We start from the raw sequence: 70,645 nt of genomic DNA, 5'->3' as shown, positions 1-70,645 counted from the left end.
AATAAAAAACGTCTTCTGTAAATAGCATGAACATTTTCCTCACCAAAAATTGAAATCCTAAATTCAGTTAAAAACAAATGTTAATATGTGGATCTCTGATTTAAACAGTTTTTGGAAAAACAAAAACAAAACAAGGAAAAACCGATACAGTACCTCATAATATCCATCAATGAAGACAGTGACCATTTGTGGGTTAACACCATGAGCCGAAAGAAGCGACCTGAGCATCCTGAAAACAGATAATAGTTGAATTGACTTTCACAATCATTGATTAATAACAAAATTCCATCCGTCCATCCATCCATCCCATTCAACTTAAAAAAAACAAAAAACAAAACAAGATAGTTTGCATTATGTTGACCAACTCTCATTCCCATCTTAAATCAGGACCTCTTACCGATAGAGATAGTTAGGTCTGTTTCCTGCAATGACAGCTACTGGGACATTGAAGACACTATTATTGGGTAGCTAGAGGAAAGAAAATGGAGATACTGGTAAGAAACTCTGTCTCACGTGGACTCGAGTGTGTGTGTGCAAGTGTAAAAAATTCTGTAGCAGGATCAGGAAAAAGGGAGCAAACAAGTAGCATCTAATTCACAAAGACGGTGGAGTGCTTTATAAATGGCAAGCAGAAAGTATCTCTGTGTGCCAGTGTTATTTTTGGGTATTTAAATAAGGTAATCCATCTCATTGATGAACGATGCCTAATTTGCAAACACCATCACTGATTGCCACACGAAGAACAATTTGAGTGAAGTATTGACGTCACAGCTCGAGATAACTGGCGTAAACTTGCACCAATATGTAGAGGACTTGCCATCCAATATTTAACACACCACATTTTTTGTGAGCGTAAACCAATCGCCTCTATTTAGCTCGGTTAAGAAAAACACACAGACTGTCTGGACTACAAAATGTAATTTGAATATTAACAACAAATAATGACAAAAACGTTTAGTAGAGACTGATCTTTTCTTTTCTTTTTTCAATTTTCTGGGTGCAAAGCCAATTGAGAGCAATTGTGTAAAGAAACCCTGACAACCCTGTAGAAATTAAAGAATTTTTTGTCGTTGTGTCTTACAGGTTCTGGGTTGAATTCAATGGGTGCTGGGTCTTTACAGCTGCAGATGCTGCCATACCCTTCCACTTTGCTGCAAAAGAGCTTTCTGCGCCTGTTCCACTCGGTGTCTGCCCAGTGGCACTCTGCTTCTGAAAGGGTAATCACATCAGGAAACTTGGGATCTTCTCAGGTTTCTAAATTTCAACATAATAAAGCCCATTAAGGGCCATCTTAAGTCACTTGACCAGTAGTGACAAACGGCTTTTCAAATGATTACATTTGAATCAGAAAAGGCATTTTCATGTATTTAAATAGCTGATTGTAAACATAACGCTATTCAGTCCGCACACCGGGATCACACGAATGCTTGCAAAATCATCACAAATAAGAGCTAAAGCCATTCGTTCGACCCCTCTGCAATAGAATGTCAGCAGGTCTTTACTGCAAATTGCCTTTGTGGCAAAATGGAAGGTCTACTTTCACAGGACAGGCATCAATTAAAAGTGTGGGCACAGATGCAAACTTACGTTCAAAACTGTTTTGAAATCAGTAGTTATTGTACTCTGAATCACAACATTTTTTCAACAATGTCAACAGGACCAGTGAAAAATTAATAAAAGGGATCCGAAATAAAGTGGATGTTTGCACAGTTAAACTTTGAACTTTTAACGCTATTAGCCAGCAGGCGCTGGAATTCAAAGCTCTACCTTGTATTGTACAGTCCGTGAACAATGTGCTGCATGTCAAACTTGTAACAAGATAGATTAAAATTATAGATACACTATATAAATTCATAAAAAGAAAACGTTTAATAGTAGTTTCGACTTACCTTCAGAAGCAGTGAGCTGGACTTCTGTTTTAAGAAGAACTGGATCGCCCCAGGTGGAAAGAGCAGGAGATTTTGAATGCTTCTCACCGTATACTTGACCTAGAAATTTAAATACGAAGCTTGTGAGTTGAGATACGAAACTTAAAAAAAACATCATGAAGTGAATTTAATTGAATTTGATTTCAATTCACTCTAAAGTTTAACATTTAGAACAAGTACTGAGAAATTCTAAAACTGAAATGAAGGCTCATTGATGACCGCGTGGTGGCTAACCCTGAAACCTTGGGGCCCTGCTTGAAGAGGCAACATGGGCCCTCCTTCCTATATGCCACCATATTTGGGGACAGGTCAGGTGTGCAGAGAGGTGGGTGGCAGTTGATGGTGGGGATTTTGGCAATGCATCAGTAGTGTGGATGGGCTGCTGCTGCTGACCTTGACTCGGGACGTTGTGAATTGCTGGGGAGAATATTTCAACCTCCTCAATTTGCTCACCACGCCTTCCCATGAGAAAGCTTGGGTCTAGGGGTAAAAAGTAAAAATACTCTGCAAATACTGGCCATTAGGCTGATTATCTTTGGCCGCGTTTGGACAGCAATAAAGGACTGATTTAATCAGCCAATTTATTAATTAGTCTGACCCGACACATTATGGTACTTGTGTAGCCTTGTCGATTCTTGGTTCTGCCTGTGTTTGTAAACACTTAAGACCCCAATGAGGCAGACGTGTGCACGTGCGCATGGTCAAAGTACCATCACATCAAATTTTGTGCAAGCTCAATTATAGTTTTCCCTTTGGGGGAATTGTTTGGACGGTATGGCGCATTTTTGGGCATGCCGGCACCCAGAGAGTTTGCTTCCCCAGCACATCTGACATTGAGGTAACAAAAAGTGAACTGCTTGATGTGTAAAAAGTGGCACATTCTAGCACATGGCGTGCGCAGACGCCAACTTAACTGCGCACATGTCGTGCACAGACTTGGTCTAAATGTGCACATGGTGCGCACTGACTCAGCCTGGTTGCGTCAGTCTACAAAAATGGAATGTCTCGGTATGGCATGACCCCAACTCTGTTTTCACCTTGCTGATTGACAGACTTGCGCCTGATCATGAAAATAGGGCCCTTAGAATTAAAAACGTAACATGAGCTTGGTGGGATTGGGAATTCAGTTTCAAGAATCTCATTTAATGTGACCGTTGAAAATTACTGCCAACGATTGATCACTTTGTGCAAGTCAAGTTGACTACAAGTGTAACCAGTGGTTTTTGGTTAAGCATGCATGAAAATTATGTTTAAAAAAATGTGAAGCCTAGAGGGTGATTTCACTATCTATTTTATTGTTGAACCATACATTTTTTTTTCATTTTTAAAGAAACTCTACCTCCTTTCTTCACCACCAGAGTCCACATGTCCCTCCAGCTGAGAATGAGAGACACCTGGCTGCCCAGACTTTTTAGCAAGTTTTTGGCAGCATCCTTGAGATGAAACGTGCCCTCATCCTGTACAGAATTAAGACATACAAAAGAGTGGGGAAAAAAAAAATCATTGTCATGGTCTTGAAGTGTTCCAGATGCCAGACGACAAATGGGTATGTGTGTCTCACTACATTGGGCCACAACACGGTAAAACAACTCAAAATTACGTTAAAACAACTCAAAACCGACCATGACATACTACATTTGTCTGTAACGGGTCCAAATCAGGCTGCATTTGTGTAGTATGGCCAAGGCAATACTTATTTTCTTGTGAAACTTTGCTTGTAAATGACACGCGATTGAAACAATGAGAAGAAATAGCTTACCTTTATGGTAAATATAAGAACACGTCCTCGGGTCACCATGTTAAGGAATAAGATCATGGCTTCATCCTCGTGGGGTGAGTAGGTGTCAAAAATTCTCTTGGCCATCACATGACCCTAAGAACCATAAAATGAGGAACTACTTAGGAACCACATTGATTTGGAGCCATTTGTACATTAGCAGAATTATACAAACCATACTGAAGAAACCTCTTCAACTATGACTGATAACTAATAGTAATAATACTAAAAAAAAGGTACATTGCAGGAAAAGTATTGAAAAAGATTGCAATTATAAGCCTGTAAAAAAGATATAATTGTTTTGTCTTGTGGTCAGACCCTAAATTGTGGCATTCTGAATGAAATGCAGTTGTTTTTAGGGGTTCAGTCAGAAGACCATCACTATAACAAAGTCTACTGAAGACTAAATCATGCGTAAGCTGCTTGGAACATGCAACCTTTCACTTGACTGTTTTTAGCTGGTAAATGGCTCATGTGAAAGTTCTGCTGCGTTTATGTATGCCATAGAATGTCTCACCTTCCACCCACACAGTCATTCCTTACAAAGATGTACTGAGGTACTGAAACATAGTAATGTTTGATTTCATGTGAATCAGTACTCAGTACTCAGTAGTACTGACCCGAATGTCAGACAAAAAAAAATTGCAACTTTGACACCCTTCCCCAAATGTTATCCCTAGTCGACTACTAAACAGTCAAGTGAAAGACTGGTTCAAGCAAAAAAAAAAAAAAAAAAAAAAAAAAAAAAAAATACAGTGCTTACTGTAGCCTGGTTGAGAACAATCACATGGATGCCTCTGCCTTGCTCCCGCATATCATCCTCCAATACCTGCAGGAAAACAGTAAGTGAATGTAACGCAACATTTAATACAAATTGTGCAAATATTGAGAGTGTGCGTTTCCAGGCTGTTACAGTATATGGATACAAGTAAAAAGTGGCTTTCACTTTTTTGTCCATCTAAAACAAGATAGGTCTTTCTCTATTGATATTTACAACAACATTTTCAACAAATGGTTAAAATACAAAAATGTTCAAACTGTTACTCAGTTTAAATATAAATATTTATATTATGTAGATATTCTTCTCTAATAGTATTTCTATTTATCTGGTACACTTTCTTACTCACAGTGGTGCCATCTACTGCCACGTAAACTTTGGAGCGGCTGGAGTACACCTCAATGTCAAGAATCTTGTGCCCATTTGCCGGTCTGCGAGGAGTCTCCATGTTGGGAATCACATCCTCTACAAGAAAAATATATTTTATTTATAATGTAACCAGTGTATAATTAAGCAGAACATAAAATAGATGCAAATTACCGTATTCTTGAGCTGCTGCTTCTTCATTCGCAACTCTTCTTGTGTCCAGGATGAGTTTAATATTGACTAAGACAGTTACCAGTAGAAACAGTACAGCACCAGCCTGTGTTTGGAAAAAAAAACAAGAAACAAACAGAATAATCATAAATATGAGTCCCAGTATGCAGTTATGATTTTGATTACCTATTAATGTTAAACTTTGGATGATGTCTTTACATTAAACGGAAAAAAAAATCCCCCAAGTATACAATATGTAAACTAAGGAAAACAGACTTACTCATTGCTGTGAAAATGGCTAGTAAGGTAATCGTTTTAGGTATACATTTTATTGTAATCAAATTACTAAATTCATGAAAATAATAAATATAGATTAATTTAGTGCAGAAAAATAACAAAAATTACTTACGTACATTTAGTACTTGTAGTACTAAATTCATTTAATTCACCAGATATTTTTTAACCAAACGTTTGCCAAAGATTAGGGGGGACGAAAATTCACCAGACATTTTTTGACCAACTACACTAGAGGGGGGGAAAAATAGATGTACAGTCAGGTATTATCTGTCTGAACTCGTAAAATTACATCTTTAGAATGGAATAGGTTAAAGTAACAGTATTTAACAGTATTTATAATCTTTAGAATGGAATGGGTTAAAGTAACAGTATTTAAGGATGAAATTGTGTTTTAATATGCTCTATATTCTGTAAAATCTTTTTTCTCTTTTCCTGAGGCTCCCCCAGCACCCTTCTTCTATCTGACTACATTTCCAAGCTCACGATACACACAACCACTGAGAAAGTATTTACAAAGTCTGAAAGAAAAAAAAAACGTATATATGGTTGAAAGTGGGAACAGTTAGTAATGAGACGAAATGTGCCGTGGCTTCTAGGCTTGTGTCTATTTATGGGAGGGATGTGTCCACATGTACATGTACCAAGGCACGCTTCATATGCGCAAGACCTGTAAACGACGACATGTGATGCCTTGCTGGGCAGCTGGACCATGTGACTGCTTTACGAAGCGAAGCGCTTTACTTGTTCAGCAAGCATTGCAAAAATAAAACAGTAGTAAAACGCAATATAAATTGCCTCTCATTGGGCATTTTGTGGATATGAGGCTGCTGTTACACCTGTGTGTGCAACTGCAACTGGCAAGCTTTTCTGTATCAATCTATAATTAGACCAATAAACTTTTGTCATACCTGACAGAATCGACGAATAGTCCTCTTATTGAAGAGTTTGTATTTATAAGTGAGATACAAGCTTCTTTGCTGGCGGGGTATAAATGGCTTAGCTCGGGGGTTGGGAGTCCACGTCTCCATTCCGCTAAAAATGTAGACGGCCTGTCTGCCTCCCCCTCCTCGTCGTCCCGCAGCAAAGTTGACTTCTGGTCACATCCTCGTCTGCAGAGTACAGACACCGGGTATTGCTTTTCACAAACTGATTTAACACAAAAGTGCAGCCATAGCCAGACAACGCAGAAGGACTATGCCTCATACTTAACTAAAATGTATGCATATTTGAATCAAATGCAATACTAAATCTTGAAGTACCTTTGTAAGGCGCCGTGGATATAACAGCCAAATTAGATAAAAACAAAGAAAAACTAATTGCTTAGTGTTGTGTTGCAGAATCCCTGACGTCAGTCAAATGACGCTATCTTTTTCTCCCTGGTTTACTTGGCTGAACGCAAACATGTGTAGTGAGTACTGCCTCCTACTGGCAAATAATATGTACTTATTTAATAACACTTGGATTTCTACCCCGAGCAGTAGTAATTTATGGGATTTTCAAATCGGCAGATGTACAATTAAATATATATCTATTGATACATTTGTAAACTAAAATAAATAAGTGATGTGATTACTCATACAAAATTTACTACAATGCTCAAAATGATAAACGTGTGTTATAGGCTATATGTTTGGCTACTAAAAGTCTTTAATCTTACAATATTCAGACTTTTCAATAATAAAATGCCCTGAAATCAATTGCTCATCGATGATTAATACTAAATTGAATCTATAGTTTGTTTGGTTCGTCATACTACCGCGGCACTTTATTGTGAACATGATGTTGAGCTGTTTTGGGTTCAAGTCTTTAACGGAAATGTTTTTGCCCTCACATATAAAGTTGATTTCGGATATGTATTGAAAATGGAAGTAACAACATTCACCAGCTAATTAAAATGAAAATATGTGTGTACAGCATATTGTTAAATAGGGTACACAGAGTCCATCAATCTCTGTTTAATATTTTATTGCACCATAAAAGTTGAACTGATAATCTGGTGCCACGCCTTTAGGAACAAGGTGCATAAGGAGTAAAAAGAGATATTTCTCAAGAGAAAAGAATTCTTCCAGCTACACGATGAGGTGAATGGTTTTGTTCTGCTAGTGTGATAAGTATATTCTTAATGTAGTTAAGAGAATGTTTAATGGGGTGTGTAATTTTTCGTATATTTACTGCTATTGCCTGGTGGATTTAATTTTTACTCCCAACTGCTATATCTACATTTCACTGTCATTATCGTCCTTTTATTGTCTTGATTTTTTTTTTAACAATCCTATAGTTCATTCCTTTGTTCTTTCTTCACTTGAGTTTATGTACTCTTTCAGTGCAACAACGCTGAAAGCCAAGCTGGAGAGCCTCCAATGTCACTTCATGTGGAACCTGAATCCCCGAAGATCCAAACTTTTCCTACTAAGGGACGAGCTGGAGGACATTGGCACTGTGGAGGGATACAACTGGCTGGGACATATTTACAACTTACAGGGCTATATACACTACCTGCTAGGGAGTACAAAAAATGCCCTGTGTTTCTTTGGCAGGGCTGCAGAAGCCTTGCGTCAGATGAGAAACACTGTCTCGGAGGAGGGCCCTTGGCTTGTGGTCAACTATGGGAACCTGGCTTGGCTGCACTACCACATGGGAGAACAGGCAGAAAGTCAGGCTTACATGTCCAAGGTAGATATTCTTCTGAATGAATATCCCTCACCATGTCAAGAAGAGCTTCACCCAGAGATTTGTGCTGAAAAGGCCTGGGCGCTGATGAAATTTGGAAAAGACAACACCCTACTGGCAGTGCAATATTTTCAGAGGGCCATCAGGATGCAGCCTGATGTGACTGAGTGGCACTCCAGTCATGTCTTAGCATTAGTGAGAACTGTTAAACTTTATAAAGTCCGATTAGATGCAAATACTTTTGAGAAACTGAAAATCGCTAAGAAACATGACCCAAATAACCTGTACCTTGCAACAATGTACTTAGCAGCTTGTGCTGCTAGAGGAAGAAGAATTGAAGATGAAGCATGCCAATTGGCAAAGAAGATTTTGAAAAAGCCTGTCAGCAGCTACAACGGCATCAAACCGTTACTTAAACTGTACAGAGTGTATTTATCAATGGATGAAGCTCTTGACTTGGCAGAAGAAGCTCTTGAAAGACATCCAGGAGAACGTTATCTGAAGAGGTGTGCTGCAATCTGCTACAAAAAGAAAATTTTTTCACACAGAGACATTCCACCAGAACAAATGGTAGTTGATAGGGCAATCGGCCTCTACAGGGAAGTGATTACTCTCTACCAGCAATCTTCACTAAAGAGAAAAATAACGCTGGCAAATTTATATGCAAAGTCGACTCATAACCAAGCTAAAGCTGATGAGATATTTGAGGAACTGTTGAATCAAGATGAATTGGAACCTGTAGACATACAGATGATTTATAACTACTATGCAAAACATTTACTCTCCACCCAGAGACAAAGCTACAAGTCAATAGAATACTACATGCGGGCAGCAGCAATACAGCATCCATCAGTCTATCGTGGAAACAGCATTCAAATCTTGGAGAAAATTAGTCAAAGGAGAAAAAACAAAATGTGTGGAGAAATTGAGGAGTTTCTTGACAATCTACAAGACTGAATGCAAGTCTTTACAGCACTCAGCACCGAGATGCCCGAACCCCGTCCTCGAAGGCTGCTATCATGCAAGTTTTCGATGTTTCTGCCATCTTTAACACACATGGGTCAAATGATGAGCTCATCATCAAGCTCAGCGTGAACCTGGTAACTATCATGATTGATTGATGAAGGTGCGTTGGAGGACAGGAATATTAAAACAGGCTGGATAGTGGGTTTGAACACCTCTGACTTAACATTTGGTACTCAACTACCAGTAGATTCTGGAAGTATGTATAGTAGTTTTCTTCTTTTGATTATATATTTTTTAAATTTGACAATTATTTTTATTTACAGATTTTCTTAACATTTCTATGAGTGTTTATCTCTGATATCAAATACAACTGGATTTCAACTGTAAAACGTTGGTTTGAAGTGTAATATTGCGAACTCTGAGTGCGGGTCAAAGAGTGGGCCTGTTTAGAGTTTCAAATGAAAGAGCAAAAGGACATTTATTCTTGAACACACCTTATTCTTGAAGCTGTGTTTCTGCATGTGGACTCACTGGGTATGGGTTGTGGGCGACTGTAGCCCCTGAATGAATGTGAATTCTTCATCCCTCACAATAATAAAGTGAAGTGCTATGGTAATTGTGTCTTACTTGACCACATACAAGGGCATTACAGTAAGGTGTATAGATTTGATTTTATTGATGGAACACAAGGCTTATGCATTTGTACATACCTACACCCTTTTGAAATATTTTTTTCAGCCAGGTACCCCTAACCAGTGGAAAGCATCTGGAGTTGTGAGGAAAAAAAAAGCAAAAAAAAAAAAAAAAAAAAGACTAAGACAGCGATGTGCCACCAATGTCTGATTCAGTCAACTTTGAAAACTTTGAAACTTCGTTTGTATAATGGTCTCTTGAACGATTTGGAAAAAGATAGAACCAAAAAATAATTAATTAACAATAAGGTACAGATAATGGATGCAAGACTGGAAGGATGGCTAAACAAAGATGTTTGCCCACATATAAATAATTATTTTTAAAATAAAAATTTCAAATGATTGACTATAGTCAATCATTGACTATAGTTGTGCTAGGTGGTATGTATGTGACAGGTTCGGTCAAAGAATTCTGATATGCTGAGACTGTGTTTGAAGGATTTAAATTCAATAGCCTACATACTCAATGTAATATTTGTTTCAGAAGGCATATTTTACTAGAAATATGTATAAGTTAATGTTTTTTTTATAAGATTTTTGCCATGGATACCACTTTTTAAATATTATTTCAAATATCACGTACCCTCTGCTTTTCCTTCACATAGCTACACCCCTTTGGGAACCACTCCTCTAAAACATTACAATGACAAGCTCAACATATCTTGATTGCAACCCTGGGACTCGCACTCTTATTGTCACCATGTGGTGAACCGTTTTAATAGAAAGCTAAGATTAAAAAAAGTTATCGATCTATTTTTCTAACTTTCCCAATTTGTTTTGTGCCAGCGTGTGGTTGGTTGCTATGGAGAGCGTCCACAAAAACGGCCATGTTGTGTGGGCGGTAACAACTGTGTTGTTTTGCTATCAAAAATGACTGACAGTCGTATGAGCCAGTAAAATTTTGCCAATGTTAGGTAGAACCAATAAGAACGATGCTATTGACAGCCTGCTAAAAAGAAGTCAAGCGTTGCAGCGGAACAGTAGGAGGCGATGCCAGCTCGATAGAATAGGTAATGGTAAAGCAACTATGAGCTAAATAACACCCATTTTGATACCCTTCAGCAGAAACGTGTTTGTACGTTTAATATCCTCGTGGTCGTGTGCGGTGGTTTGAATATAAAGGGACCTTTTTCAAAATCTTTATGTGGCTAACTTGTAAGCTTCATCTTAGCTGACTAGCTACCATTTAAGATTTCCAGTTTCTGATAAAAGGATGAAATTGCTGTTTGCTGACCAAAAATGACACAAAGTTAACCACGCTTATTTAAGGGGGTAGATTCTCGTGGGTTGTTTTTGTTCTTGGTGCAAGTTGTTAAGTTCATTTTCTTAGTTTGTTTGCAGAACCAGTATGACATGCCAGTCATTCTATTAACATGGACAAGTATGAAAAGGTGAAGAAAATTGGCGAAGGTTCATTTGGAAAGGCTGTCCTTGTCAAAGCCAAGAAGGATGGGCACCAATATGTTATCAAGGAGGTCAGCATATCTGGGGTAAGACATTACACTTCATCAAGATTCCCAATTGCATGTTAATGTACTGTTTGCGACTTCAATATTGATCCATAATATTATTTATCAGATGTCGGATAAAGAGAGACAGGAATCACGGAAAGAAGTGGCAGTTCTTGCAAACATGAGTCATCCAAACATTGTGCAGTATAAGGAGTCTTTTGAAGGTATGCTTGACAAAGCTACTAATGTGAAAATAGAATGCGTTATCACTTGCAACTGGTATTTTAAAAGTATTTTTCCTCATGTCATCTGACCTTATAGAGGGAGGTTGTTTGTATATCGTTATGGACTACTGTGAGGGTGGAGATCTCTTTAAGAAGATTAATTCTCAGAGAGGAGTGTTTTTCACAGAGGAGCAAGTAAGTTACAAATGTTCAGGACAGATTAATTGTTCGTTCATCTGAAAGTGAGCAAAACAATGGAAAAAAAAATAGATCGTGGTAAATATGACTTTCTCCTTTCTAGATCCTAGACTGGTTTGTGCAGATATGCTTAGCACTAAAGCACATCCATGATAGAAAAATCCTTCATAGGGACATCAAATCACAGGTGCCATGTACTACTCAACAATATTTTTCATTGGCCTTTTGTGTTCTGTACTGACACTATTAAATATTATTATTGTATTCATGCTGTCTTTTTATAGAACATATTTTTAACAAAAGATGGGACTGTGCAACTTGGCGATTTTGGGATCGCAAGGGTGCTTAACAGGTATCAGAAATATTGAGGAAGCCATTATTTAAGATTGAACTAAGAATTTTCAAACAATCTACTTTTTTTCAGCACGGTAGAACTTGCAAGGACATGTATTGGAACACCTTATTACCTTTCACCAGAAATCTGTGAAAATAAACCATACAACAACAAAAGGTAATGGATCCCGATTGCACCTCTGTCTTTCCTCTTCAGTCACAGAAACATAAATCTTTTTTACACTGAAGTGGAACTACTGCAAGATAAGGATTTGAATTTTGAATGGTTTGTAAACTCTTTTCAAAATGTTTTGGAACAGCTAAGGCCAATCAATTTCATTGATGTATTTAGCTGTAGAATAAACAAATTAGGTTAATTTTCCTCCATGTGGCTTGCCGGTTGCATGGAATAAATGATAATCATACACCTCCTTATTTTGCAAAAGGAATACGAACACTGCTGTGCTTATATTCCATTGATGATTGAATGTAATTTCAAAAGAATAATATCAAAATAAAAGCAAGTGTGAAAAAAAAAAACGCAAAAAGCATGAGCGAATTGTAAACATATTGAAGTAATTAGTCACATACAATATTAAAGCTTCAATAAATTAAATGCTCCCATGGTATAACATGAACTAAGCTCATATTTTTTATTTGTTTTTTCATAGACACTGACTTCGTTGTGTATTAAGTAGTGACAACCAGGGCAATTCTTTGCACAACTTCCGTGTATTGCTCACCTAATCATTGCTTGTAAAAACTAAGATTTGCATTGTTTTGAATGATAGGTCCACAGAATTCGTTTGAAAAAAATGTAATTATATGTAAATTTAAGGATACAAGGACCATGGTATGGAATATTACCAGTGCATAATTGAATGCATTTACCCTGTATGTGTTGTTATGATATGCCTTTATTTTACCCATCTTCTCTCGCTTTTGCCTCCCAATATAGTGATATTTGGGCTCTGGGCTGTGTCCTATATGAAATGTGCACCCTCAAGCATGCTGTAAGTATTCTGAAAAATTAATTCAGAGTGAAGTCTATACACAAAAATGACTGTACCACTATGTGAATGAAACAAAAACCTATGGTGGTCTCAGAAATAAGGTGAATCTGACTAACATTAAAAAGTAATATGAAAATTGACCAGTAAAAATCAAACATTGCTTTTAAATTTGGTTCAACTGAATTATACTTAAATAAATAAACAAATAAAACTAGTAGAACAGGTCTTAAAAAAACGCTCCTCCAGATTAGAAAAGATTGCAATTGTAATTTGACTATAGGAACAAGCCAAATAAAATAGCAAGACTAGAAATTGCCAATTCCATGTTGACAATCTACAAAGCTTCTTAGAGAATGTCCTATAGATGAGATAAAACTGGAACTTTTTTGGCAAACCACATCAGCTATAGGTTAAGATGCAAAAATGAAGTGTACTTTGAAAATGGGTGATTCGGTGTGTGAATGGTTGTTTATGTGCCCTGCGATTGGCTGGCAACCAGTTCAGGGTGTCCCCCGCCTACTTTCGGGCCTACTGCCCGAAGACAGCTGGTGTAAGTGCCAGCGACCCTAGTGAGGATAAGCAGCTATGGAAAATGGATGGATGAAAGGAAAGAGGATGCATGCTTGTGGAACAATTCTAACCATGTTCTGAATGTGCATCTGCACAGTTTGAGGCTGGAAATATGAAGAGCCTTGTCCTGAAGATTATCCGTGGCTCCTATCATCCTGTGTCCGTTCACTACTCCCAGGAACTGAGGTCTCTTTTGGCACAGCTTTTTAAACACAACCCCAGAGAAAGACCTTCTGTCAGAAGCATACTGGACAAACCTTTCCTCTCTTGCAGAATCCAAAAGTTCCTCACACCAAAGGTAATTAAATAAACAGTAAGTACAAATGAATATCATTTTGATTTTTTTATAGGTTCTAAAGTATGATTCTTTTTTTTGATTTTAGGTCATTGCTCAGGAATTCCAACACACAGTTATTCACAAGCAGCACAAAGTGGGTGCACACCAGGCGTCCGTAGGTAAGCAAACGGCTGCACATTTTGCTATATGAAGGATTTAAATCTTGAATTATGATTTCTATGGGCCATATTCTTTCGTTTGCCTCACTTTTTCCCTATGTGTCTTCCTTGCACACGTTCAGCGTACGCTGATTCTCTTATCCCGAGTTCTGGCACACGCACCATGGGTACTCCATGTTGGTTCATTTGGAAAATTTCACATTTTGAATGTGAAATTAATTGGAGTGGATCCAGAATTTACACTAATCGTCATCTGTGACATATGCGTCACCTGTATAACAGGATAATTTGGAGGCACGTGTATTTTTGATGGATAGATCAAAATCATTCATAAGCTATGGGTCCTGATTGAAAGAGATCCTGGATACAAGCAGCCAAAATGGGTGTCCTTCCTCTTAAATCTCTCATACAATATTGGAAGAATTGTATTTTAATGGAGTAAAGGAGAAAACCCAATAGATAGCTCAGGGAATTGATAATATGCAACATGTTCCAACAGCACCTTGATGTATACGCACAGAGTGTAGTACAAAGTGGAGAGTGAAAATCAGCGCGCACACACACTTGAAGCATGACGATCTGGAATAGAAATACATTTTTCCTTATTTCTTGTGGTTAGATTTAAAAAGAAATGTGTTATGAACCATTTCCGATATATTTTTGTGTCCTTTGATTAACTGAATTGCCAAATAAGAAAATGTTTTATTTATACTTAATAAATTTCCTTTTCCAATTTTAGTGTACTGAAATTACTGTGCATTTTATATAACCGAGGCATAAGCCTCATAAATGATTGTTTCAGTTTTTGATTGTTATTTTACTTGTGCCTAGCTAAGCGTCCTGCCTATGGTTCCATACCATCTTCCGCTGCAAAGGTTACCGCACCAGCATGTAAATACGGAGTGCCTTTATCTGTGAAGAAACTGTCAGTAACAAAGAAACCTGCAGACAGGAAGCCTGCTATTAAACATAAACAGGTTAGTCAGCTGTAAATGTCTATGTGATGCATAGGTCAATTGTCCTCAATTGCACCTCAATTTTTTTTACTTTCCTGTTTTTTGTTGGATAATTCTGATAACACATTTTATATGCTCAGGCCCCTGCTGCCATCTATAGAAGAGTAAGTCAAGGGGAAGAAGAGAGACGCAAACAGGTATACCACTGAGAGTGCTATGACGTTTTTTGACATTTCATTTCATAATTGACGCCTGATTTTACAGTCTTCTCCGTTGGTGTGTGTGCGTGTGTGTGCGCGTGCATGTGTGTGTGGATGGGTGGGCGATGATGTGTGCCTTTGTAAATCGGTTCGAGGTGTAGATAGTGCGATAAGTTCTTAGCCCTCTTTAATGTTTTTTTTTAACTGACTAAATTAATGTTGCCTTATGTTGTATGGAAGGAACTTATCAAAAAAAGAAGGATGGAGCTGCTTGACAAAGAAAAGAAACAGCGAGAGCAGGTAAGCATGCACACACAAACATGGTTATTGCAGCACTTGAACCTTCGCTGTAAAACTTATTTTGCATATCTGTGGCGGTCTTAGATGTTGTTGAAAGCAGAGCAAATGAAGCGATATGAAAAGGAAAAGGTGGGTAATACAAGAGGCGCGATATCTTAGGCACTTTGCAATACAATTATGATTCAAAATAATCAAATCCTACTATCAGATTCGTTTTAAATGATTATCTCAAATATTATGTTAATTTTCTAATTAATATAAGCCAAAATGTTTCCTTTAAGTCCCATCGGCAGCTGTTTTATTCTTTCAAGTGTCAGTTTAGCTTAAAGGACTTGGAGTATCAGTTGCATTTCTGAACACGTTACACTTTTTGAACATGTGTCATTAATATGTCACATTGAGATACATACAATTAATGTATCATGCACCCCTTGGTATACATGTTATTTCCTTACCAGGTCACAATTGAGTCGTCATGATGTTGTAATCTATTTCAGATTTGTCGTATTAACCATGCCAGGGAGCAAGGCTGGAAAAATGACTTGATTTCAAGTATTGGAAGCCCAGAGAGGAAGGTACATGTTTATAATATGTGTTAATAATAATACATCATTACCTGTATTATTGTGGCATCTTTGAAATGTATATGTATATTAATTGAGTTCCAACATTAGACTGTTTCATCATACTGTGGCACATTCCTCCAAAAATATAGGAAAAGCAAGGCCAATTACTGTACTTTATTTTGTTGTTACAACCATTTGGGTCTCACATCACCAAATAAATATGAGATCAGCAGGTTGAATTTGGTGCATTGGCATGTCCTATTAATCATTCAAACAATAAGTACTACTGGTTGTCACTTTTTCATATCTGGCGTTTGCCTTTTGAACACCATCCACATAAGTCTGCAGTATTTTTTTTAGACCAGTGGTTCTCAAAATGGGGTGGGGAAGGACGGTATGTTTTGCATTAATAATCATGCTCGTTAGCATCTAATTAACGTTTTGTATTGAAAGTAATGTCACTTGTAATTCAGTTATATGATTGCTTTAATCTATGCAATTTGTGTACGTTTCGTAAGATATATAATTTTTGCATATGGGACTTAGCTGAGTTATGTTTGCTGTATTTTCTTTTCTTTACAGTTTTACACTATAAATGAGTGAAAGCTGTTCTACTGACACAAGTAAATTAAAGAAGGGTTACACTCATTTACTCTTTGCCTCTGTCTATCTAGATAGAAGCCATAGTGACATCTCGGAAGGACAGAACTTTGGGTTATTCCTAAAAAAAATATATATAATTGTGTTCCTTTTTTATCTATTAAATTGTGAAAGTATCCATGACTTTTCAATACAGCAATCCAACCAGTTTAATGTATTTTTTAAAATGTTATAATTTTTAAATGTATTGAAATGCTAACAAGGCGATGATTTTATAATGCTGTTTTTGACTAAATAATTGGCAGCAAACGTTTTTGGGGAAATTGACCCGATTTGTAAAAGGAGGTGTGCAATTTGCAATTTTTATTTTCTAAATTTAAGTATAGCTGAAAAGTAAACAATATACTTGAATATGAATACTTCAAATTGAATATGTGGCTGAATAAAAAGAGCACTTATTGCTTAAATATTTTTTTGTTTTGTTTTCGCAAATGTTTGCAATGGGGGACCTTGAAAAATTTGCTTTGTAAAAGGGGTCCCTGATTCCAAAAGTTTGAGAACCCCTTTTTTAGACTATTATGGGTAGTTGCAATTTATTCATTTTGTTTGACTAGTCCTGCGACTTTTACTCTGGTAAGACATAATTTATAGAGATTTGTCAAAAATGAGTAAATTCTAGACTACAAAACAAATGATTTAAAGTCGCAACAGCTAATTATAGCCATCAAAACTAATTTGTACATACTGTATAGTGACCATTTGGTATCATTAGCCTAAGGTCTCCACTTTATAATTATTTTTAAATGGGGTATTTAAAAAGAAGGAGCTCACACATGGATTTCAATTAAATTAAAAAAAAAAAAAAAAAGTGAACACCACTAGCAGGAGTTACCTGCAATGCCAACAGATGCCTCACGCAAGCACTTTTGGAAGAGTTTTGAAAGTATGTAAAATATTGTATGTATATGTGTGAACCTTGTATTTTGTCCTCCAAAATAAGTGTTATTTAGGTGGTGGAAAGAGAGCAGCAGGTGTTCTCCCTTGCGCTGTCCCAAGTGCTCCTTCAGCCTCTGTAATGAACAGAAATCCTTATGAAAACTACCATGCTGCCCTTGATCAAATGGCTAAACAATCAAACGAGATGGGAATGGGCAGGGAGGCATCATCTGTCCCAGGCACTCCCATTCGGTAATTTTTGTTAATACAAATCATCCCCAACATATAAATATGTATTGACAATGTTGCATCTATTCTCAAGTAATGTGCCAGCTGCTGCTGTCCCAGTGCTTCCCAATGGTCCTGCTCAACTCATAAATCCTGATGCAGTCAAAAGAGAACAACAGGGATTGCAGCACGTTGCAAAACAAACCCATGTGAGCAGGTAGATTGCACATCTTCATGCAATCAATGGTGAAGCTTTTTCATTTTTTTTCTGCTCTTTGTGCTCACCATGATATGCTTTTAGGCAGAAGACTCACATTCCTGCTGAGCGGGCATATCAGGTTGAGGAGTTTTTGCAACGTAAAAGAGAAGCTATGCTCAACAAAGTGCGGGCTGAAGGACAGTTGGTATGTAGAGTACGTTTGATTATCTACTTAACTTTGTACAGTGATCCCTCGCTACTTCACGCCCCGTGTATCGCACCCTCAGTGCATCACGGAAAAAAAAGTTATACAGTATTGTGAAGGGACGTGCTATGAAGGTTTCCTGCATGCCAGACAGACGAGATAACTGCAGTGTACCTGCTCTTGCCATGGACACTCCTTGGATGTCCGACTACTGCAGTACACATATTTACTTAAAACTTAAATTATTAAACCTTATACTGTACAGTAACTGTAAGTTTAAGTGGATGTAGTCTCACGGAGAACCGCGGTTATATTAGCGCCACCCAGAATTCTAATTAAAGTGAAGGCTGTAGCAAACATAACAATCACGGTTTACACATGAATTCCAATTTATTGCAAAATAAATCTTGGTAAGTGATTTCCAACAGTCCCGTGAAGCTGTTCCTCCCCCAACAGCGTGTGTGTTTTCTCATTTGAGACCGGCGTTACTCCCTTGGTCTACCTAATGGAGGGATTTGGGGCGGGAATAGATAACACATGCCCTCATTGGTTGATGGTCGCGCCGAGAGCCAATCGCGTGTCTTATAGAAGTGACAATCTCCCTCTTGAACTCAAGTTTGAGTGTCCTGCAAGAGACACGATTGGCTCCCGGCGTGACCATCAACCAATTAGGGCAGTAGTTGTAATCTACTCCCACTTGTTATGTAGACCACGGCAAGCAGTGCTGGTCTTAATCAGGAAACACACGCAGTTGGAAGGAAGAAAGAGGCTTCACCGGCATCTCTTAGAATTTCTTCTAGATTTCTCTTGCAGTAAATTGGAATTTCAAGTGTAAGCTCTAATTATTATGTTTGGTCAGCTTACAAGCTTCACTTTAATCAGACTTCCTGGAGCCGCTAATATGACTGTGGTTGAGACTACACCAAAATGGATGGGGAGGGATAGCAGTGCAGTTACTGTTTAAGGATTAATAATTTAAGATTTAATTAAATTTACGTTCTGCAGTAAAATTAGTGTTAATTATGTGTAGTATTAGACTTTTCACATAAAAAAAAAAGGTACCCACTTTCACTTATTCACTTATCGCGGGGGTGTAACCCATTATCCCTCTGAACCGCAAAAAAACGAGGGATCATTGTAAATGAAATAATGAAGCAAATTCGTCTGCATGCATACAGATTGTATTATTTATTTAAAAAGTATGTAACCCAGGGGTGCCCAACCATTTATTGACCTAATATTTGATTTGTACTATTCAAACAGCCAAGCTCCTGAGATTGCAAGAAACAAACCCCACAACAGTTTTTCAATCACATCACTTTCTGCTCTCACTCATTTACCTGTACACACACTGCCAATCTGCGTAATGATGAGCAAGATGGTAAATCTGTTTGGGGGAAAAAAACAACAACAAAAAAGTGCTGGCCACCTTTTGTGAGCAACCTGTTAGCGGTAGGATGAAGCCAGGACTCACTTTTGTAGCATGAAAATTAGGTTTTGCAGAAACATATTCCCTTTCATTACCATTTATCATATTGTATGGCAGCTCAAACAAGCTTTGATTGCTAGCTGCAAGCACCTGCTGACACCTATCAAATTCCTGTCATGGAATTCAGGCTCTACCATAGGCTAATTGTGATCCATTTTTGTTATGTTTTAAATACATTTTTATGGATGTGAGTCTTCTTGCACAAAATATACAGTAACACAACCCCCACACCCCTGACAATTTGGAATTACTGCGCATTCTACAAGGCGATGCGATCAAATGGTTGGGCACTCCTGCTGTAATCTATGCATTGCGAATTGTCTGGTCCTACTGCTGCTATTGTCTACTGACAATTCCAATGAATTTGGGATGTTGTGTAGCATGTAAACAGCACTAAAGTATTTCAGAGCTGAGGACTCTTGATTTATAAAGCTTTGTTTGTCGGTGGAAATCTTATAACAATATCCCAACTTCATTGAAATTGAAGTTTGCACAAATATTTTGCTACCGGGTGTGGAGAAAAAAAAAAAGGTCAATACAATACATTACGCTACCTTTTAAAATATGAGTACTGTGGTAGAATACAGTGAAAACTCTGTAATTGTACCTAGAAATGATTTCTCTGGGTAATTTTTTCTTTACACCTCAACATATACAGTAAAGACCTTTACCATTTTCTAAGACGTTCCATATTTGAAGTATTGTGGCACAAATCAAAGCGATTTCAGCTTGATTTTTGGTTGAACTGAATGGTAAACAGGGTACTCGGCAATACGGGGCAGGAATCTATGGAGGCCAAGTTGGTTCAGCTCAGTTTACAAGGCCCAAAGTCAACAAAGAGGAGGAGGTAGGAGCCAAATGCTCACTTTGCCTATCTGGCTACCACCCATCTAGCATGGCATGTCTTCCATCATACATCCTCACTATCAGTTGTGCCAATATTCCAAACAAGCAACTGAGATGCTTTGCACAATTATTCTTACACATTTTATATTCTGTTTCAGAGTTTTAGCACAAAAAACAAATTTTTTTTTTTGGTCCCTTTTGAAGTTTCAGCTTTTGCACTGTTGTGTTCATGTCCTGTTTTCATGAGGGCAATTGAGCTGTTTTGCTTTGAACATATGTATTCACATTTTTTATATTTTGGAGAGTTGGCTGTTGAGCTTATTTTTGATTTTTTTTTGTAAACATTTGTTTTTACTCCATTTCTTATTGTAATTTACTTATGTTGTCAGGAATATTTAGCAAGACTCAGGCAGATCCGGTTGCAGAATTTCAATGAGCGCCAGCAGATTAAAGCTAGACTTAGAGGAGAAAAGGTACGTTAATTGTGTGGACATTGAGGTTAAACTATCAATTAGTACAGTGCTGTTCATCCTTGAAAATATTGTACTCATTAATGCCTTTCAGTATGATAGTGATGGATCTGACAGTCAAGAGTCAGCTGAGAAGGCTGAACTGAGGATGAAAAACATAAGAGCTCTCAAGGTAAGTATGCTTGGAATGTTAAATTATTAGGGGAAAAAAGTCCTGATTTATGGCAATTTGGTACTGGATTTTGGATTGACCATCTTTTTTTTTTTTCCCAAAAGTAAATTGACATTTAATTTCAGTATTAATGTTCCCCAGGCATTTTTTCCCCAGCTCATATAGTTATCATAAGAAATGAGGGCATGTCAGTTTGTCAGAAAGGCATTAAACACTTTGATAAATCTTTGTTTATAATGATGTTGATGTCAGGCCCAAGCTAATGCCCATGCTGCTGTATTGAAAGAGCAACTTGAAAAAAAGCGAAGAGAGGCTAACGAAAGAGAAAAGAAGGCATGGGATGACCATGTAAGTACTTTTACTTCTCAAAATCTCTGGCATGCCTTGGAGATAGTTAAGGAAAACCAGTCTAATCTTGGGACATTATGTGCATTATGGAAGATTGCCGCTCAGGAGAACATGGTTAGCATGGTGGCCGGATCATCTGCCACTCCACCCACAACTGTCAAAACTTCAGTCTTGCCAGAATCTGAACCACCTGTTATATCCATGACAGTTGCCCTGAAGAATGTTGGAGCGGTTAGTATACAGTACCTATCACAACACTGCACACTTGTGCTTTCTCAATCTATTTTGTTCAGATATCTGTTTTGTTTTTTTGCAGATTGCCCCTTTAAAAAAGAGCCTGCCGGGCACAGAGGCTGTTGTAGTCGTTCAGGTGTGTTTAGTGGTGCTTCTGCTAATTATTTTTTATAATTTTTGCATTTAGAGAGAAATCTTTGCATATTGTTCCCCCATTAGAATGAGAAAAAGCAGATCTTGAACAGACTTAATCAGAATCTAAAAGCTCAGGGCCCTGTGGATGAAGTGATTGAATCAACACCCACTGCACCCAAAGAAGAAAATCCTGCTTCTCATCAGAAACTGCCAGAGACAGAGAACCTTCTTCCCATTGAAGAAAGAAAAAACTGGGATCCAATTGAACTCGCTGTAATTCCTCCCTCTCAGCCAACCGTGGAGGAGTTCTGTGGACATGCATCCAGTGAGTTAAAATTATGCTTATACGTTGTAAATTTTTAGGGAATGCTTCTTCCTAGTGTTGTGCAAAACGAAAAAAAAATCAACAAAACACCCATTGTACATGCATAAATGTTTGAAGGTTGATATTCTGTTACTTTTATCATTTGTTCGTTCATTATCCGTTGTCACTGCCTTTTACAGCATCTCTCCTAGAAATGAATTAACGTTACTTCTTTTTTAACATGAGTGTAAGGGAATATATATATCGTATTTTTTCCCTTAATATTCACCTCCCCGCTTCAGTGTCTCCAGAAGATCGGCCACCTTCCGGTGGAGAAAGGAAGAAATGGGAGGAGGGACTTCCATTTGTCCTCTCAGTAGCCCAACAAACTCTAGAGGAAACATGCATCCCAACAATAGGTAAGTTACTATCGAAGGTTGGATTGGTTCAAGGGAACACATTTTCTTAGTTTTTAAATATATATATATATATATATATATATATATATATATAAACTAAACTAAAAAATATATTATATTATATTATATTATTCCCTCCAAACAAAATTCAAATGAATTGCGTCATGACATTTCCTGCAAGTATAGTTAACTGCATAACAATAGTATCATGCTTATTTTGGACTGAAAGGTCACCCCACACCATTATCGCTTCTACCACATTGGGTGCCCTGAAACATGCATGAAACATTCTGGGATGACAGGGGAGTGGGTTCATGTGCTAACGTGCTCATATGACGTATACGAAACCGTTTTAAGTTTTTTTTTTTTTTTTTTTTTTTAAATTCCGGGTCACGCAAGCTGCGACAGACGGCTTTCATGAAACGTTAAAATTGCCTGTTATCAGCTTCTTCTATTTTTCATTTGTCCTAAAAATTGGAAAATGAGTCGTTATCCATTTTTTTTCTTATGATCTGAATCGAAGCAGAGTACAACATGCATCTGAAAACAAGTATCACTCCCTAAAAAAGAAAGAAATGCAAGCAAATGTAATTTGATATGCCTTTGCACGTTAACCAAAAATCATTGAGATGCTGTGCAAATTCAACCTCAATGAGGGATGAGGTTCTCTGATTTGAAAAATTTTAACAATATATTTCTATACATTCTCAGAACAAACCGTGGGTGAGGTGATACAGATGAGTGGGCTACAGGGTGAAGGTCATCGGAAGCTTTGGGGTGTGAGTCCAGACTGCCTGATACTGAAAGTATTTAATGAGGCAGAGGTTCAGCCACTCACCCAGTCGCTGGAGACAGTCAGCGGTTCTGAAGAGGCCTTCCCTAGCCCGGGTTAGTATCCGTTCCTGTTTGAGGGGGAAAAAACACTTGAAGTTGAAATCACTTGGTGAAAACTGTAGAAAACGTTTGCGGGATCATCATTTTAAAAACAAACAAACAAACATAGTTTATTACCACTTATTAATGACATTTTTAGTTGGTTACTTCTTTATGTCAATTTCACTAACCGTAATTAATTAACCAGCATTAGCACTCCGTAAACAGTTGAAACCAATATAGTTGCAGATGTCTGGCCATCAAAAAATAGTTTTACAAAAATAAACTCCAAGAAATAGATATCTACTGTTAAGAAAAGTGTTTTGTGTGACTATATAATGTATGACTTCATGCCCTGTATGAGCTGCAAATTCACATCTTGCATTCACCAACATTCTCAGATAAATCGAACCAGATTGTCGCAGAGGATGCAGTAAGTGCACCTGAAGAGGAATTGATTGCAAAGGATGCAACACCTTCCGTTATTGAGGTTGAGTTACAGGTGGAGTGTGTTGCTCCAGCAGAGGTCTCCCCTCCAGAAAATGCAAATGAAATGGAAGCTTGCACACAGATACAGGGTAAGTATTTCATTATAGCTCAGTTTTTTTTGTTTTTGTTTTGTTTTTTGTTTTTTTGGTCCAAAGTGGGTTGCTAGTACAAATGCAGTTTGCATCTTGCCAGAGCCAGAAGATATGGAGTCCATAGTTTTGGAGGATGTTCCTAAAGCATCACATGCTTCAACTGGCCTGCATCAAGCATGGGAGAAGCAAGCTCAACAGCCGTAAGTATTCATCTTTTCTAAACTATTTTCTTGAATTCAAAATGTAGTTTGACCGATTAATCGGCCCGTTATGGCCCTTCAGACATTGGTCAATTGGCTGATAATTGTTTAATTACTGATCAATTAATCATTTTTCCTTTACATACTTTTATAGCAGTTGTATACAAGGTACTGAGCCCTGAGCAACTGTGATGGCGTTTTCAGTTGAGAGCAAGTGGCAAAATGGCCACCGCTGAGATTAGATAAACCTTTTGCTGCCTAATTCATATTCATTAAATGCAATATCAATCAGAACACATTGTTTAGAAAAGTGAGCTGGCTGAACATGTAAATATAATAAATATTGCCAGGTAAGTAGTGAATTTACAGACTCATACAAATGTGGACAAAAGGTCACCCACTTCCATGTGATGGAAGGTCTGATAGCCAGCACTGTGTGTGGGTGTGTGTGTGTGTGTGTGTGTGTGTGTGTGTGTGTGTGTCCTATCTATTTTTTAAAAATAATTATACTCATTACAATTCCTCAACAGCAGTCAACCTCACTTGCACCATCTCTGATCTGTATAGTGATTTGTTGATCATTTTACAGTGCGGTTTTCTTACAGGCTACCTGAACTCAATACAAACCAAGGAGCAGCTGCAGCAGGGAAGGAGGGTGAGGAAGAACTTCATAGTCATAAGTTCATTTGACACGGGCGATTTGTGTGACATTTTCTAGTTATAAATGATTATGAAAACTCATTGAAGTATATGCAAAGTCAATTTTTGTCCATCCCTGTGCAGGTCTATCACAGAGCGAAGAGCCCCTGTTTATCAAGCGCTCTCCTGCTCACAGACGCACATCTGCTCTTGCCCTAATCTCAGCTCAGTCTTCGGTGGATGATTCCTCTTCTTCTCTTGCGTCTCGCTCACGCTCAGTCTCACCTCTGCGCTCCAAGCAGCACAACGCCCTCCTGATCGGGCTCTCAACAGGCCTGTTTGACGCCAACAACCCAAAGGTAATAATGGCTTGAACAGTTTTAAAAAATATTGGTATTAGGACTGTCAGAGTTAAAAAGCCTTACATTTTGAGAATATTTTAAATTATTTAAAGCCTTAAAAAAAGTGAAGGTGTAATGAATAAATCAATTCCTGGAGTGGTCTAAAAGCGATGCTTCCTGGAGGAGTGTTAAGTAATTTTTGCTGTTTGTAAAGCCAAACTCAAATACCATAGTTGCATCTGTGTGGTCTCTGATACTGTATTTAGCATCTCACGCAAAACTGCAATTAATCAGGATTATTTATGGAAACTTGAGCAATACGTTTATTAAAAAAAATAAATAAATGATACTTGACTGAGACGTTAAATTCTTTCGATTTTCTACAATGCTCATACATTTGTTTTTGACACTACAAATATTTTAAGGCTTTTCTGTATTGATATTCAAACGAAATTCATTTGTAAGTGTAAGAATACAACCTTTCTGGTGGCACTGTTGAAATAAGGTTGGAAACCACTGCTCATACACTATTTATTTTTATTGCAAATAGAAGAATGACTTTTGCTGAAATTGAAAAATATATACAGTATACCAAAAATTAGAAATGCTTGTATTTCTCACATCTGTAGTCATATATTGAATGTAACGTGTGTACTAGGTGTGTCCAAGACTTGTTTACATAAGTTGTACAGTCCCCTCCAGAAGTATTGGAACACCAAGGTCAATTCCTTTTGTTTTTTTTTGACACTACAGATACAGTATATGCTTTTGAGATCAAAATGATAGAAAAGTTCTTAAATCCAGCTTTTATTTGAGCATATTTACGTCATGTGTGACGACAGGGCTACATGGTGATTCTGGAATAGTGTTTCAACAAGTGCATAAAGCCGTGCCAGAGAAGGCTTGTTTATGTGTGCGTTTAATCACTTCAAGGGGGACAACTTGTGTTTTGGACTCTTTTATGACATCAGTTCTGTAAATTTTCACATCTTATGTATTGCACAGCGATCTCCTACAGTAAGTAAAATTTCATATTTTTGGAGGAGGTTGTCAGTTACATTTAACACTTTGTCTAATTGGTCTAATTTGGGATTACTGTTGAATTCTAAATTTGTGCATGTGTGTCTTTGTGTGTCAGATGCTGCGGACCTGCTCCCTTCCAGACCTTAGTCGAGTCTTCAGCTCAGAGCAGGATGCTGTCATTATGACTGAAGAAAGCATTGCTCCAGATGGCAACCTGAACATTGAGGACCATGATGAAGCCAAAGATGATGACCAATCAGAAGCAGAGGAGTAAGACGGTCACAAAAGTTTGATGTGATTTTGCACAGGTTTTCCTATGAAAGTTGATCTAATAGTCTGTTGGAATATACCTGCTTTTTAGTGCATATGAAGATGAAGATTTGCGGGACATCCGGGCATCCATGGAACGGCTGCTGCAAGAAGAAAGCGACTTAATGAAGACTGTACCACAAGATGGAAGAGGCGACTGTAATGGAAATGCTACAGCTGTGGAAGACAAGGACCTTTTCAACAGGATCATCGTGGAACTAGAACAGGGCGACAATCAGATGGCTGTCGGTGATGATGATGATGATGATGATGATGTGGAAGATGATAATGAGGAGGAGGATGAAGAATGCTCAAATGACAGTCCCGTTGATGAGGAAGCTGGAGAGATGCTCAGCAATGGTGTCGAAGTAAAGAACCACACCAGTAAACGTCAACTTAATGAAGAATGGCAGTCAGGTGAGAAGTCATTTTGTAAGAATCAATTGCAGTCTTAATGGGGACAAATGATAATGAGAACAGATGGATATGGTTGCCATCACTGTTTAAATATTTTGGTGATTGTTAGCAGAGGTGGGCATCTTGCATTTTTTAAAAAAAAATTTTTTTGCTCGTCCAACAGTCAGCAGTGACCCGCCCCTCTCACGTCATTTTTTTGGGGGGGGCCAAACCAAATTGCAATTGTCTATCTGTCAGGAATGCAGAAATATTTTCAACCAGTGTGAACATTTGAAGAGGATTTCAGCAGACGTGTTCTTACTGTGAATGTACTGAACTATGAGTCATTTTGCACATTTAAGTACACAATCCGCCACTTATCGATTCCATGTTATAGTCAATGGAAGCCACAAAACAAAGAGGCAAAACAGTTTGCTTGTTTTCCGTTGGCAAAAGGGGGGCGTCGAACCGACGGGCATCTGACGGAATGTCTAGATGTTAAGATCATACTTTTGATGTTTCAACCGGTCAATTTAATTATGTGGGTCAGTTTTTACTGGCTGGAGTTTGCCATATTTTTTCTTATGTACTGTAGGCCTATGCTCATATTTACTTCCGTTTAATTATTGATGTTATGTTTTCAAATTGAAAGATTGACTTATTTCTATAGTTTTACATATCTATAAAAACCTTGCTCTTTTCTACTATAGATAACAGCGAGGAGGACCAGGAGGGAGAAAGTGAGCTTTACGACAGCATCTACAGTCGTTTGGAGGAGCATCGCTTTAACTTAGAGCAGCAGATGGGATTTGAAAAGTTCATTGAGGCCTACAATAAAATAAAGGTGTGAAATGCTGATTTTTTTTTTTTAAACATGAGCCTCCTCCATTCTGAATGTACTTGCAACACACTCCATTCTTATTTGACATTTCAGGCAATACGTGATGATGAAGACGATAATATCGATCTGGGCTCCAGTTTGGCGTTTAGCATTTTGGGGAATGAGCACCAGCATCTTTATCCAAACATCCTTCATCTAGTGTTGGCAGATGGTGCATACCAAGAAGGTCAGTGACATTTTGAAAACCCACCCTCCTGAATACTGTACCTAATTTGATACTGAACTTTTTTGTATGAGAAAATCCAATATTGGTCATGAAAATGTTGACTTCTACGTAAAACTATATAATCATGCCTGTGAAATTTGTCAGCACGGCCTGACAGTATTGCAAGTGCAGTGTGTGTGCGTGTGTGTGTGTGTGTGTGTGTGTGTGTGTGTGTTAATGGTACTGTAATTGGTTACTCCTTTGTATGTGCATTTGAGACACAAGACAGAAATGCCTGCATCGCCTTGCTGTTTTCCACTTTTCTTTTTGAGGATTGCTGAAGCCAGTGCGACTTACAAGTTGTGGGTTGCAAGCTGAACATAGCCTTTTCATGCTATGACTGACTAAGCCATGCTGATTGCTATGCTAGCGAAAAGCTGTTGTACTGTAAAACTCAGATTTGCGCAAAATGTTATCCTACTTCATATTTTCAATTTGTTGCTATTTATTTGATCAGTTTATCTTCTGTAATCAAGAACATAATTAATCCATTTATGGGTGATATTTATTCAATTATGAAGCAATACGTTTTTACACTTAAGTTTATATTGTGATACTGTATATCCTGTTATGGTACTGTGAAGAGATGCAATTGAGAGCATGATGCGAATTTTGGGCCATACTGCCTAACCCTATTGAACACTTGATTATACAAGCTTTAAATGTAATAATATTTTTACTAGGATTTTTTTAGGGGAGAAAAAAGTGACATATATGGAAGCTGTCCTGTTATGCATGAAAAAAAATACTTTCTCAGAATGTTGTTCGTTATTGTTTTCTTAAGCCTTTATTGATTCATTGGTTGTTTTTTGATGAGCTTTTCTGCCACTCTTCCCTTCTAGGCAATGATAAGTGTTTAGAGCAGTGGAGCCACTGGCAGCCCTGATAAAAACACATCTGATGTTTTCCCAGAACTTGTCAGGATCTTCTCCAGTGTACAGGCACACTTGCACATTAAAAAAAAAAAAAAGAACTAAAGAATGTTGCGTTTATACTTTGACCATCATTTGTTAACACTATCTAGTAACTTGTGTTGGTTTTAACTTTGAATGTTTGATTACATGTTCTCGATAAACGATGTTTTGTCTTTTTTTTTCCCCCAATCGTGTCTTGCCTCTGAATTAATGGATGTGCATTTCAGCAATTTGTAAATAAAACCTGTAACGTTTCAACATGTTCTGTCAAACAGCTACTGTGACATGTTTCGTTGTTGGGTTCTCTTCTCAGGTGCTCTCTTCCAACTTTCAACTGTGGGTTTACATTATCAGGCGCGACAAACCAGCTCACCTTCAGCATCATTGTAACAGAAATCCAGTGCGACATTTTTTTACCTTATGTTATTGTTCGCTCGTACACACATACTGGTGTTCATTCCGGTATATGCAAACGAGGCAGCCCTACGGTGCCAATGTACTGTAGCAAAAATGGTATGTTTACTGCTTTGAGTTATATCATACTTTAACCATTTTGACTGTATAAGCAGTTATAATACTGAATTACATGAATATTTGTACAAAATAAACTTTTGGAGAATATGCTTTCTTTCTTTTTTTGTGCTGTTGTGTAAGAAAATTCATGGCTAATAGTCAGTTTCTGTTGATTAATGTTAAGTCACAAAGCAAGCCCAGAGTCCAATATTTAGGCCTATTGTTGTAGGACCAAGTAGGTAATTTAATAAGATTAAAGCTATTCACTGTCCATCATCAGATAGGTATGAGATAACCAGGGTGGGACTGTAAACTAGTTTCTATGAGAATCCATTGAAGTGTGAGTTAAAAAATTATTCGATTTCAAAAACTTTGTCTGGAAATGTATATCTCCAATTATGTTTTTGTCAAAAAGAAAAATAATTGAACTTCTGGGAAAAACTACCATGAAACAGTTCTCCTTAAAGCTTGGCCGTAAACAAAAGGCAACATTTTAATTTTCCAGTCATTACTTCAATCATTCATACGACGTGGATGAGTTTAAACGTCAAAGATAATGAATCTCCTCTGCAATAAACTACAATTATGTCAACTAGGCAGCATATACACTAAAAAGCATGTACAGTACTTTATCTGTATGTTCAAAGAGAGCCATCAGGAATAAATTGCAATAACAATCATGTCCACTAGGAAGCGTTATTGTGCTTCAAATAGTTGATCATTTGCAGGGGTTTCTTTCTGGGGTTTATTTACAAGATAGTTGTTTTTTTTTTTTAAGTTAATTTAAAATCTGATACTGTATATATTTTCAGGCTAAAAGCCAATCAGAGTGCGAGTGTCACCTTCCACTAGCCCCTTACAATTAAGAGAAAGTATTCTCTCCCTTAAAAACAGCGATGGCAGTCAACTAGAAATTGCTAAGTGCATGCTTGTATACTAGCTGCTCATTTAAAGTGTGACTCCACTATCATACACTCAAGTACATAAAGGTTAAATTTTTCTTGAAAATTTGGAAGATTTAAGTGTGTGGATGACAAAGCATTACCACACAGGTGGTGGAATTGTGATGGATTAAAAATGACAGACCAAATCTACTGTTCTGCTGGTCTTAGTTTTCGTTTTTAAAAAAGCATTTCACATCAAAAGGGAAAGCGCTGAAAGAAAGCCACAAGGGAGCTGAAATTTCACCCAGATGGTGACCACATGTCAACATAAAGTACACGCTTGATGTGTGAAAGCCATTGAAGCACATCTTTCTTCAGAAATACCTTGGTATCAGAGACAACGTTGTTAAAACAGGCAGTGCAAAGATTTAACCCTAAAACCAACATTTGAGCTCATGTGAAAGTCATGATGTCGTATTAGTCATCGTTTCGTCAAATTTTCAGCACAGTACTATCCTTAGTCATTGGCAATAGCCAATCGATGTTGACAACATACGTAATAAATCACATGTGACGTGAATAAGTATGATTGGCTTGAAGGATTGACAGAAGGAAATGCCAATAAGTCTTGCAGAAGCATCTACATTTCATCGATGAAAATGTAACAAGTTTTCTTGTATAAGGAGTGCTAAGCCAGCCTAAAAAAAGTGCCCTGAAAGCAAGTTTATTCAAAAAATGAATACAAAACAAACATTACAAACTCAATGGGGAAACAAGTTTTCGATGTTCAATCAGTGCAAATCATTTGATGCTCTATTGTTTGTTTCCCAGAGAAATTCTTTTGAATTTACTCATGCAGATGAGCGGAGTGCACAGTGTAGTAGGATGTTACAACTCTTCTTTCTTCTTTAGGATTATCTGCCGCACCATGTCAGCTACTTTTGGACGTATTTCTTCAACAGAAACTTTTGGACCCCACGCGTCCACAACTTTTCCCTCTACATCGATAAGATATTTCCAGAAGTTCCAGTCAGGCTCCTTACCAGAGGACTCTGCAGGGGATGAAAGACAATATTCAAGTAAATAAAGTGTTATCTCGTTTTGTTTGTTCATTCATTCATGCTGTCAGGGCTAAACGACGACTGAACTTTAAACCTTTGCCACCTTGGGTGAGTCAAATACCAGCCAAAGGTTTGGAAACACGTTAAGAGGTCAAGAAATTCAAGCTATTAACTGTTGAAAATGTGCAGCTGTGAATTGAAACTCATCTCAGGTCATTAAGTACCATTTACGTCAAAAAGCATGGGTGGCCAAGTCCGATCCTCGAGAGCCACAGTCCTGCCTGCTTTCCGTGTTTTCCTTCAACCATCACACCTGATTTAAATCAGGGTCATTAACGGGCTTCTGCAAACTTTACTCCTCCTTTGAATAAGAGTGTTTTTTGAGGAGAATAATCCAAAACAGACTGGATTTTGGCACTCGAGGACTGGATTTGGTCACCTCCGTCAGAAAGCAAACTGAGAATACATCACAATGTCCAATACTGTGACATAAAAAAAGACAGTTCTTGGGAGAATCAAAGTGATAAAACATATTCTCATGATTTACATGTTTTGCTTTATGTCAATCACTAAAGTATTAAACTACAAATTCAGCATTTTTTTTTGATAATGACAAAATAATACGCTAAAAAGATTTTCCCAATTTTTGACTGGTATCGTATTTTTGTACTTTTCCTGCTTCCACGGAATCTACTACACACGATTAAATCATGTTAAAGACAAAACATGATGAGTGGAAATCAGCAAATACTGTATCTTGACTACATATCCATTATTACTCATTTCTACAGAAACAACCTCCAAAGGGTCTCAACTTTCATTTCCGAGCAGCTGAAGGTTCAAGCTGTAGTCAAAATGTATGAAAATCGGGGATTAGTAGACAACGCGCACCATTGAAAGATGAATGTGCCAAAAATGTAAACGTGTTATTCTCAAAACTAGACATTTCATCATTTCAAATTTCTGTATAAATGATCAATTTTTGAGTGACTGTACCTCCATACATATCATTTTAAAGGAAATTAAGTGTAGAATTAGAATATATGAATATCTCAATTTTTTGTCAAAGATATAAGCCTGTTTTGTGAAATCGCATCACAAATACAGTACTGTATGAAAACGTCTGTCCTACTTCTTCATGGTTTCACGTTTACTTCCTCCAACACACTTGACTTAAATGATCGGAATCATTAACATGCTTCTTGAGTGCTTTCTGATCAGACGTAAGAAAGAAACATCTAAAACACGCAGGATATGGTTGTCAAGGACCAGTTTGAAATGCCTGGACGCTGGCGTTGTAGTTGAGCAAAGACCCAGCCCACACCAGTCTAATATTACTTTGAACTCACCAACAAGGTACTTATAGACATTGTTAGCCCCAGTCCCTACAACAGCGATTTTGCTAAACAGGGGAAAGGAGACGCCGTAGACTCTGCGCACAAAGCTGTCAATCTCCTTGTCACTGCCAGGTTCCTGCTGTCCAAATTGGTTGCAGGGGAACGCCAGGACATTGAAATGGTATGGCCCGAAATCCCTTTGCAGTTTCTGAAGAGCTTTGTAGTGTTCCTCGGTGAAGCCACATTCGCTGGCCACATTTACCACCAGGGACACCTGAAGAAACACAAAAATAAAGATATAGTAAATAGGAAGCATAGAACAGAACATGCTCTGTGTAAATCACTAATGTTTGTCTTTTGATTTCATGAATATAGGGACCTAATTATCGAAGGATTATTGAAAGATATATTTGTTACGTTATTATATTGTGTGGTGTCAACCCAGCATTCCCAATAAGTCTATTCACTTATTAATGGTTCATTATTACTGCCCTCATTGCTCTATTACACCTTTTTTTATCGCCTACTTTATTATTTGCTCGATTATGGAATGTAGTTTGCTTTGCTCGGGGAAGTGAACAGAATAAGAATTTCATTGTGTGGTATTACTATAAATAAACTATAAATGACAATAAAATTCTTGAATCTTGAATTGAATCTATTGTGGAACTGTATCAATCTTTCTCCAAGCAGTGTTCCAAAATAAAAAAGTACAGTTACAGATGAATCAAGAATGCACAGAATACACGGATGTTGTTCTTGTCTGCCAGCTTAAACCGTGGATAAACAGGTTGGTTACTTGTGAAGACTTGGTTTAGAAAATAATCCAAAATGCATTTTGTGCTGCTATTAAAAGGGTTGTTTCATGGCGGCTCACAAAATCACAAGAGATGTGAGAATTGAGAGGATGGAAATTTGAGAAGCTAGCTAATGCTATGTAATACAAAGCTACATTATTGACGATTTCCAAAATGTATCATACAGTATGTAAAGTGTATATAAGGTTATACCTCATATAAACCTCAAAGAAACCTCACAATGTAAATATACAGTATATTATGTTAGTCTGAGATTACCATCATGGAAAGTTATATGAAATATAAATGGCTCAGATTATACCAAGACAAAATGAGTTAGTTTTGTTAGTTAAGTAAATTTGCTATTTTTTTTTGAGTCATGCTGGGAAAATAAACAATATAGCATCCATAAACCACACTATATGGTTTACTTGTGCGTCCAATGCAGTGACCGCAAAAAGAGTCCAGATTTTGTTTTGTGACTCCATCAGGCAGGCTTTAACCAGACATGGTGTGGTAAAAAGATCAATGTAGTGTTGTTTAGTAAATACGTTTTTTTTTTTTTTTCTTAAAGAACTTTGCACTGGCCATATCCGGGCATCGCACAGTCCACATAGAACCTGACGTAAAAGTATTGTTGCATTAACACAACTCTGACAACTACAATTATTCCAAATGTTTACTGCATTGAGTAAATATGCTGACCTGCTCCCCATCTCTGATGACCACAAACAATCATGCGTTCTTGAAAGGTAAAGAAATGCTGTTAGAAATGCTATGAGTTGATTGCATGCTTCAAGCAAATAATGTTTGTTAAATTAGCATGACACAATACCAAATCTTGATTATAGCTGTTTGCAACACATATCCAGTCTAGCCTAGCTGTTAAATATAATGACATTTTGCCATCTATTATTCATGCTTACATTTTTTTTAACAATTCTCAACTGGAACAGTGTGTGAACTCATACTTTTATAATGAGACTATAATGTACTGTACACTGTCTAAAAGACTATTATGGCACACCCCTTTTGAGCGCTATCTGCTAGACTGGTTATGTGTTGCAGCTCCGCAAAATATGGAGTGAAACTAGTCAAACTTAAATGACAAGAACAGGAATCAAATTTAGACCCAGGCAAGCAGTTTAGATGTACTTTCTTTTCATCCTGTTGAGACACTTGACTGTGCTGCACAGGTTACTGATCTGGAAAATAATTTCTTAACTATTTTCATGTACCACATGCAATGTATCCCGCGGGGTACAAACAGCGTTCAGTTGGAAAGCACTTCTGAAAATGTATTCGAATGTACGAAAATTATGCAGTCTTTTTCTTGCGAGTCACCTTGATTGTTAGTTACAGTATGTAGGTGTGTCACACCCTAGGTTTCATGTTGGGAAAAAGTGCCCTTGAAGCAACATACAAGATTGTCGATCTAGGTTTTCCACTGTATCTGCAATTGTTATATTATTTACTTCTAGCATTAGATATCGTTCATGATTTATGATAACGACTTTCATTTGAATTCACAAGTCACCTGTTTAAAACTTAATTCAATAAATATGAAAGGGGACACAGAGATGTCTGGACTTGTCAAAAAAAAAAAAATCACATGACCTAGGAATCACTAAGGATTTTTGTATTAAAACAATTTTTGTATTAAAACAATTAGTTTTTATTACTTTTGGGAGTATGCTTGTTGGGGTTTTATGGGGGTTCAAAAATGATTTTTTTAGTTAAGTTCATTAGTTTTATAGTACTAGTTTATTTTTAATATATTGATTATTAGTAGAGTGCAAAGTCCCTGTATATTGTGTCATAAAGTAAACTCCAATTCTCCAATGACTTTTTGTAATCTGTATATATGTATAGCAATTCAAAAATAATACATCATTTAAAATGAACCTCCTAAGATCATTGACAATATTAGCTGACAAAAATGAATGTGAGATGTGGCGGCGGATTGGTTAGCATGTCCGCCTCACTTGCAGAGGTCGTGGGTTCGTTTCCGGCCTTCCTGCGTGCAGTTTGCATGTTCTCCCCGTGTCAGCGAAGGCTCTCTCCGGGCACTCCGGTTTCCGCCCACATCCCCAAAACATGCAGGGTATGTACCTGTATATTGGACACCGAAAGTTGTCCTTAGGTGTGATTTTAAGTGTGGATGTTTGTTCATCTTTGTGTGCCTTGCAAGTGCTCTGGCAACCAATTCTGTGTGTACGAGGCCTACTGCACCAAAACAGCTGGGATATGCTCCAGTACACTCTCGACCTTCATGAGGATAAGCAAACCGGATATATGGGTAAATGTGAAATGGCTCACTTATCTTTCATTTCTGTAAAAGCATTTTTTTTTCTTTTATTCAGTTAACTTTTTTTTTTTCCAATTTAAGTTATTCTGTTCGTTTTGTCCACAGGATCATAGATTTTTGTTTCGTCACAGTGATCTGTAATTCACATAGTGAATATCTGCTAATAATGTAACTGTGATGTGCTTTGACTCACAACACATGTTAAATGGATATCCTCAATGCTTTTTTGGCCTGTGAAAAAATGGAGTGATATTTACTTAGGGAAAAAATTGTTACGTTTTTTATCAATAAGAAATTCAAAGTAAATTTTAGGAGAGTTAGGGAGTCAATTTGAAATGCCTGTTTAAAGAGGACTTAGTGAGAAGGAGGTCAATTTTGTGGTAACTTATAGTGGTTATAAGCTGTACAAAAACGACAGGTTTATTCTTTATTTTGATTCATATTTTATTTATATGATTATTTTCGAGACAACGTATTTTTCATTTCTTTTCAACATGTGTAAAAAAAAGACAAAAACTAAAAATCAAATGTTCAAATTAATGACACTACTCATATTTATTTTATTATCTGTCGCGTTATGTTCTTTAGAGAAAAATCAACTCATACGTATGAGTGACGGGGTACTCGTGCTATGACAAAAGGTTATGGCAATATGGTCGGGAAACAGCAACAACTTTTGAAAAAAAGTCCAGAAATTCTTGCAGGCCAAATTGCCACGTAAGCCAACCAGGCTACACGTTATAGAAGACTCCGTTCTGCATCGGTAACGCACACCAAACTTGTATCAAAAAGTAAACAATTATTCCGTATGAATCTACATGCATGGGAGACGTTTCATGCAGAGAAACTTTTAGCGAGAAGATAGGACACTGTTAAAATCAAAAACTTACCGAGCCCCGGTATTTTTCAAGTGACACTAACTTCCCTCTGCTGTTAACAACTTTGAACGTATAAAAGTCTTTATTTTTGCTTTCTGCAAAGCTGAATAAAGCTAACAACACGGCGAGAGTCGCGGAAATCATCTTTGAAGGTGAAGCACCAGTGCCACCCAAAGACTGTTACTCAGTTCAGGGTCGCCGCTCGTAGCCTCTCCATGGACTAAGTATGACGATCCGCTTCCGAAATCTGCGTCAAGCACGGTTGTAAATATGAACGGACTTTCACTTACGACTGAAGCCGGAAGGGCTGCCATCTTACAGTGCCTCTGTTTCATCCTTCCATCATCTTGAGCCTTGTCCCTTTATCCTCTCGGCGGTCAAGCCTATCCCAGGCGGGACCGACAACAATTCTTATTATTCTTATCATTCATATTACCATTATTATACTGTTATACTGTTACCAGTGTTTATTTATTTACTTCTTTCACCAGAATACCTGTATGGAGTCAAGGAGAGACTCTTTTGGACTCAAGCGCTGATCGACCCTTCAATATATTATCCCATTATCCCGAATTGTGACTGACGGAGATTAAGTTTACATTAGGTAGAAAATTTGTCCCGATGGCTTTCAATTTCATTTGATTGTTGAGGTTCAGATGCAGATGAACCTCTATATTGCATTTATTGATTAAATGTGTGTGTAATTGTTCACTCAGATTTATTGTTACAACCGTAATCCATACACGGCAGCAATTTTGTTGGAGTGACAAAAAAAAAGTAATAATGCAATCAGTGTATTCGAGTTAGGCTGAGTAGTTGTTGGCAACGCAAGATGGCCGTCACTTGTCTGACAGTGAGTCGCATTGCAAGTGGGTTGGTCTTTAGCTATATATATATATTTATATATATATATATATATATATATATATATGTGTGTGTGTGTGTATAGGCCACATTTCATGGCTCTTCTTTTCTCTTTTGTTAATCATAAGAAAATGATTGTTGTACTGTTTTCATAAAATATAAACTTATAAAATATAAACTTATGGTAAAAGTACTTTCTAGGAGAGGACAACTTAGCTTGATACATACTGTACAGTATGTAGACATTGATAGTAAGCATGTTTCTGGACTAAATAAGCTCGTTCCCTTCAGTTGAATACATTTGGTACCACTTTTTCTTGAAAGGCAGTCTCCTCATCAGTTGAAGAAATTTTGCTACTAGTTAAATCGTGTAGTTAATTAATAGTAATAAAGGAATGAAGCTGGATTGAAGACTGTTGATATATGCTAAAAACCTGTATGGTTTTGAATGTGAGGATTCAAAAGCCCCTTTCACACCAAAAATGGCCAAGGTATGCAGTTGTCGACCAAGACATTTTAAAGCATTTTATGCTTCCCAATGCTGGTGAGAAGGAGAACACCAACATTACTGTAATCCTTCTCTTCTTTCTAATAATCAAATTTTAAATAAAAAGGCTTGAAATGTTTCAATTTGTGCAGTGAACTAATATAAGACATTCCTTTTTAAAACAAACAGATGGACTTTCCCTAGATATTGAATTCTGTGGAGAAAATACATGTATGTGAGAATTCCTGATAAAACATATTTTATTTAAATATCGTGACATGTAACGTTGTACTTTTTTTAAACATCGTGGCGTGACATTTTGTCCTTCCAGATAAGGCGACGACCAAAAAAAACAAAAAAAACAACTAACCAACCAAACAAACAAAAACAACAACAACAACAAAGTTGTTAGAAAACCCACATTATCGAGGACATGAACATATCATCACACACCCCTCTTTGGCGTCACTGCTGCTCCCACAATGCAACGGTGTAATGTATGAACATGGCGTCAAATACTGCTGTTATTACCAGGCCGTAGGTTCTACAAAACATGTAGAACAGAACCATGAAGGCAGCGAAATAATGATCTTTTATCGACTTTAGACCGCTAAAGTAAGTTAATGCCCAGCGATATTTTTTTAACAGCTCAAAGCAGATCATTTTGGCTGGAAAGTGGCTGATATTTCCCGTTAGCTTGTCCAGTGAGCCACAAGCTTTTTTGTTTTGTTTTTAATATTTGTTTGGTTTTATCTTTCGAAGACAACGTATTCCACAGAAAGTCTACTCAAACCACAAGACTCACTTTTTTTGCATATAATGTTCGTCTTCCCTTCCGAAGTTAGTAATTATGACGAGATGTTCTCTCCTGTTTATGTTTTGAAAGTTAAACTAATTTAACCGTTCACGTGCTGTTTGAAGTCTTTTCCCAACAATGAAAACCAAATAATTGCACTAATGTTTATGTGAATACTGAACTTTGCTCAATCTCACAAACTAAAATCATTTGTTAGCTTTATATTAGTGGCTAAAATGCGTGTGGAGTTTTTGGTCTTAGAAACAGAATCATTTATTGATGCTGCTACATTAATTTATGGTCCCCTTTGAAACTCTTATAAAAAAAAATCTACACAAAGCCAACAAGTGAGTTTTACAGACTGCTAAACGCTAAACGCTAGGCTAATATACTGTATATCAAACGAATTTTCTTGTTGAATATCTTAGGGCAGACATTTGCTATGTGTGCTTAATATTACATGAGCTACATACAGGTATAATTATAATGTTGATGGAACTATATTTCCACAATCTCCCCCACTGGTTAGTGGCAGCTACCCTCAATTGTGCTTTTTGTAATTAAATGCATTGAAGTTAGAGATGTTAGGTTTCCATGCATTTGACTTTTTGTCCCACTTTTACCCAGACTTTAAGTGATCTACCTGCTGGGCTATTCTAATGGTGTCAACTTCACCAAAATGACAAACAGCATCTCTTAATCAGTTTCTCTACCCTGTACACTTAACCCTTATGCAGTATTGCATGTTATCAATTTTTTAAAATCTTTACATCAAATGCATTTCACATCAAAAGGAAAGCATTGGAAGAAAGCACCAGGCAGCTGAAATTTCATCCATATGTTGACAACATTCAACATTTCAACATTGCATAACAGCTTTGTTATCACACTCATAGGAGTGTGACATATATGTGAGAATGATGCAGAATGACCCAAAAATGGTCAAAATTCTGCACAAGGGGTAAACAAGCAACGTTGTCCTAATTTACCTAAATCTTTGCAGAGTCTTGACGAAGAAAGATGCACAGAGCGAGCGCACTGGCACAACTACTGACAGTAAAGAAAACACCATTGCCCCAAAAGTGGACGTGAGGTTAAAAGCGACTGTCCACGCTTCATCGGATACAGGGAAAAGACGCTCATCAAGGTTAAATAGACGGACTGGAAAGAACAAGTCCTGAAGAAAGAGGTAAATAAAATTTCATGCCCAAATATGTAGTTGGACACTACTTCTTTTATATGGGTATCTTTTCTACAGACAACTGCTCAGTTCCAGAGAGAGACCAACTCTCCTCTTTGGCCAAGTACACATGAAACTTTCAATTTAGAATGCAATTTTTTCCTTGGAGCTTCAGGAAATGAAAAGCATCATGGTGAGTTTTCAAGAATATTTTGTTGAAATTTTACCTTTTCTCACCAAGTATAGCCCCGCTAAAACATTTGGCGCTTTACTTTTTAGGATTGAAAGGTCCACACTGATGCATCACACTGTTGAAGGGTGCACATCCGTGGGGACAATTACAATGGAAGGATCACTGACAGAGCAACAGCTTGGCCTCCGACAGGCAGAGGAGCGGCTTTTTAGAGATTACATTCACAGACTTTTAAAAGTATGGGAAGAATTGATCTCATGCTTCTCATATTCTTGATTGAAATCTGAATATCTTATTTGAAATTTTACACACTTTTCGAGGGAATTTTTGCTCTGACACTCAAACTTTGTGCGCAGTTTGATACCGCAACCGATTTGCTGCAAATGTAGCCAGCTTTACAGTGTGTGCTAGTAAAAATTTCATCCGGTCGCATGGTGCACGTACGTTTTAATGAATGGGGCTTACTTTTGATTTGTGATCTGTACATCATGTTAGTTGGATGTATGGGAGCATTTTGGCATCTAACTAGGGGTGAAATGAGAATGTATTCATTTTATATTCATACACTTACTTGTTTTTTTCATGCACACCATTAAAAACTACATGCCAACAAAGTCCTTACAACATAACGTAACATAACATAACGTGAAGACCATCTTCAAAATAAATACACCAAATAATACATGGATGCCAATGCAATAGCCTTTATCCCAGATTTTATAACCATCACATTGCTCCAAACATATACACTCTGCCATCATATTCAATCAATAATTAGGGATGCTAAGAAACTGCTAGTTAAAAACACTGTTATTACATGATACAACACATGTTTCTAATGATAGCTGAACAAGAATACATTCAGAGCTAAAGTATTTATTATTTTATGTTTTCATTCATCTGAGCTTTACTGAGTGTCCACATAACTTCACATGCCTTTCATTGGGAAAACTAACACTGAAGAACTTAACCTTACTTAAAGAGCTGACTCCTCTGTGTTGACCAAATTAATATTCACATAAAAATAACACCTTATTTTCAATCTCTTCCTTTAAAGTTACATTAAATGATTGATCTGTTTTACTAGCCTCTGTTTGTTGCAGACAGGTTTTATGAAATATTTTGAGAATATTTTCGGTCACTATCAATCTTTATATCATGTGAAACTACAGTATACAAATTGAGATGAGTATACATCTGCAAATGTAGCAATGTTGCACTGCCCCAAAATGGGCATGAGCAAATCCTGTGTGTTGCGATCAATTGCACAAGTTAGTAGTGTCAGTGCTAGTAGTGCAAAACCGAGTGTAGACAACTATTTTATGTGATTTATTTATTTGTGTGTATATTTATTCACAGCAATCCCCAGAATACCCCAAATATCTGTACATATGCAAGCTATGTTCAGTTCACATTGAACACATTCAGGCAGCACACAAACACATAAAGGAGAAGAGACACAAGAAGAACATAATGGTAGGTGAATGCGACATTTGTATTTGACTAAATTCTACTCCGTCGCTCTTCTGTTGAAATTTCCGTTGATTTCAGGTGAAATGAAAGAAAGCAAAAATCTATTTTTGCTCTGCTTTTTAGGAAAAACAGGAGGAGAATGAACTACGTGCCCTTCCACCCCCTTCTGCCTCACAGCTAAGAGCCATTGACACAGCTGTTCTGGAAGCAGCAAGGCAGCATGGGATTTCTGAGGAGGACTTTGAGCAACGAAAAGCTGTGGTTATTAGGATGGAGGACATCATAAAGAAACACCTCTCAGGTTGTATGTTAATTAAAGGAGAAGGCCTTGATATAATGTGAGCTTGGCCATAAGTTCATGCCTAACTGATTAGTAGGAACTTTAAAGTGTGGGGCTATTTCTTCACAGCTTTTGAAAAGCCCCACAAACGGTCTGTTTCTGTCTTTTGTGTACCATACACATGAATGTTTCTAACATATGTTCTCCTTTATTTTCCAGCTTGCACACTTAATCTCTATGGTTCTTGTCTTACCCGATTTGCCTTTAAGACAAGTGATATCAACATTGATGTCAACCATCCATCCACAGTGAGTCTGCCTGTTATATTAAATGAAACTAAACACTCTTAAGGAGAGATTTTGCAAGATAGCATTGGACACGAGATTTGGCGCCTTAGCTTTACATAGAACCCATAATTTCTATCCCTACTATTGTGGGTGTGAAAGAAACAATCTCAAGGGGCAAAAAGAAGGGAACATCCCTGGACTGAACAATTATGAAAAGTACCCAAATTGCAATTTCTCCCCAGCCCTTCTCCCTGCCTAAAAATTGCATTAGCTGCACATACAAGCAATACATTTAATTCATCTTTATTGCAATAAACACTATCATATCTATTATATTAGAATTCGATAAATACAATGATTTCTTGAATTACGTGTTAGTAAATACGTTGACATGTAGTCCATGACAACTACCACAAAAGTGTGAAACAAATTAATTACCAGAGGGTCGCATCTTCGTTATTCACATTTCATCGGCACTCTGCGCCCCTTTCTGTCTCCATCAGTTTGTCTTTTTTTTAAGGTGATTCATGTTGTAATTGTCGATCCATCGTTCTGTCAGCCAAATTTTAATCGCCATTTCCATCTCCAATTCCGTCTGTTGTCCGTCATCAAACTAAAATTTTCCCTCAATAAAAAACAATAATTAGTACTACTGAGAGGCTTACCTGCAAGTGTGAACACTTTGCAAATTGTACTACTAACTCTTATTTAAAGCTTCACATGGAGGCTGGTAAAGTCTCAAGGAAATTTAGATGTCAGTCACAAATAGTGGATATTGTGCAGTTCTCTACCAAACGTATAGCATCTGTTCTGATTTCCGAATCACAATCAGAATTCGAGATGTTTGTAACCGTGATTAACATGATTTGTTGGTACAGATGTCCCTACAACAAAACAAAGATGTCCGTATTATTGACTTATTATTATATTCTTGAGAATTGAAAGTCAATTGCCCCAAAAAATGTTTCTGAGCTAACATCAGTATAACAGTGGCATCAAACCAACAACAACGTACAATACGATCATTTATTGTGATACTTTCTTAGTAAATTTCATATGTTTTGAAATTTTATTGTGCTACACCTGCCAACAAACAATGTAAATACAGTACACTGATGAAAATTAAATGTCGACGATGAAGGGGCAAGGGTTTGGTGGCCATCAGGAATTTCTGGAAAGATAATGACTTTCCAGGTGGCAGGGTAAAAAACTGCTTAGTACGTCTGTCTTACAGCGCAGATGTCACGGGTTCGCTTTCAGCCTTCCTGGGTGGAGTTTGCATGTTCTTGCCATGTCTGCCTGTGTTATCTTCGCATACTCTAGTTTCCGCCACCGCCAAAAACATGTGTGGACACTCCAAATGTGTTTGTGAGTCAGAATGGTTGCTCGTTTGTGGGCACCTTGCAATTGACTGGCAACAAGTTCAAGGTATACCCTGCCTACTGCCTGAAGACTGAACTGGGATAGGCTCCAGCACAACCACAACCCTTGTGAGGATAAGCGGTTAAGATGGTGAATGGATGGATTATGAATTTTCCTTTAATTTGACGGTTTATTTTTGGGTCGCCGCACATTGTCAATGCACAGGCCTGCTTTGGATGTATGAACACACACTGGCATTTTTTACCTTGGTCTTTTTCTGTTATATGTCAGAATTCTGCAAGCATTTTGAAATCTTACACGTTTTTCTCTATGCTTTTGCATCTAGATGACACAACCAGAGGTTCTGATTCAAGTGCTCGATATTCTCAAAAACAGCAGTAAGTCTCATTCCCATTTACATTTTGATCATCATGGGTAAACCTTTCATACATTAAGTAAGCGCTTGAAATGTTTTTTTGAAAGTTCTGACTTGATTTCTTTTTAATGTGTGATTGGGTGACTAACTCTATTTCTTACTCTTTTAAGCTGAATTTTCAGACGTAGTGTCAGACTTTCATGCCAAAGTACCTGCCATTATCTGCCGTGATGTCAAAAGGTCAGTGATTGTTCAGTCCAGTTTCTGTCTTCTCGTTTTTGAAAATATTATGTCACACATGTTTATGTTTCAGTAGGTGTGCAAACTTATGCAACCATGTTAGTTACATTTATTCTTATATACATTTTTGTATACATTTTTTACACACATACATTCACACAAAAGACAAGGTACAAGCACAACTACCAAAACTTACACATTGTGAAGATGTTTACCAATACCTAAGGGTTATGAAAAAATTGATAGTTTCAGTACCATGTTGCGTCTACAGTATGGTGACACATTTACATATGATAGCGTGGGGGTGGGGGGTTCTGACGACATATTGAAATATAATGTCAGGCTTTTCTAAATACAATCAATTTTAACAATTGAGGTTTCCACGTTTGCATGACCCTTGACAATCATTCGTTTTCCTCAAATGGCCACTTTGGAAAATTAATTACCCTCCCTTGCTTTGACCCAACAACTTAATGGACCAATTCTGAAACCAGTACTGTACAGTGAAGGTCCAGCATTCCACACAATCTGCAATGATCAATCACACCAGCAAAGATGACAAAGATGCTTTTTTTTCAATACGGAAAGCTCGTCTGACACAGCAATCCAATCATTTTCAAATGTAATTTCACCTTCTTTGCGCAATATCATCTTATTGTCAGTTGCACTAGGCTAGGGCAACTATTGAACATATTCAGTCACACCTGCAATCGGTGCCAGGTGCAACCGGGCATGTGCTCATTTCCTTTTCGTTGGTCTTTTCTACTTGCCTGACAGGGTAACGTAATGGTAATTAGGAATTTAAGACGATAATGATTCTGGGGGGATCGGAATGTTTCTCCCAGTTTCACTCGATTTTCAAGACTCGATACCTAAGAATATCTGATTGACACGATTGCCTCATGTAACACTAGTCAAACTAGCTGGTTAATTTTTATCAAGTCGCCAAAATGAATTTGAACCCTCATCTGGTAGGTAAGCAGGTGTTAATTTAGAACTTTGGAACTGTCCTGTTTTTATAATCAGTAAAATAGTTGTTAGTTTGAGTTGTAGAGGCACACATTTCAAAAAATCAAGTACTTTTGACAAGTCTGGATATAAATTTTGTTTCTTATTTGTTTTTGTTTGAAATTTACAGTGGCTTGATGTGCAAGGTGAGTGCAGGCAATGATGTTGCTTGTCTCACTACAAATCATATGGCAGCCTTGACTGAACTGGAACCCAGGTTGTTACCCCTGGTGCTAGCTTTTCGGTACTGGGCAAGGGTGAGTACACAAATGACAACGCAGTTAAACAAAAAAAACAACTTGTAGCTTTAAATACAGCAAAATGAGTTCTACATTGTATTAAATCCGGGGTGTGAATGTTTTCACACATCCTGCTTTTCTGTTTTTATTTTGTTAAAAAAAGAAAAGCGTGAAGTATTATATATTCCACTTCACAATAAAATATTCTTATTGTCTTTATATTTTAAACCTAAAGCGAGGCGGCATGGCTCAGTGGTAGAGTGGTCGTCTCCCAGCTGAGAGGCTGTGGGTTCGATCCCCCGACCATCATTACCATGTCAAAGTGTCCTTGAGCAAGGCACTGAACCCCTAATTGGTCCTGATGCTGCGTCATCAGTAGGTAAATGATTAGTTAGTGTAAAGCGCTTTGAGTACCCAAGGTAGAAAAGCGCTATATAAGTGAAAGTCCATTTACAAGTCCATTTAAAACCTGAAATGTGGCAAAAGGTTCAGGGTAGGATTATACTTTCTCAAGGATCTGCAAAAACTAAGAATTACTATCGGCTTCAATTTTTCTCATTTTTAATTTGAAGATGTCGTCTTCATGTCTTTTGGTCTTTTAAAGTCATTTTTAAGGTACTTAAAGTTAAACTCTGCCTTGTCATTTTTCTGCAGCTATGTCACATTGACTGTCAGGCTGAGGGTGGAATCCCCTCATATTCCTTCGCTCTCATGGTTATCTTCTTCTTGCAGCAGAGGAAAGAGCCAATCCTCCCTGTCTACCTGGGTCATTGGGTAGGTACTGCAAAGGGTAACTTACTACCACGACTGTCCTACTGCAGAAGTTAGGACATTGTGTTAAACGTAAATAAGGATAGAACACTGATTTGCAAATCATTTTTAACATATATTTGAGTACACACCAAAGACAAGATATTTAATGTTTTTTTTAAGCAATTAATTGCAGATTTAGAATTTTATGGATGCAACACTTTCCGAAAAAGCTGGGGTGGAAAGGTTTTCTTGTTTGGAATAATGCACTTGAAAATTAGGAATCAGAAAGTTTACATGAACTCATCCAATTCCAGAGACTTTTTAAAAAGACTGCAGCCTTTCCTGATTACCGATTTTCATTTTTTTTTCCCCAAATATTTTGATAAAGGGGGGATCTAAAAATGGCTGGTAGTAGGTAATCGATTACTGCGTGTAGTTAAGTACTAAAGTAATCAACCTTTTATGTATTGAAGTACTAAAGTAAGAATTTCTTTAAGAACTAAAGTAATGAAGTAATCAATTACGTTTGGTAAAATTAATTAATTGCTAAACAAATTATTTTAGTTGATTGATTTGTACCAGCCATTTTAAAACACGTCTTTACCCAAACCTGAAAATACCTCATTTGCCCAACTATGGGACACACCCTTAATTTGCGAGTAAAATCCTGGTATTTTCTGTTACCTCTTACAGGATGCACCAGCAGTTTGGCAACAAAGTAAAAACTTTTGCAAAATAGAATAAATCTCATCTTTGTAAATTCATCAAATACGCTTATATTTATTTGTAAGTTATACATTTGTTGCGGATATGGTGCCCGCTGACAGCTAATGTGTGGCTTGCAGGTGAGTGAGTGGGCAGGAGGACCTTTAGTGTGCAATGTCTAGTCTAACTCATCCCATTACTGTAAATACCATAAGTAAGAATACGTCCGATAGAGAAATGCACATCTGTACGTCATAACTTGGTTTATGTGGCTGATGGATGCAATCTTCCTCAATTGTTGTTTAAAAAAAAAAAAAAAAAGTCTCATCTTTAAGTTACCGTTTATTGGAAACACCCATACTTTTGGCCTTCATTTTGGGGGGGAAAGAAATGTGTCCTATAGTTGGGGAATTACAGCATTTGAAAAAAAAATACTGCAAAAGTTAGCTGGATCTCTGGACTATACAATAATATAACAATAGGTCTGTGGGATTAAATGAGTTAAAGGGATTACTACACTTATATAGCCATTTAAAGAGTTATTATTTTGTCTACACTTGATGACAAAATTATTTTTCATGCACATTGAATGCCTTTGCTATCCACTGACCATGACATCACATGTTCAAAGCTCAGCTAACAAATACTCGTGGCTCACTTTGCGGACATTACTTGACCAATCCCAGAAGACAGGTGAGCCAGGATTGGTCATAACCTGAGCCTTGAGAATATGTGATAAGATTTTCAGTCAACAGCAAGTGGAAAATTTTTAGTGGTATTAGCTGTACATGAAAAATAATGTAGTTAGCGATAGAATGGAATGCCTTGATGGTTATTATTCAGCAGGTATACAACAACATTGGCAAGATTAGTGTACTATTCCTTTAACACAATATTGACCAACCCTACAATATTTGTGCGGAACTTCATTTTTGTTTTGTTTATTTTTACCCATTTTCAGATTGATGGCTTTGATGTGAAACGTGTGGATGAGTATCATCTTACAGGAATCCAGTCAGGCATGTATGTGCAATGGGAGCGCAGACCTTCGAACACCACAGATGGACAGGTGGAGAATCGAAACGAGGCTAGGGGGGGAGGCAGATCAAAACCAGAGCGCAGTAAACCTGATAAGGCTCAGATTTCACGTGGCTTGGTGAGTCTGGTTTGAATAGATATTGATAGCTTTGCTGTATGCTAACAAAAGTTACATTTTTTTTTTCTTTTCCCTTTTTTGGACGGATTTTGACATCTTTACAAATTGACCCCTTTAAAGGCCAGACTGGCTTTTGAATTGTGTGAAGATGCCTCAGTGGGACAGTTATGGTTGGAACTCCTGCGTTTCTACACTCTTGAGTTTGCATTGGAAGAATACATTATCATCATTCGTTTAAAAGCGCTTCTCTCCCGGGAAATGAAGAACTGGCCTCGTCGTCGGCTTGCTATCGAAGGTAAAGTTCGTACATTATTTTGTCGATCCTAAGTCTCTGGACAAATGCAAAAACTGACAAGTTTCTGTTTTTTTCACTTAGATCCTTTTGCCTTGAAGAGGAACGTTGCACGAAGCTTGAACAGCCAAATGGTGTTTGAGTATATACAGGAGCGGTTCCGTGCAGCTTATAAATATTTTGCGTGCCCACAGAGAGAAGGCAGGATGGAGCAGAAAAGCAAGATGGATGGCAAGCAAGGGCGCAATTCGTCCCGAGTTGAGATGAATGAGACTGTATCAACTTGCGCTAACAAGCTAACAGATGAGAACGTTCGAGTGACATTCCAGCAATCAATGGCCGATGATGAAAATGTGGGCAACAAAAACACAAGTTCACATCAGTCCATAAGCGAGGATGAGAGGACACTTGATGGGAGCCTCATGGTTATGGACCTCAGTGAAGAGGACAAAGCTTCTCAGCACCCTTCCCTTTCTATCAATGGCTTACTGCACAAAGACGTCAAGGGTGACGATGGGGAAGAGTGTTACCCTGAAAAAGAAGGGATTGTAACAACAGGAGAACTTCACTATATCTTTGATAAGATGATATTCACTGGTGGAAAGGTAATAAAGACCGACCGTTTTCCACAAGAAATCTCAGAAATTGCCACATTCTTGTATTTTTTTTCTTTGAATTTTCCAACATATTTCTTTTCAGCCTCCAAATGTCGTGTGTAGTATTTGCAAACGAGATGGGCACCTGAAAGATGAATGTCCCGACGACTTCAAGAAGATTGAGTTGAAGACCCTGCCTCCAATGAACAACCATTTCAGAGAGATCCTTGATGGGCTTTGCAAACTGTGCCACTGTGCGTATGTGCGGGTTTTCATATAATCTTGGATTGCTCCCTTGTATGACTTAATTTAACTAATAGTTGAATTGTTTCTTGTTGAAATAAATCCTTGTAATGTCCTGTCTCGTGCCCCTGTAAAGCTTCTTTAAATGACCAAATCTGAAGGTTGATGTTTCATGATGTTTGCCTCTGTTACAGATGAACTGGCGCCAACACATGCAGAGCAGCAGAAGAGAGAGCAGATCCTTGCAAGCCTGGAAAGGTTCATAAGAAAGGAGTACAATGGTAAGAACTGCGATGACATGGATAATACAGGCCAGTACAAAAATATTGTAAGGACAAAGCTGTTATTATTATTCCAATTTTTTTCGAAGCATTTGGCTGAAATTGAACTGCTAGTATTGCCGGCTAGTATAACGGTTTTAATTCATACACTGATCACCTGATTTACTGTATATAGCAATACCCTCAAATCGAAGCAGAATTTCTCCAGTACAAGCACACCATGTTTGTTTAATTTTAAATTCATGATGAAAGATGAAACTTTTCAATGTCACAATATTTATGGACGGCAAACTCTAAACTTACTAATGAACTGAATTTTTGGTAAAAACAATATTTAAGACAGCTCACGTATTGGACTTACTTGTGATAAATGTTTTTCATTTGTGTGATTGTGCAGATAAAGCACAGCTGTGTTTGTTTGGCTCCTCCAAGAATGGCTTTGGGTTCCATGACAGTGACCTTGACATTTGCATGACTCTGGAGGGTCACGAAACTGCAGAGGTAGTTATATGTGCATTATGATTTGAGAGGTATCTCTGATATTTAATGCTAAATTGTCTTCATAGAAGCTGAACTGTAAGGAGATCATCGAAGGTCTTGCTAAAGTCCTAAAGAAGCATGCAGGTGAGTGAATATTGCATGATCTAAAAAAGGGTTTCGGTGCACATGCTTTATGGTACTTCATTACCTAAACTCCAACTACACTGGTCAATGAGTGTGCAAATGCCTACCCGGCAGTTTGGATTTGAAAACTTAAAACAGTTATTATGCCGTTAAAAAAAAAAAAAAAAATCTGACAGGTATAGGGGCAGTTACTTTTTCCTACAGTTCATGTTCCCCTTTAATAATTACAATCACCATTTAAAAATTACCTATGTTTACTTACTTATGTTTGCCTGATACTTATTTTTTGGGGGTAATCTCAAGCATTGTATAGGAAGAGGGCAATATTTTTTCACAGCACTGAATTGGTTGCCAGTGTACACCTGCATTCACAGAGGAGAAAGCTGATGTTTTAACTGAAACCTTGCGCCTGTCATTCTGCTTGTAACCTTTAATCTCATCGAATGTGTTCTCTATTATATCTGAACACAAGGGCTGAGAAACATCTTGCCTATCACAACAGCAAAAGTGCCTATTGTGAAGTTTGAACACAGGCAGAGTGGCTTGGAGGGAGACGTCAGTCTCTACAACACTTTGGTGAGTGAAGACTAGCTTAGAGGGTTGTCTCGTTTATTTTTGGAGAAACTGTATCAAATTTGAGTCGGTAATTTGTGATAGGCTCAACATAACACCAGAATGCTGGCTATGTATGCAGCCCTGGATCAACGTGTGCAGTTCCTTGGATATATGATGAAGGTCTTTGCAAAGGTATGTTAGAAACACATAGCAGACCAGGGCTATGGTTGGTTCTCTGACCTCTCTAATTGACACATTAAGCCAAAAATAAGATGTCTTAATAGTGTACTCTTGTAGTCATTAACAGTTGACTTGGGACTGGAAGAAACAGCCCACTGTATTCCCATTTTGTTTAATTGGACATTATCTGAGTTGTGTTAAGTGGTGTAATTATCGGTCCCAAACACTGAGCACTTAATAAAATTAGAAAGGATACTCAGACAACAATTCTAATTTTTGATCAACTGCACTACTGTCATCCATGCAATCCTTAGATAAATGACCGAGATGACAATTGTTGTAATTTTGATTTTTTAACAAATGCAATATTAAGATAAAAAACAAACAAACAAAAAAATAGCTATTGGTGGAATACTTAAGGATACAAGGTTACAATTATACAACTTTATAAAAAATGAACTTCAACTGCCCAGTCTAAGCCATGTAAATAAGTAACATCTAAAAAATACTTAACCGTGCCTAATAAATAGAACCGAACCGTGAATTTTGTGTCTTGTTGCGTCCTTAAATCTAGTTTTACATTTTGGCAGCTCTAGTTAACGGTGGAACGTGAGAACAAGTCAGTCTTGTCTTCAGAGCTACCCCGAACAAATTGCCCCCCTCCACAACCACCATATCGCAGACACCCACCACCACTTCTCTCCATCCCAAATGTTTCCAAGATGCAAAACGACCATATTTCAACATGCCATTTGACAACACTTATTAGCAGTAGATGGTTTACAAACAACCTGAATAAAACATGTAATTTTTTAAAAATATTTATAATAAGAAGAATAACTTCAAAACTGAAGTAAACAAGTTCATATGAAGTGATCATGCAACAATGAATTTTACAGAGGGACACTGTAGCTTTCTTGGATACAAAGTCATCAGTGGCAAATGTGCAACGTCAGAATTGATACTCATGATAACCAAGCAATTCAAGCACTCTTGTGCCATTGATTAGCAGATGCAAGTCTTAATCTACTAACACTATGTAATAAAAATCTGTTACAGGTGCTAATACTCTAATCCTAATACAACTACTACTACCATTTTTATACTGGTTAAAACATACATTGAAAGGATATTGACAGGCTTAAAGTGATAGCGTTACTGTAACAAATATCCGATATTAGCTCTTAGCTATTTTACATCCAAAATCGTTAAAACATACATTGAAAGGAGATTGACAGGCTTAAAGTGATAGCTTTACTGTAACAAATATCCGATATTAGCTATTAGCTATTTTACATCCAAAATCTAGTTGTTTCATATCACAGGTCTTTCATTAAATGTTAATCAGGGCTATTGGGGTCAATCTACATTCTAAATAGAGACCGAAGAAAGAACTATTGAGAATGGAGTTTCGGTAGGGCTGGCCCTGCTTGTGTTACAAGGTTGTGGTGTCACAACTGGACTTTTGTGCTCACAGCGTTGTGACATTGGAGATGCATCCAGAGGGAGTCTCTCATCTTATGCATACATCCTGATGGTGCTTTACTTTCTGCAGCAAAGGCAGCCTCCAGTCATCCCAGTCCTGCAGGAGGTATTAATTACCCATACCAATTGAATGTAAATGGTGCTCAAGGTTTAAAGATTTACCGTTATGATGACAAATTTTTACATTCATTTTGGCTGTCTCCTAGATCTTTGACGGACCAAGCGTTCCCCAAAGAATAGTAGATGGTTGGAATGCCTACTTCTTTGATGACCTTGAAGATTTGGTGAGACAAAAACTGCAGTTGCTTTTGAGAATGTACTAATATTGTGTTGTTCAAAAAAAAAATAAAAATCATAATTGATCAATTTTTTACTTGTTTACACAGCGACAGCGTCTATCGCAGGTAGAGCACAATACAGAATCTGTGGGTGAGCTATGGTTGGGCCTCTTGCGCTTCTACACCGAGGAGTTTGACTTCAAAGAGTACGTCATCAGCATCCGCCAAAAGAAACGCCTCACCACTTTTGAAAAACAGTGGACGAGCAAATGCATTGCAATAGAAGGTGCTTCAATGAAAGGAGCTGTGTTGCTAATTTGTTGTGTTTAAAACAGCATTGCAATTTGTTTTGACCCTCTTGTCTTCTTTCCTCTCAGATCCTTTTGATTTGAATCATAATCTTGGAGCTGGAGTTTCTCGTAAAAGTATGTATTTTTACCACCAATCAAAGATTGTTTAAAGGTTGGTTTGTTAAATTGACCAGTGTACTGTTTTCTTATTTGGTCAGATGAGTAATTTGCTTGTGATAAACCTGCAAAATATTGAGCGGGATTAACGGCGGCAAGTGCTTCCATGTTAGAATATACACAAATATCAATTTTATGATGGCAATTTGCATGTTCTCCAGAATGTTACCAAGAATAATCAGATGAATGGCAAAACTTCAGAATGTTGTCTCCATGGCTAGTATACTCTCCAGACCTTAATCCTGTTTAGAAATTGTGGTCATTCCTTAAGAGGCAAGTGGACAAACAAAAACTCTGAAATTCTGACAAACTTTAAGCATGAATTATGCAATAATCTTTGCCATCAGTCAATATGTGGCCCAGACATTAATTGAATTAAATGCTAGAGTGAATTGCAGTGGTCTTGAAAAAGAAGATTGAACACAGTAAATATTGACTTTTTTTGCATAAACTTAAATGTAATCACCAAGAAATGTTACTTGGGAAATGGCTGTAATTATACCTCAGTATTTCATAGTACAGTAATGTAACAAAATGATCCAAAAACAGTACAGCAGCAAAGATTGTGAAAATCAGTATTTGCGTAATTCTCGAAACAGTTGCAGAACCTTAAAGCAGATCATTGCTTTCTGTTGAAACATCACCTTTACTCTTACAGTGACAAACTTCATCATGAAGGCTTTCATAAATGGGCGAAAGGTGTTTGGAACTCCCTTCTACCCGGTCCCTGGTACTGAAGTGGTATGGAAAAACGCAACAGTTTGCATAATAGAACAGGTCCTGCTACTGGTAGTAGTTCAGTGTGTAAATAAGCTCTTTGAAATATTTCTTTGTCCCTGCTGTAGGACTACTTCTTTGACGCAAAAGTTCTGACGGATGGCGAGTTGGCACCAAATGACAGATGCTGCAGGATCTGTGGGAAGATCGGACATTATATGAAGGACTGTCCCAAAAGACGCAGGTTAGACTCTTATCATTTCACTCACAAAACAAAACTATGCTATGACTGAAACTTCTTTTTCCTACGATTGGGCTGCAATATGTATTTGGGATGGCATGCACATCTTTTCTTGTTCCTTGACTGAACATTCCTTGAGGCATCCATGTCCAATCCAGGCACCACCAGCACAAATACAGTAAAAAGAAGGATGTCCAAACTAAATGCCCGGGCCGTTTGTGGCGCACTGTCCCTTTGTGTGTGTGTGTGTGCATGCGAGTGTGTGACAAATGACATTTGCTTCTGTTATTTTTTGTTTATTTCAAAGCTTTTCTAAATATGCATCTATTGTGAATGACAGATTTACGTGCAAAACTGGTTTCTCTCAGTTTCTGCTCTGTCAAGGTCCAAATTGTGAACATATGACATAAATGAGTCCCAAGTAATGGCTCCAAAAATGGTTAGTTTATGACAGATTGCTCCTGTTTTGGAATTAAACTAGACATAGTGTTCAGTTGCTTTTCAGTGCAGAGACTAAGATTTTTTGGTGGGTTTCGGTGTCTCTAATCAACACAAAATCTGGTGAAATACTAGAATAGAAAGCTGTTCAGGTTTCAAAACACTGTAATAAATAAACAATGAGATTGCTTGCTTGACTGATATTGGTTTTCTTGATAAATCAGTAAAAAATGAAAACAAAAAAATGGATCTAGCATCATTTGGTTTTTCCTTATGTGTCCCTCGAGGAAAAAAAGTTTTAATACCCCTGTAGTAAAGTGTAGTAATCACAGTCATCCCTGCTCTATAGCTGCTCTATCACATTCAGGTGTGTAACTGCTCCTCTTTTATAGGGATTCTGAACCTGAATCAGCTTTATTGGCCAAGTAACATGCTATAAATTTGTCGTCACACTTACAACCCAGTCAAGAAATATGAACTATAACAATGACCAACAGAGGGAGTGTAGAATAAAATAACAGGTAATTTATAAATTTGCTCTTTTCAAATGATAGGCCCAGAATGTTCGTAATAAATGACAAATAAGGTATTGAAAATAGCCAATAACAAACTCCAATGTTAGCAAATATAAAATGTTTTGGAAATCCCCCCCCCCAAAAAAAGGAAATATTTCCCCCCCCCCCCCCCCCCAAAAAAAGGAAATATTTAGACTGATATGCCGGACAGTGAAGGAAGGGGAAAATGCATACTTGTCCTAGATCTCAAGTAAACATGTACCAAGCACTCAAGGCACACAAGAAGTACGGTACTTCTATCTTCAGTTAGATTGGACGAGCTGCATATGACTTGCTTTGTTTGCTATTTCTTGTACATAACAATTGTTTTTCTTGATATCAGGATGAAAAAGAAAGAGAACGACAAAGATGAAGATGTTAAAGATGAAGAGCGTGAGCAAAAAGACAGGCGTTGCTTTCAGTGTGGGGACCCTGGTCATGTACGGAGAGATTGCCCCGAATATCGCCATCTAAAGCAGAGAACGGCTGTGGCATCAGGTAACCATCACTGCGTGTTACAGTTCATTTAACTAACACATTGGCACTACAGTACGCAATCTTTCCTATGCTTTTTTGTTTTCCAATATGTATATATTGTACACAATATGTACATTTGTTTAGTTTAAGTAATAGTCATAATTATAGTCTATCTGCAAACTGCATTTTAGTTGCAATTCTGCCCGCATGTTTTTTTCTCAGTTCCTCACATTGTGCGGTCTTTGGTGAGTTCTCAGCCCATCGCTGTCTCACAGACAGCACCAGGCGGTCCTGGAAGGGCCAGGCTACCCTCGGAGAGTGTGAGTAACAACACATTTGAAACTGGGGTTGATTGAGCCACAGTAAAAAACTAACGCACACACATTGAACTAATAGTTTCTACTCTCAACATGTGTTGAAAAAAAAAAACTTGCTTTGTGTGTTGAACAAAACACACAATGAACTTAATTTTGGAAAACAAACCACAAAAGTTTCCTTGGTTACAAGTTCAGTTCACAAACAGCCATTGTCAAATCCTCGTGGAACTCTGTTTGGTTCCTCTCGTGTACCCAGAGTGTCAGTCACGTATTTCACATAGTAGAGGGAAAATGTATTTGGACAGTCACCGATTATGCACATTGTCAATGAAACATGAGAGCGGTCTGTAATTTTAATCATTGGTACAACTTCAACAGTGAAGGATCGAACAGAAAAGAAATGAACAAATAGTAACCTTTGCGACTGGCGCGCCTTGAAATTCTGGGCTAATCCCTCCCGGTTCTCAAGATCCGTGATCACTAATTATTCGCCAAAATTTGCCGAGTTTATATGTATTGTGCAATCTAGAATGGAGTGTTTTGTAGCGGAGCAGAATTTTTTTTTTTTATAAGGAGATGACATCATTGATGTGGTATGATTCCTCGCTGTCTCAAAAAGTGTTCATGTGTCGTCTACATAGTTAAAGGACAGGGAAAAGTGTGTAAACATTTACATTTAGTCCTGTTGGAACTTGACTAATTTCCCGTGACAAATATATTTATTCGTGGAGTGGCCAAAAAAGTGTTCCAATACAGTATCTAAAATATAAAAAAATATCACCTCATAGTATATGCCTGTATGATGTAATAACTAGTATTTGGTAGGAATAGTCATAGAAACAAATTCCATAATTTGTTGCTAGACTAAGGTTGTTGTTTTTTAATGATTTATTTTTTCATCTCACATGACAAGTAGGTTTGAACCCAACATTTGCAAAAAATGTGTATTATAAATGTAGTGCTAATTCTGGAATGCATAGTTTGGCCACATCAAGTCAACTTTTTAATGGCTCTTAAAGTTTTCGTTGCATGCATTCAACATAATGCATAAGCAACATACGTTTTGTGTATTTCATTCCAGATATGCACGAGGGCGGTTTAGATGTGCTTGAGAACAGACCACCGAGGTCTTCTTTGCGTCTGCAAAATCGTGAACCGGGAATTGTTAAACAGTGCTGATATTTGATATCTTATTCCCACTTGGAACATCAAGCAAAGTGTCCTTTTGTGTATGACGGTAATAATTCTGATATGCAAACGGCACATTTGTAAATCGCATTGTCATCTTTAGCAGACGTCAGTCAAATGATGACATTGAGGGTTGATTTTCTTACCCAAAACAAATGTACTGCCTCTCCCTTCATCGGAAATTCTGGTAGGTATGTAGGTGTTAGCTTGCAAACAGAGGACCAATGACTCAGGAATGCGCAATTAAAGACACGTGATGCACCCTTTGCTTTAACTGTGTAGTGTTTGGTTTCTCAAATTGCTGGACAGATTGAATCCAAACAATCCTGTTTCTTACAGATGATCTTTTAATGTATTGATACATAATCAACACTAAATCTGCATTGGTATTATATAACCAAAAAAAAATAGCCACTGGACACTTAAAATCATTGTTTTGAATTTTACCTTCTACGGTGTGTAAGAATGGTATGAAAGGTGTAATGAATGTTTCTTTTTTCCCCCCCATTCACTCTTTAGTCTGACAGTCGCCAGACTCCACCCTATTCTCCACAACCCACAGCAGTGTCTCAAAATTCCCCTCAGTCCTCCAATCCCCCCAAGCCCCCTAAAAATAAAACCATTTCGTCAGGTCCCCAGAAACAGCCCGCTCATCCGCAGGTCCCACATTCCCTTTTCAACTTCCCCGCTTCCCACCCCGGCCAGTTTCACCTACGGACACTCACTGCCCGAGGGCCTCTTCCCGCTCACCAGCAGCAGCCCCACTCACCGCAGGGGCAGCCTCACCACCCAGCTCACATCCATTCTCCCTCTTGGCCCATCCACGGCCCTGTCCTTACTACAAACACAGGCAACGCCCCCTCGCCGCCCGGCTTGAAATTGGCTCTTCGCGCAGCATCGGGAAGCGCCGCGAGCTCCGGGGGCAGCCACAACGCCATGAACCTGAATGATCCTAGCATCATTTTCGCACAGCCGGCGGGAAGACCAATGAGCGTTGGCGGCCCAGGACGTGAAGGACACTGGCTCAGTCGCTTGGCACAACCTGCTTCACTAATGGGGAATGGCACTGTGGTCAAGTCAGGTATTCACTGGGTCAACTCTGGTGGCACTTTCTGCTTTCTTATGTGGTTCTGTCTTTTAATAAAATGTTATGACCGATGACGTACTGGTACCAACATTTTATCTTAGTATTGGTTGGGTCAAATGCTAAAACCTAATCATCAGGGGGGTGGGGTTATCTCAACAGCGGTCATCATGGGTCAACGTAAATGTCGACAGGGTGCTGGCGGCAATTGAGTAGCTTGGGAAAGGCCTTAGGTTTTCACAAAATATCCGACACTACGTCCCCGCTTGTGAAACACAAACACAAAATTGCAAGGATTATCTCAACATTTACGATTTCTAAAACCGTGATTAACATTCTGCTTCCTCCGGTTAGAGTGCCGGGACAAATCAGGTGTTCCTCGGCAAATTATTTCACTTAATTGGTCTGAAAATGATTAATTTCCTGCCTTGCTAAGAAATGGCATCATTGTTCATCTAGCTAAGATAGCGATACATAGTGGCAGGGCAGAACAATTGAATGCTTTTCTGTCAGATTTCATTAACCTGCATGTTTTTGTGACATTTTTGTTTAGTTGCGTTTCGTGACATTTTTCCAAATCTAAAATATATGCCTCTGGTTGGTTGGGAAGCACTGTAATGTTAACAAAGGAGAAGTCTTGTGATAATAAGTCAATAATAATTTGCACGTTAAGCGTTCGGAATATCACTTCTTTTCTGCGTTTTGGTCATGCGACATTCCCTAGGTGAACCTTTAGGCACTGCGATTTCAGTTTGACAGCCAGTAGCAAAATGGCAGCCCCCCGTTATAGATAAAAATGTGGATTTTGCTGCTTGATTCATATTCAGCAAGTGCAATTTTAATCAGACGACTGTGTTTTTAATAGTTGAGGGGACGCTAAACATATTACTGTAAAGATTTTTTTTCGTGACTGACCGATAATTGTAGAGGGCACTGTCCCTTATGTGTATTCTATAGTATACAATATACCCATTATTATATATATATATATATATATATATATATATATATATATATATATATATATATATATATATATATATATATATATATATATATTTTTTTTTTTTTTTTTTTTTTTCCCAGTTTACAATTTACTGTCATTTATTTGGCTTTGTTTAGCGATTTAAAAAAAAAAGTCTTGAAACTGAGTTTGTCACTGGCTCTGTCCTTATTTTTGGCAGAAGACTGATTGTTGCAAATGTCTTCTTTTAAATGCATCTAATAGCGTTCATGAAGGAATACAAAAATCTGAATCATTACAATTGAGGGGCTAACTTGATGATGCCGTTTCAGTGGTTCAATGCACACGCCTTTTTTTTCTTGAAAAGCGATAGTAATATCTTTTATGACGTATTTTCTTTCCAGAATTGGGCCACCCTTCCCAGTACATTAGTGTGAGCCAAGGTTCTCAGCTGTGGGAGCACAATAAAACACCCCAGTATGCACTGTCTCCTTCCTGGCCATACCGGATGCCCCAGAACTTCATCCAGCAGGGAAACAGTGGCTACCAAACAGGTAAGTTGTCAAGCCAGTTTTTACTATTGAAAGTACTCATTTAATTTTCATGTTTGAAAAAATAATGACAGGACAAATACTATAATTTCCAATGAATAACATGCACCAGGGTAATGATTAAAAGTTGGCCCCAGTCATGATTATGGCCACACGAGGTGTGGTTTTTTTTGTTTCTTTTTTGGTCTGTTTCCTTCACCTGCAACTCTTTTGTCTTGAAAGGAGTGCCAGGAGGGTGCGCAAAGACACATGTTTTATGATTTTAATTCATTCAAACATTTGCGTCAGTTGCGCATGATTTAAGTGGTAACATATGTCATTTGATTTTTTTGGGGTAAAATGAGGGTTAAAAATAAATCTGCTTCCCACATTTTAATTGCACGTAATTGGCATTCGACCTTTGGCCAGCGGCCAGCTCATAGGGCACCTGCCCGACCCATATTGCCTTTTGTGGTTGTGCCCAGCTGGCCCCATTGGTGCAAGCTTGCCCGTCAGGCGCTTGTAGAACCACACACTCAGTTCTGGCCTGCATGTGCTTTTTCCCACTGGTAATTTTTTGTTTTTGTCCAATATGGCCGTACGTAGTGTCAAAAACCAGAGTTCACCATCTCCTTAGATGAAAATGGTAGCAGGTGTCAATATGGTAAGTTGCGCCTGCATTGTTCTTTAATGCATGGGGAATAGTGTAAAATGTCTTCCGAATTTTCCTCAAAGAATAAATACCGTTTAACAGTTGAACTAAAAGTAGGCTCCGTATTTGTTTTCTAACCTTTACTGTAAGTAAGTGGTAAACATCTAAACCAGGGGTTCTTTTTGGAGTCAGGGACCCCTTTTAGAAAGCACATTTTCCAAGGACCCCCATTACAAATGTTTGCAGAAACAAAACAAATCATTTAAGCCAAACATGAGTGGCCTTTTTATTCACCTGCAGATTCAATTTGACAAGTATATTTGCTTAGAAAAGAAAAATTGCAAATTGCACGCCTGATAACAAACTGAGTCCATTTCATCGCTTCATTAGAAATGAATTAGAGACATAAAATGCATTTTGACAAATTTCAAGTCGATTGCATTTTTAATGATATATTAAACTGGTTGAATTGTTTGCTTTATTGAAGAGTCTTGAATACGTTCACAATTTAATTTAAAGTAAAATAAAACTAACACATTCATTTTCGCTGTCATTAAATTGTTCTTAACTCGGTGCCATGTACGAAAATTTTCGTCATGCGAAATACTTGGGTTGTGTGCAATTGACAAGAATTCTTATCACCTATTTTATTTTTTTGAATGGGTAGATGACACTCCCCTTAATACAATGCCGATCGAGCACGGTTTCAATGTAGTTCAATACATACGCAAATTATTTTGCCATCAAAAAAACATTTTCACAGTTTTTGTTCATGGTATATGGAAGGAAAGGACTGTAGAGATGTTTAAGATTCTACTAAAAATATGTTTTTGTCAAAAAAGCTCCTTTCCTTCTTTTGTCCAAAATAGCTTGGTGTCACTCAAATGACCTATTTTCAATCAGCGATAACCAAGGAATGGAATAAGATAGCGTCTTACTTTCTTTTTCTAGGAAAAGAGGTAATCCGATCCGGTCCCACCAATGTCTACTTAGTCATACAATACAATACTCTGTCGGCCTTAAAAGATGCGTCAAAATGCCGGAAATCGCCGGCACTCTACGGGTTGCCTTTTCAGATAATGTTTGGCACCGAAATAGTTAATAACCCAAATTATTTCACGGACCCCCGCTTTGAGAACCACTTATCTAAACTGTGAACATTTTATATAGCCATCTGTATAACATACCCACTATTCTCACTCACTTTATTTCCCCCCAAAATGTATTCACAGGAGAGTCATACCTCAAGTAAAGAATGAACCAAATGAAATGATGTTGTGTTTACTTCCTGTTCTAGCGACTTATTCATATAACTAAGCTCCCACAGTTTTGGGCATGGAAGCCATGTCATCATTAAATGTGAATGACGCAACTTTGTTTTACTATCATAATTTTTCTTGCTCTGTCTTCAGGCTCTGCGGTGCATCCAAATCCAAACCTGCCCATGGTTCCCCATGTCAGACACCCAGTAAATCTGAATTTCATCCAGCAGAAGAAATGAACTGCCCATGTTTTTTTGTTGTTGTTGTTTTAAATTGCTTTTTGGCCAGTGACACAACAAGGTAAAATTATATAGCCTTTGCACCATTTATATTGCCGGGATTTTTAAAAGATTTGTATAGTTTTTGTACAGTTTTTATGTTTTAGTTTTTGGTCTCATTATATTGATTTGTGATACAAATGTCAACTATTTTAATTCCCCAATTTTGAGGGGGTCCAAAAGTGTTTTTATTTTCTGTGTAAGGAGGAAAAAAGTAAACATATTTTTATTAGCTAATGAGTTTGCCAGAAGAAAAAGGCTTTGAATCGATATTTCATTTAAAACCAGTTTAAGATGTCACTCGAATAAAGTAGTGCCAAAGTCATTAGCGCGAAAAGCGGAAAATACTTACCTGTTGAAAAAAAAAAGGAAATAAAATCATGGCAAACCATATTGCGTCTCGTGTTTTAGTTAATCCTTGTCTTATGTTTTGGTGGGTGATTGATCCAATGTCACTGAATTTATAAGTGGAAATTCATTAGAATTTAGACTTAGAATTCAGTTTAGCTGGTCTGCAATTGGCTTTGTGCAGACCAAGCATCTCTTCTTAATTACACGTGCTGAGAACTTTCTTGTAGAGTCTTGACTATAAAAACAAGATACAACTGAACAAAATAATCATATATAATAAAATATATAATAATAAAAAAAATAATAATAAAAGGTGGAACCATTGCTCCAAATACAACAAACAACATACACACACATCGACGCTTAGCGCTTAGTAAATAACTCATACAGAATTAGTAGAAATTATTAAGTATACAAAGTATCTATTATTTTGTAAATCAAATTAGATATAATGTAGCAAATTGTCATTTACATTCATTGTAATTATGATACAGAATTGTGTTGTATAATTGATCTCAACCGTGAACAGTAGAATGTGGGCTGATGTTACACTCTAAAAACAGTTGTGTTAAAACAAAAAAAAAAAAAAACTAAAATCCTAATTGTGAGTCAAAAAAATGTGACCCAACTTTCTGGGTTGCTGCACATAGCAACCCCAAGAATGGGTCATCCTGGTCAAGTCGCCTCAAAAATCAGCTTGTGTTGTTCAAAAACAATCCGGAAAACACAAATCTTCGGTCGATTTTTTTTTTTTTTAAACATATTTTTGACCCATCTGTTTCGAACCATCACCGAACTATGCTAGCACACGTTGACATGAATGCATCAAAAGAAAACAGCCGAGCCAACAGCAGCTGGGTTTTGCCTCCAGATCCCCCATGAACCCAAAGAGAACAATGCAGATAGAAAATAGATGGGAAGTTTATAATGTTAACCTAATATGCAGTTTACGATTTCATGTTGCTTTGCGAGATTTTTTTTTTTCTCAAACGTCGCTGGTCAAATAGCCCTTAGTGAAGCGTAACCTTGCACAAAAGCGGCATCCAAATCAGAACCAAAGAAATTAATGTTTTTCCTGATTTCAATTTATTAACGCAGTTATTCATCTCTCATAAGAGCACTACAGGAGGACATTTTTACAGGATTCGTGTCGGCTGGGACTCGACTTTCCCTGTGATCAAAGGTTTGGCATGATAAAGGATAAAAAAAATGAACGGAAGCAGACAAGAAAACCTCAGGGTCAGGAGTGCCTTGACTTTTGTGCTTTTGCGGCTAGCCATTCGAACGGCATTCCAAACGGCGAAACGAACGCCTAAATTCCACTCGAGCAAAGGCACACTCTGTTTTCCTTTCGCCGTCACCAACAAACAACAAGAAATTGTAGTCAGAACACGAGGGTAGCAACGATCTGAGTCATTTGGCAACACGCTCGGCAGACTGCGTCATGTGACACTTGCAGAAACAAGTCAGTCTGCTGTCGGCGTGTCCTCAAATGACTCGCGGTCTCCTTTGGGAATAATATTGAAGCTCTCCAAACGCATCCACATTCATTCTTTTCCCTAATTTGTAGTCAATGTATAGATTTTTTGAAATGAACCATATCAAATGTGGGCATTCAAAAGTTTAGGGATGGTTAAATAAGGTAAATATTGTGGTTCATCCTGAATGTCAACCTCAATACCCCAAATTTGGCAAGTGCTGTGTGTGCATTGTTACGTGTGAATGAGATCATATGTGTGCGTGATATCAAAGACATCATTAAATCCTATTTATTTTGATTCCTTTACGGGTCGTAAGCTGGTGTCCGGCCCGGTGCCTCAGATGGAGAATTTTGGATAAACTCTTTTGCAAATTGTAAGCTTTCCATGGATTGATCCATTGAGAGTATATTAAAGAAACAGAATCACAGAAAAGCAGAAAAAAGGCAAGACTCTGAGTCAAAAACAATCTTTTGCAAAAGAGGGAGAGAGCACCTAGGTCTTCCAGTGATCTCGGGGTTTCACAATAATACCATTTAAGGAATTGTTTATGTGTGTATACATGCCAATAGGTTTTTTTTTAATATGATAACACATATACATATATCGAATTATTCCATCGTATTCTAAAATCCATTGTCATCACCTGTATGAGTTCCATATCAACTATTATGCACCCACTGGTCGGGAACACAGGAAAAAAGGTCAAGAGAAGCGCAACAAGAGTATTTGCCACATGACACATGCTTCTTGTCTTGCATGTGTTTCTGAGGAAACAGGTTTCTGTACAGGCACACAACAGGGCGACGTGACCTTAATTCCCTTGTGCAGGTTATTGTTAGTTCACTCCGCTTTATATTCCGCCGTTTTGGAGTCAATAGCATTTAACCGCACTGATGTTTCATTTGACTAATTATGGTTTAAGAGGAGGTCTGATCTTTTGTAGTGTAACCAAATGAGCCACAGGGAGCGGTGCGGCTTAAAAAAAACAAAACAAAACAAAAAAAACAGCCACACAGCCTATAGGTACGGCGGCCCTGAAATGTGAAACAAATGAACAACCTGTGAAACATTTATATTTCAGGAAACAAGTTTACACTTCAGAAAACATTTTAACGAAATATCAAACTTGTACATTTCAGAAAAATGATCATAAGCCTTAACAAATTCACTTTTCAGAAAACATTTGGTATTTTGTTTTCTAAAATATAAATTTGTTTTGACTTTTCTTTTGAGAAACTGAGACAGTGTGTCATAATGTTACTGTCATAGGTTAATTCATGTTACATCCTTTTATTTGAAGACACTGATCATGTTAATGGTTTCTCACGACAATCAATAAACAGCTGTGGAATTGAGTTTGACCGTCATGCATCTGACGCTTGTAACTGATAATGCTCCCAATATGCTTGCAGATAAACAGCTAAGCAACCTGGCACTCATTTCATGCTCTTTCAATTTAGCTGTTCACTTGCAAAAGTTTATTTTCATATTTTGTTTGTCATAAATGTGCTGAGAATTATTCATATTTTTCGTCTTTGCAACAATTCCTCAAGTATTTTGGTTTTGCAATGTCCCGTGAAGCGAAAATGTGTCTTGTCCTACTGTTTTTTTTTTTGTGGATACAGAAATACTTTATTTTTGTTTCAGCTTATTTGATACTATAAAAGCTATAATTTCTAGCCAGCTTCAAAGAGTAGCAGTTGTCCACATGCTGTTTTTGTGTAAGGGATGTTCCTTACAAATTAAAACTTAATACATGTAACGAAATAAAATACACTGTCTACCACCTAACTTCAGAAGCTTCTAACAATGGTATTTCATTGCCTTGCAGATGTGACTGTCATTGAAATTACAGTACAGTACATAGATAAATAATGAAAGTCCACCACTTGCCAGCAGAGAGCGCAATTTTTCATCTTGCGTGCTCTGACCCTCAGTCCAAAGGAGACTACAAAAAAAAATGTTAAGCGATCCAATGCAGTGCGACCACAAAAAAATACAAGAGATCAAAACAAGCTCGGAAAAGGTGTCCTATATTCCTTTGAGTGAGAATGTCTCTTTGAGTGAAAGAGACGGGGACTAAGAATATGAACATTAATACAGTGCAGCTTCACTACAGCCCAGGAATCTTTACTTTGGTGATTGTATACTTGCTTGATAGCATGGTGGTTACAAACAAAAGAAGAAAGTTTAATGTAATTGCTTGGTATTTATCAATTCCAAAATCTCAGGTATGGTACAGCTCTATCTTCTGGTAAGCGCTTCTGCAACATTGCAAAAAGTTGAAAAGGTCTCCATTTACCCCCAAAACCCACGCTTCTATTTTGGTCTTGATTTTGATTCTATTTTTAAGTTTCCTGCCATTATATCTACTCTCTCATTTCAAGCAACCAACGCTGGAGACCGAGGCCACAGCGGGAGGCCCCAAAGCCTTAACACTCAAAATCAGACCTTCTCACACCACGCCAAACCAAACCAATGCATCACACATATCAAACACCCCCTTCACCATACACGTTATCTGCACCCAAATGTGAGTACAATTGTGTGTGACTCTGTCGGGACTATAAATAATGCAATAATATGGGGGCGCAAGTGTGCACATCTTGTAATTGATAATGCAGCTGTGCTTAAGAATAAGCAGTCACATTGAAATGAATGTAAAACGTGAGTCGGACCACACCATTTGAAATATGGTACCTCTTATTTACACCTAAATAAAGTAGAGTTGTTCTGGAAGGCTTTTCCAGACCTTTACTTTTGGAAAGTACATGATTTGTTATGACTGGTGTTTTGAGCCATGCCTCTGATTAACCCCAAATAAAGTAGATATGTTCTAGTAAGAGGGGCGGCATGGTGGAAGAGTGGCTCGCACGTCCGACTCACAGCTCTGAGGTCCATGTTTGGCCCCCGCATGTTCCCCCATGTCCATGTGGGTGTTGCGAGTGCACCATTTTTCTCCCGCAACTCTGAAAACATGCATGATAGGTAGGACACCCCAATTGGTCCATAGGTGCGAATGTGAAAGGTCGTGTGCCCTGCGATTGGCTGGCAAACAGCTCGGGGGCACCAAAGACAGATGGGAAATGCACCTTGTGGGGACAAGTGGTTAAAAAGTGCTTGTTTTTAATAAGTTACATTTTTACCCAAATGAGTACGAGTTATACGTTACATACGTTACTATCGTATACACCACACGTGTTGAAGTCCGGTCCTCGAGGGCCGAAATCCTTTGTGTTTTCCAGGTTCCTCTCGCCAAAACACCTGATTCAAATGATTAGCTCATCAGAAAGCTCTGAAGGAGCTGGAAAATCATCCGAATTATTTGAACCAGGTGTGTTTGGGAGGGATGTTTTAAAAGCGTTCGGGATAGCGGCTCTTGAGGACTGGACTTTGACACTAACGCGTATACGCAATCAGGATTTTTTGGGGCCAATCACGATCGCCAATCAGCGAGCTTAAAAATAACCAGAAAACCGTTCCGGTCAAAAGATGTGACTGTCTATTTTGATAACTTGCAAGGGTTTAACAATATTTGACACTCCCTGAAAGATGCAACATCCATGCGCAGGTAACATCAATTGTCCAGACATAAAGCCAAAGTTCAGTTTGGTAAAACCAAAAGACAATTTACTGTATTTACAACTTTCTGTAATTAAATGACTATATTATAATGAAATTAATTTATAGCACCAAGTAAATACTTCAAGTAGGGGAATTGATATCAAATGAACAGTCAGAATAGTGCAAATAAAAGGCAAATTATTGCCCCTGAAAACATTCAAACAAAAATTTGCAATCAACGACATCGATTGCTTAGCAAATGATGACATTACAGATGATCAGCGATCTTGCAAGACATGTCAAATATCGTCCCCTAACCATCAAACTGATCCCATCAGCAAAAAGTCCTGTTACAATGGTTTCAACAGAAGCAGTTTGAAAATTAGTCAGTCTTATTTTTTTAATATCACACAAACAAGGGTGTGTATTTTTCTTTAAACCAACTATGGGTGTCATCTGTCCTGGTTGCCGTGCATATTTGTGTTGCATGTGTGCGTAAATGTCAAGTGGATTCCATGGGAACCCGGTCAACCGCCAGCATTCCAGCCAATCAATGTGTTTGACATCGCCATCGCGTTACCGTGACGATTAGTTGGACGATTACATTCACGAGCACAAATGTGACTCATCTGTGCTCTTTGATCTTCCTTTTTAATTAACATGCAAGCCGCAGCAATTCCTTCATGTCCTCATCCGAACCTCGATGCCAATGGAGCATCTCAGAAGAACGAGGCCAGATTGTGGCGTCCACCATGTTAGCAAAAGTGCGTTATGGCTTGATAGCGCATGTGAATGATTGTATTTTAGCACTACTACTCTGGATCTGGATCACATTTTCAAGTGTGATTGCATTTCACGTATGAGCGGTGCCGCATTTTAAATTATACTATATTAGCACTACTGTACTTTAGCATGTAGCATATTAGCTTGAGTGTGCTTGCCACTGGACATTACCATTTATGCTATATACTGTAGACATTAGTGCTGGGTATTTTGTCTTAAAAGTGTGTTGCAATATATTGCGATACAGCAAAGGCGTATTGCGATACATATTGTGATATATTGGGCAATGTTCGCAAAAAAATGGTATAAACAATGTCTGAAAAACTGAAGAAAATTATTATAATAGACAAATTCTATTCATTATTTTTCACAAGCCTCTTATTGCGCACCACTTCGTACGCTTCTTTTTCTGCCGTTTTGCGCTTCAACAGTAAACGAAACAGATCTTTGACGTCACTTGCGTAGTTGAAAAAAAATGCCAAAAATCAGGGAGAAATTTATTGTTATCATTGATCCAATACATTGAAACCTCAAGATACGGTATCTTCTGTACAGGGTTTATTTGACTTCATATTACCAAAATTACTTAGCATATAAAAGAAACTAAACAAAATGAAACAGAGCAAAACTTGAATTCTCAAAATTCCCATTTGATATAAACGCAGCATGAGATTCTACTGCATATAAAAGAAACTAAACAAAATAAAACAAAACAAAATTTGAAATTTCAAAATTCCCATTTGATTTAAACACAACATGAGAGTCTACTGCTGGTTAATATGGCTGCTCTTTGAAAAGAAGTAGAAGTCGGATATTATTGTGCTTCTCTGTAACACATACAAGAACTTTCAACGGATAACCTGAACAGCTATGACGACAACTTTTGAAGATTTTATCTTCATATCATAAAGTTGTCTTTTCAGTTTGCCCTCCTCTCTGCTGTCACTTTTGCTTTGGAACATCGCCTCACTCATAAGTTAATGCATTGTTACATGTAATGTGGTCTTTTTGAAGCGCTTGGAATGATTTACATGTAAAACATGATTCATAGTATGACAAAAATCTTAATACGAAAGCCACGGATTGATTTAAAAAAAACAACAAAATATGACAAAAATAAGGCATTTAAAAACAGATCGTCGATATATTGGAAACTGAAACTATTGCAACACGCATATTAATTCACTTTGAATGGCAATATATTGTTTTTTGCCCAGCACCAATAGACATTTTAGCATTATAGCGTGTGGCAAAGGGGTGCCAAAGACTGGCCCTTCAGGGGCTGCCATCTGGCCCGTGTGGAGAAAACACATTCATCAACTACTATTTCTAGTAATAATAACTGTTATTGCTCATTTTGAGCAGAGGATTGTAGCAAAGATTACCACTTCTACCTGATCTTGATGCAAGTGTGTCCCCTAAAAGATGCCCAGTTTTAAGGTGTAAAGAAAGCCAAATTCATATCAAATGTTGTCATGCGATTTCAACGATATCAACTAACTAAGAAGGACCTTGGCTGGCTGAACATGTTATTCCCGAGGACTCTCATGGAGAAATAATTAAGTGTGTGACTTTTCAAATTCCAGTCATCAATTTGGTTTAGTTACAAGAGATTTTGTTTCACGGAGCTGGTTATTCTTCCAAACTATCCTTAGCACTTATTGCAAGGAAACATGTCTAACACTTGCTTGGGTACTTGTTGTCCTCTTGACGATGTACTAGCAAGCAGAAACAATTGAATTTGTGACTACGTTATTAATGTTTTGTACGTGCACCTCGGACAACAATTGCTGAAGGTACAGCTAGGTCAAGTTACATAATGATGTGATATGATATGTTATGATACATGTATCATAGCCTGTCATGAATTAACGCAAGGTGACGTGTGGAAACAGAACAAAGCGAAATCAGCTTGATGTAACATCATAGTATCATATCATATTATAGCAGTAAGGTAAGTTGCACATAAAAAAAAAACAAAAAAACTGTCTCTGCAAAGAAATTCAATATCTTTTGGAATGTGAAATTCAATATCTTTTGGAATTAACCCGGTTCACTATTTGAGGACACACACGCCGATACTAAGCCCCGCCCACCTTGGCATGCCAGGAATCCTCTGGTAAATTGTCACTATATGCAAATTATGAACAACGTTTTTCATGTACGTCACATGACCTTGTCCTCATATAATCTGTTGGCAGTTCTTGACAAACATAACTAAAATAACACTTTCATGTTATAATTACACATTTCATCGTAATTATGAGTTCTAGTTCAGGATAATTACATCTTGATCACATCATTTTTACAAAACCTTCTCATGCAATATGAGCATGCAAAGCAATACCCTCCAGACAACTCACCTTTGAGCCAAACTAGGATAAGCGCAATAAAAAAAAATCAACGCAATGACAGGGAGGTGGATGAAAAGAAACCAGGCAATAAGAAAAAAAAAATACTATTGTAAAAAGCTAATTGTAAAGTATTTTAAAAAAGACTTAAAATTCAATTCTATTCCAAACAATGAAATACAAAACAATGAGGAATGGTGACGGAATCATCATGAATTTCGGTAGTGGGAACTTGGAAATCAGTCAGGATTGAGGCAAAATGAACACTGTAATCGACATAATGACTGACAGGGACTCCGAATTGAGGCAATGATGAAAGGCCACGGGCAATTGAATAAAAATAAACTGACAATGAG

The 70,645-nt window shown here is 37.6% G+C and overlaps 5 protein-coding genes across 8 annotated transcripts in view; 3 read left to right on the top strand and 2 right to left on the bottom strand.

Annotated features, from left to right (window-relative positions):
* The window catches only part of pomgnt1 (protein O-linked mannose N-acetylglucosaminyltransferase 1 (beta 1,2-)), a 27,524-nt gene extending 20,840 nt beyond the window's left edge, over nucleotides 1–6,684 (bottom strand). The window contains exons 1-11 of the mRNA XM_088426514.1: nucleotides 6,577–6,684; nucleotides 6,226–6,426; nucleotides 5,024–5,126; nucleotides 4,833–4,948; nucleotides 4,469–4,534; nucleotides 3,688–3,801; nucleotides 3,268–3,385; nucleotides 1,890–1,988; nucleotides 1,082–1,209; nucleotides 398–468; nucleotides 154–229 (exon numbers count right to left, since the gene is read on the bottom strand). Of these exons, the coding sequence (XP_088282640.1) occupies nucleotides 154–229; nucleotides 398–468; nucleotides 1,082–1,209; nucleotides 1,890–1,988; nucleotides 3,268–3,385; nucleotides 3,688–3,801; nucleotides 4,469–4,534; nucleotides 4,833–4,948; nucleotides 5,024–5,126; nucleotides 6,226–6,345 (1,011 nt within the window). The 5' untranslated portion in view covers nucleotides 6,346–6,426; nucleotides 6,577–6,684. The remainder of the gene's footprint in view (nucleotides 1–153; nucleotides 230–397; nucleotides 469–1,081; nucleotides 1,210–1,889; nucleotides 1,989–3,267; nucleotides 3,386–3,687; nucleotides 3,802–4,468; nucleotides 4,535–4,832; nucleotides 4,949–5,023; nucleotides 5,127–6,225; nucleotides 6,427–6,576) is intronic.
* Nucleotides 6,685–7,380: 696 nt separating this feature from the next.
* Nucleotides 7,381–8,944, top strand: LOC148417300 (antiviral innate immune response effector IFIT1-like). The gene is made up of 2 exons (XM_088426045.1): nucleotides 7,381–7,398; nucleotides 7,642–8,944. Exons 1-2 carry the CDS (start codon nucleotides 7,394–7,396, stop codon nucleotides 8,942–8,944), a joined length of 1,308 nt encoding a protein of 435 aa, XP_088282171.1. The 5' UTR covers nucleotides 7,381–7,393.
* Nucleotides 8,945–10,598: 1,654 nt separating this feature from the next.
* nek1 (NIMA-related kinase 1) lies at nucleotides 10,599–29,500 on the top strand. Of its 3 annotated transcripts, XM_088425955.1 has the most exons (36): nucleotides 10,599–10,655; nucleotides 10,976–11,135; nucleotides 11,224–11,320; nucleotides 11,418–11,515; nucleotides 11,622–11,705; nucleotides 11,803–11,870; nucleotides 11,943–12,029; nucleotides 12,810–12,864; nucleotides 13,532–13,732; nucleotides 13,818–13,890; nucleotides 14,722–14,867; nucleotides 14,987–15,043; nucleotides 15,287–15,346; nucleotides 15,431–15,475; nucleotides 15,844–15,921; nucleotides 17,513–17,700; nucleotides 17,771–17,893; nucleotides 17,978–18,080; nucleotides 20,330–20,416; nucleotides 20,805–20,888; nucleotides 20,980–21,057; nucleotides 21,310–21,405; nucleotides 21,499–21,636; nucleotides 21,722–21,775; nucleotides 21,859–22,099; nucleotides 22,381–22,497; nucleotides 23,209–23,385; nucleotides 23,772–23,948; nucleotides 24,052–24,151; nucleotides 24,757–24,806; nucleotides 24,935–25,149; nucleotides 26,270–26,424; nucleotides 26,516–26,880; nucleotides 27,570–27,703; nucleotides 27,794–27,926; nucleotides 28,808–29,500. In XM_088425955.1, exons 2-36 carry the CDS (start codon nucleotides 11,019–11,021, stop codon nucleotides 28,849–28,851), a joined length of 4,125 nt encoding a protein of 1,374 aa, XP_088282081.1. In that variant the 5' UTR covers nucleotides 10,599–10,655; nucleotides 10,976–11,018; the 3' UTR covers nucleotides 28,852–29,500. The 3 variants fall into 3 exon arrangements, with proteins under 3 accessions (XP_088282081.1, XP_088282082.1, XP_088282084.1); XM_088425956.1 differs by lacking the exon at nucleotides 15,431–15,475; XM_088425958.1 differs by lacking the exon at nucleotides 20,330–20,416.
* A 1,484-nt stretch (nucleotides 29,501–30,984) lies between these two features.
* Nucleotides 30,985–36,897, bottom strand: gpx7 (glutathione peroxidase 7). 2 transcript variants are annotated; one of them, XM_088425960.1, is made up of 4 exons: nucleotides 36,670–36,798; nucleotides 35,457–35,583; nucleotides 32,687–32,948; nucleotides 30,985–31,328 (listed from the first exon to the last, which is right to left on the bottom strand). In XM_088425960.1, the coding sequence occupies exons 2-4, from the start codon at nucleotides 35,568–35,570 to the stop codon at nucleotides 31,165–31,167; spliced, it is 540 nt and encodes a 179-aa protein (XP_088282086.1). In that variant the 5' UTR covers nucleotides 35,571–35,583; nucleotides 36,670–36,798; the 3' UTR covers nucleotides 30,985–31,164. The 2 variants fall into 2 exon arrangements, with proteins under 2 accessions (XP_088282086.1, XP_088282085.1); XM_088425959.1 differs by lacking the exon at nucleotides 35,457–35,583 and having other exon boundaries at nucleotides 36,670–36,897.
* Nucleotides 36,898–40,060: 3,163 nt separating this feature from the next.
* On the top strand, nucleotides 40,061–62,152 carry tut4 (terminal uridylyl transferase 4). Its single transcript, XM_088426222.1, has 29 exons — nucleotides 40,061–40,177; nucleotides 40,264–40,414; nucleotides 41,537–41,653; nucleotides 41,774–41,951; nucleotides 42,150–42,238; nucleotides 43,926–43,977; nucleotides 44,126–44,195; nucleotides 45,334–45,460; nucleotides 46,097–46,216; nucleotides 47,862–48,056; nucleotides 48,177–48,351; nucleotides 48,433–48,953; nucleotides 49,048–49,198; nucleotides 49,382–49,468; nucleotides 49,866–49,969; nucleotides 50,035–50,092; nucleotides 50,565–50,668; nucleotides 50,750–50,839; nucleotides 52,305–52,418; nucleotides 52,519–52,596; nucleotides 52,699–52,876; nucleotides 52,968–53,015; nucleotides 53,716–53,798; nucleotides 53,903–54,018; nucleotides 55,351–55,505; nucleotides 55,707–55,804; nucleotides 57,509–58,070; nucleotides 59,442–59,591; nucleotides 61,632–62,152. Exons 2-29 carry the CDS (start codon nucleotides 40,283–40,285, stop codon nucleotides 61,718–61,720), a joined length of 4,041 nt encoding a protein of 1,346 aa, XP_088282348.1. The 5' UTR covers nucleotides 40,061–40,177; nucleotides 40,264–40,282; the 3' UTR covers nucleotides 61,721–62,152.
* Nucleotides 62,153–70,645: the final 8,493 nt, after the last annotated feature.

The sequence above is a fragment of the Hippichthys cyanospilos genome, chromosome 10, assembly GCF_059441005.1.
Source record: "Hippichthys cyanospilos isolate Australia breed blue-spotted pipefish chromosome 10, RoL_Hcya_1.0, whole genome shotgun sequence".
In the NCBI taxonomy this organism is placed as follows: Eukaryota; Metazoa; Chordata; class Actinopteri; order Syngnathiformes; family Syngnathidae; genus Hippichthys; species Hippichthys cyanospilos.
This window is presented reverse-complemented; position numbering and strand designations above follow the sequence as displayed.

What these genes read in the sequence shown, in the direction of transcription:
- tut4 (XM_088426222.1), top strand. Translation starts at nt 40,283, where the DNA reads ATGCATCACACTGTTGAAGGGTGCACATCCGTGGGGACAATTACAATG. An exon ending in ATCTGCCGTGATGTCAAAAG is followed by an intron (nt 44,196 to 45,333) that starts GTCAGTGATTGT and finishes TGAAATTTACAG; the next exon opens with TGGCTTGATGTGCAAGGTGA. An exon ending in GACTGTCCCAAAAGACGCAG is followed by an intron (nt 54,019 to 55,350) that starts GTTAGACTCTTA and finishes TCTTGATATCAG; the next exon opens with GATGAAAAAGAAAGAGAACG.
- nek1 (XM_088425955.1), top strand. Translation starts at nt 11,019, where the DNA reads ATGGACAAGTATGAAAAGGTGAAGAAAATTGGCGAAGGTTCATTTGGA. An exon ending in AGAAGGCATGGGATGACCAT is followed by an intron (nt 21,406 to 21,498) that starts GTAAGTACTTTT and finishes GCATTATGGAAG; the next exon opens with ATTGCCGCTCAGGAGAACAT. An exon ending in TAATGAAGAATGGCAGTCAG is followed by an intron (nt 26,881 to 27,569) that starts GTGAGAAGTCAT and finishes TTTCTACTATAG; the next exon opens with ATAACAGCGAGGAGGACCAG.
- gpx7 (XM_088425959.1), bottom strand. Translation starts at nt 36,801, where the DNA reads ATGATTTCCGCGACTCTCGCCGTGTTGTTAGCTTTATTCAGCTTTGCA. An exon ending in TTGAAAAATACCGGGGCTCG is followed by an intron (nt 32,949 to 36,669) that starts GTAAGTTTTTGA and finishes GTGTTTCTTCAG; the next exon opens with GTGTCCCTGGTGGTAAATGT. An exon ending in TGTCTATAAGTACCTTGTTG is followed by an intron (nt 31,329 to 32,686) that starts GTGAGTTCAAAG and finishes CATCCCCTGCAG; the next exon opens with AGTCCTCTGGTAAGGAGCCT.